Genomic DNA, 72,089 nt, shown 5'->3' on the forward strand with positions numbered 1-72,089 from the left:
AATGGCCTGGTCAATGGACTAAGAGTTCCGGGGCCCTGGGTCAATTGACCTCTATCGTGATTAAACTGCTTTGGCACCGCCAGTTGCTGCAGCCGTCATTTTGCGCTGGTATTATTGATTTACAGTTTTCTCCAGACCCTTCTCTTGTCGAGGCTGATACTAGTCTGGAGCACTAGATGGAGCCATTTTCCTATCAATGACTTTTGCAGTCACCCTGCTCTAAAGAGAACCCAGAATGCCCAGCCCGCGTCAATGTTAGTCTTCTGTTTCAGCTCATGGATGGAATCCCTTTACGGTCTCTCTCTCTCTTTATAATAGCGAGAATGCAATGCTTCAACGTCACCCACAAAGTTTACATAGTTGATTTACAAGAGAGCAAGAAAAATATAGATTAGATTCAAAAGGAAACCACACATTTGCCTGAAATTGGACAATGAAAGGCATGAGGAAAAAAGTCAAACATGATTGCTAGATGCTTAAAGGGCAGACAGGCCGTGCCACAGTGTGCCCCAACAACGAACGCTTCCTAGGGAAGGTGGTAAGCAGGTACTCTTCTCTGCCACGGACGATAGTACGGAGATGACCTTGGATGACCACATGAGAGGTGGTTAGGAATCAGAACTAAGAGCAAAAGGAAAATTATAAAAGTAATTCAATGTTAAAGTTATGCAAGGTTTTGGTATGGCTAGTAAGGTTTATTTCCCATCCAAATAGGAGACAGAGGGGTGCTCTCTCTTCTGAGGTATATTTGAAACTTGGCATGGCATGACCTTGCAGCCCAGTAGTGCTGGTTAGGACTAGATCTGACTTACCCAGTTCAACCGTGCTATTAAAAGTAATTGCATTTTTTATATCATTAGGGATCTCTGGGAGGCACTGGTATTTTTTGGTTGGCTTCTGATATACTCGTGCTGGGGTTGAGATATAGCTCAGTGGTAGAGTGCTTGTCTGAACAACCCTCCTAAGGGCCAGGCTAGAAGCAGGAAATGACCACCGATCGCTTTCTTAGCATTTATTCTCGGAGGTCGAGTGTTTTCTAGTGCCCCACCTGTTTCACACCAGGTCTCAGGGTTTCACATTTTCCCTTTGAGCCTTTGGGTGCTCAAGCTGCTGGAAGAGGCTGAGAGTTTGTGCCCCACTGGGTGTGGGAGTAGATGCTCTAGTCCCTTGCCCTGAGTTAGAACAACTCAGAGGCAGTGCCGCTTCTCCAGCATTGTCCAGAGCATAGAAAGCCACCCTCTATGGGACTTTGGATGGATCTTTCTGCACGCAGCTTTTAAATGATCCCGTGTGTCCCCAGCTCTTCATCATCTCACCGTGTAGTCTCCTTTCTGCGAGTGTGGAATAGACAGAGTGGCTTGTTCTTGACCAATGGATTATGACGGGAGTCCTGGGGATGTCAATACCGTAAACAGGTTACAAAAGCCCGGGACCTCCATAGCGTTTGCAGACTGTCATTTTCCCAGCTTGCACACTTTGGAGGGTGCAGACAAAGTACCCAGCAATGAGCTTCGGCAGGGTGGTGGTGGGCGCACAAAGTACCCAACAATGAAGCTGACAGTCTTCGGCAGGGTCGGGGGGGGGGGAGTGGAGGTCAGACAAAGTTCCCAACCATGAAGACGACAGTCTTTGGCCAGCAGCCTGGATTTGGAACTCAGTATACCAGCCGCACTGGTTGTGGAAGCAGATCATTCTCTAAGTGGGCTCTCAGATGAGCCTGTAGACCCTGGACCACACCTTCCTTTCCCCACTTGTCCTGTTTCTTCTCTCATTTTTATCAGGTTCTCCTTGGGAGATCATCATCATTATCATCATCATCATCATCATCATCATCATCATCATCATCATCATCATCATTATTGTTTTTGAGACAGGGTTTCTCTGTGTAACTTTGGAGTCTGTCCTGAAACTCACTCTATAGACCAGGCTGACCTCAAACACACAGAGATCTGCCTGCCTCTGCCTCCCAAGTGCTGGGATTAAAGGGGTGTGTGCTACCACCGCCTGATTGAGACCTTTATTTTAAAATGCCCTCTCCCTCCTGCGTTATCTTTCCTCATACATAGAACCCGAGGTCCCATCAGCACAGGACCTCTGTCTCCTCCTGACAGAGAGCAAGCTTTTCTCCTCCAGCGTCTGCTTCTCTTATGGCCATCTCTTTGGGATGCCAAAGTCCATTTGTTCCCCAAGGTTCCTGTCACTTCATCATTACCAAGTAGCTCTCCCAGCTTGGTCTAGAGGAACAGTTTCTCTCATTATTTTCTTCACCTCTGAGACATCAAGCTGTCAGACTGAGATTGTTCTATGCATGCTCATGAATGGAATCGGGCATGGCCTTTATCAGACCCTCATAGCCTGTGATCATTTGCTCTTTCAGAAACACTCAGGAAACAGTCTTCAGAAATCACCCTGAGAGTGGGGATGAAGGGAAAGGAGGAAGCTTGGACTGTGGCTGAAAAAACAGGACCGTATGGGCACGTGTTTTGCATTTCTAGATAATTAGAGCATTTTAATCAGCTGATAGATTATTAAGTTAGAGTTTTGGTTCTACCCTAATGGACTTTGGGTGGTTCAGATTTGGGACAAACTGGTTTTCTTCACGCCTCCCTAGCTTACTCCTCTGTAAAACAAGAATAAAAATAAGAATACTTAGCTTGTAGAACTTGTGGTAGATTAACAGTGACTGAAAAGTTTTTTTTATTTTTAAAAAAGATTTATTTATTATTTATACAATTTTCCTCCTGCATGTACACCTCCTTGCCAGAAGAGGCCACCAGATCTCATTAGAGGTGGTTGTGAACCATCATGTGGTTGCTGGGAATTGAACTCAGGACCTCTGGAAGATCAGCCAGTGCTCTTAACCTCTGAGCCATCTCTCCAGTCCCCCGCCCCCCTTTCTGACACTGACAGACAAAATTCATAGCTGTTTCTTAGATCTTGGGTACATGAATAGTTCAACCAATAGAGGACAGTAGAAGTGACAATGTGCCACCTTCTGAGCCCAGGTCTCAAAAGACAGGCAGCTTCAACTTCTTTTTCCTTGGGAGGCTTTGTAAAGACAGCCAGAGATCACCATGTTGGAGTCTGAGCAAACACAGTCTCTGCTGAGCATAGTGCTGTGTTGACACGCACACAGAGGAAGCCACCTGGGAGTCACCAACCAGCCTACCCACGAGCTAAGGTAGGAACCGGTGCCTCAGAGAGCAGAGTTTGATCAAATCCGTGTCTCACAGGATCATGTGCTATGAGGATCGCGTTAAGCTGGCCAGCGACTAGCTGGGAAAGACAACTGGAAGAGGATCCTGTAGCTGGAAGTGGGCTGCCCGGATCTAACCATGTCCGTCAAGCACGCACTTGGCTTTGCAACTGGGCCTATGTTAAAGTGGGAAGATCTTGAGGAGCCTGCGAATGACGTTAGGAGGCCACAGATCATGTGACTGGTGAAACATGGGAGGCTAGGGAAACCGGAAAGACGATCCTTGAGGAAAATCGATGTTATGTTTCAGTCACATGGAAGACAGACAACAAAGGTTTTTCTCTTTTCTTCTTTTCCTTTTTTTTTTTTTTTTTTGCTATTTATGATAAGCCATGGATAAAAAGATTAAGTGTAAAAAAATGAGAAATTTGTGGTCTTAAACACATTTTTAAAAGTATTGGCAAGGAGTTTTAAGATAAAAGTGAACCCATAGTCCCTGTCAGAGTTAAACCCCATCTAAGATTTATTTTGCTGTATGTACTGGTGTGTGATGGAAGGTTTAAATGCTGTAATTCACAGAATCCTGATTTAGCACAGAATTTGATCTTACATGTTGGTCACACCCTTTGCGGGATGTTAGCAGAAGTCCAGGTAGGAAAGCCAAACAGAAGCAACACTTAGTTGAATCACATTTTTTAGAAAATTGTAAGAAAATGCTCATTGGATTTTCCCCATCATTAAAAAGAAAAGGAAATAATGAAAATTGACAATAAAGATACAGAGAGCGAATTCTCAATTTCAATTTGCCTTGCCGAATGACACCTCTTAGATATTTTATGAAAGGTAAATTACATTTGAAATGAAATCTTTTAAATGGGTTATCTTTGGGTTGGTTATTTTGCACACCTTTAAAATGCATTCTCTGGACTGGTGGTGGCTTGGGTGGAAAGATGAATTCTGAGGAAGTTGAGAGGAAAATAATTTCGGGAGCTAATGGGTGAACTCGACCAGGAAGATTAATCAGGGCAGTTGCAAGAGAGTGCCACCTCCATAACTGGAGTAGAACTAAATATCTGATTGTAATTAAAACTTTAGGTTTCTAATGGCTGCATGAAAGATATTTTAATACACGTGAAATGCACTTTCTAAATGGCATGCTAACTTTTAATGACTTGGGTGTTTTGTTTGATTAGTAACCTGGACTGTTAAATTAAAGCCAACTGCAAGTGCATGATAAAGTATTGATGGTTTCAGGCAAATGAATTGGGGAAGTTCTGCTTGACAGGCTTTTTGTATCATTAAGGATTTTAACTAGTGGAAAATATATATTGCTGGTGCTTAAAGATAGTTAAAGAGGATCTTCCTGTTTATATGACCTCGTTTTAATTTTACAGTAATAATAAGGGGGAAGCCTGAATTATTCACAGATGGTTGGTCAAGAGAGGTCACTTAATTAAAAAAAAGTGTTATTTTAATTACACCTGTTCACATTCCTGGAATAGGAAATTAAATATTTGGAGGCATTTGATTACTTCTGTTTCACAGAGTATCTGGACTTCTGCTGAGGCTGTTGTGTGCAGTTTTATCTTCTTGCTAATAGATTGCTTTGCTTAAAAAAATTCAGATTTTAAAATAATCATTTCATGGATAGTTTATAAATAATACAAGAAGAAAGAATGTAATTTTATGGGCATATGTATATACATATAAACATATTACACATTTAATATATTATATAAAATATATTTATTTTACATGTATGGCAGTTTTGCCTGCATGTATTTCTGTGCATCATGTGAATGTGAAGTGTCTTGGACTCCATAAGATGGCGTCAGACTCCCTGGGACCTGTAGCTCCAGACCATTGCCAGCTACTCTGTGGGTGCTGGGAATTGAACCTTTGTCCTCTAGAAGAGCAGCCAGTGCTCTTAACTGCTAAGTCGTTTCTCTTGTATATTATATTTGTATATGCAAGGCAATTTCTAGCAGGATATGAAGGAAAATACAAGTAGCTTTCTAAGGTAGCTACATCTCTGTTGAGACGTTAGCTGTGTGAAGGAACAGAAAAAGGAAACTTGGAGACCTTGGAGGAATTTGGAGGAGGTTAGGGCGATGGTTCCAGGTAGCCGAAGTACTGTGTATCTAGACACTTTTTTTATACGGAAGGAAACCATTTACACCATCTCAATTAAGAGGGCTTTGTGAAGTATGGGAAGGACCCCACCCTCCCCACAGGTGAGGGAGAGCTGGCCCGGATGGCATGTGTCTAGGAGAACTGGCTCTGCCTATTGCCCGAGGGAAGTGGTCCCAATGGTCCTACCGACAGCTCAGCTACCACCCAGACCCCCATCTTGGGTCTTGCATTGGCCCACCCTGACATCTACCCCATCTATGACCTGCTGTGCTCTGGGACAATGGTTTCACCCTGTAAAGACTTGTTTCTTGTACTTGTTTAATAAAATGCTGATTGGCTAGTAGCTAGGCAGAAAGCATAGGCAGGTCAATCAGGCAGGAAATAAAGGTGAGGTAATGAGAACAGGAGAATTCTGGGAAGAGAAAGAGGAAACAAGATAGCAAGATGTGACTGCCTTGCTGAAAAAGGTACCAAGCCATGTGGCTGACATAGACAAGAATTATGGGTTAATGTAGGATGTAAGTGTTAATAAGAAGCCTGAGTCAATAGGCCAATCAGTTTATAATTAATGTAGACCTCTGTGTGTGTCTTTGGGATGAATGACTATGGGACCGGGTGGCACAGAAACCTCAGTGAACACTGCTGGAGTTTGTCAAGAGACTGGTACTGCAGAAAGATAACTGTAGGATCTCCATGACTGGGGTCAACAGCAGGATATCCAAGAGGAGTTTTGGTGAGGATCCAGGGATGATGGTGTGCCAGAGGCCTGGAACCAGACCAATGACTTCTCAATGAACATTTTGTGGGTGGAGCTGACACACCTCAGATCCCAAAGCCACTAGGATGAATGAAGAAGTGTTGGAAAAGTGGAGGAAAGAGGTGATTTTTAAAATTTTTTTTTGTTCTTTTGGGGAGAGTAAGGAACAGATACGGAGAGACTGGGTGATGAGTGGGATTGGGGTGCATGATGTGAAATGCCCAAAGAATCAATGAAGTATTATGTTTAAAAAGTATGGAAGGACACCTGCGAGAGTCACATGCCAGTCTCTTGAGAGGGGGCTGGCTCTTTTCTAGGGTGTTGACCTTAAGGTGTTTCAGGATTATAGATGGTTTGGAGTTGGAAGGATACAGAACGATTCTCATGCAAGCATGTGTGGTCATACAATATTCAGAGTGATTTGCGAAAAGTTGAATATAATTAATTCATATATTGCCTTTTATTTGTGTTACTCTGAGTTAATTTCTGTACCTTTCCTGCCCACTTGACTATAAAAATGCAGACAAGTATTCTATATCAGAGCTGTTTGGATCAAGCAATCCTCAGCTGCTGTTAATATTATATAATATTAAAGTCATAAAACTTTAAAAATACTTCTAGTTGGACTTATTTTGACACAGTTTTTTTTTTTGTTTTTGAGACAGGATTTCTCTGTGTAGCCCCAGCTGTCCTGGAATTCACTCTGTAGACCAGGCTGGCCTTGGACTCAGATCCACCCGCCCCTGCCTCTTGAGTGCTGGAATTAAAAGTGTGCACCACCACCACCCGACAACACAGCTATTTTTTTTATGTGACTAAATAGAATAGTAACAAGAGCTACCATTTATTGAGTACTTGCTGCCAAGTGTATATAATTTCTTGTGAAACTCTGCGAGGGAGGTTAAAATTTTCAGAGGAAGAATGTCAGACGTTATAGAACTTTGGTCGTCAATGACAGAGCTGGAAATTAAATCCCATGATCATAGCCAGCATATAATTTGACTGCTAAATTAGAAACCCAAATAAAATAGCTTAACAAAGTGGGAGCCAGTTCCTCTCTCCTGAGGGGCTGGGGCTGAGCAGGTGTGCACATGTATTGACGAAGCTGTGGAGGCTCAGACTCCTGTCTTGTTGCTCTGCCGTCTCTAACATGAGGCTCCCATTGCGCTTAAGAAACCGTTTCAGCTACTAGCGTCTGCCAACATCGCCGTCAGCAGGAGGGGAAAAGGCCAACATTACCATGTACTGTAATCTGAACACGGAATACGTATATCTGCATAGCTTCTACATGTCGAGCCGTCTTATTTCTTTTGGTTTTGAAATTCTATGCTTCAGTTAAAGTTGCTTGGTGGCTATACTGTGTTTGTTGACCCTGCACACACGCACCCATATAAAACCATAAGAAAACCCTATTTCATGTCATACGAAACATCATCTAGATTTAGATCTATATTTGAGCTCACATGAGTTGTATTTCACACACTGAGCTAATGTCTCTGCCAGCTCCTCTTAAATCATGCTAACTCCGCGTTTCTAAGCATGCCGCTGCTTCTCTCAGGGTTCCCCCTAAGGAATTCTGACTTCCGTATTTATTACTTCTCTATTTTCTTCACTATCACAACTGTTCTCAGCATGGTGTGGACTCGCCCTCTCAAGGGTCTCTCCAGTTTTTATCTTTCACCCTTTTTTCTGTCGTCCCCTGATTCAGATTCACATCTTTCTTTTTTAAATCATCAGCTATTGTTGTGTGAGCAATTGTGCAGGACGTATGTGCATGAGGGATGGGTATCATGTCACAGAGTGTGTCTGGAGTTAGAGGACCACTTTAGGGACCCTGTCCTCTCCTTCGGTCTTTAGTTGGGTCCCGGGGATTTAACTCGGGTCACCAGCTCTTGTGCCAAGTGCATCTACCCATTAAGCGATCTTGCCGCCACTTAGGCTCTTCTTCTCTGATGTAGCACCTAGGGGCGCTACATAGATTATTAGAAATGGGCCAGAGCAGTGTTTAAAAGAATACAGTGTCCGTGTAATTATTTGGGGCATAAGCTAGCCGAGCCAGGCGGCTGGGGATTTGGGGACGCAACCCTGCCGCCGCCCCATATTACTACAAATGGCGCCCAGACGTGTGGCTAACTAAACCCACTTAAAAAACCTGAGAAGTCTTAAAAATAAGGGAGAGAGAGTTTAACACAGATTTTTGCTGTTTGTTGGTGGCGTGCTGTAGAGAGATTTCCTGATTCGGCAACAGCAGCAGAAAAAACGCTGTGTCATTTCAAAGCGTGGCTTCCTGGGGCTGTGCCGCCAGTGCAAACTCTGGCTTTATGTTTGTGTTCCCGCTTGGGATCGGAAGGAGAGTGCTCTGAGACCATGCTGATGGCTCTCAGCGCTCCCCGCCTGCACCTGGGCAGACGGCCGAATCAGGCTTAGGCAGGCGGAAGAGCATGGCGGATTCCTGCCGCCATACAGGGACGTGTTTTCAGACTGCACAGTGCTCTGCGTGTCAGATTTGGATGTTACTTGGATGAAAAGAATTTCTGTGCTACACGCTCAGTCTCAGAATTAAAGTGCTGAGTGCCGCTCCTACCTGGTAGCCCCAAGAGGCTTCCTGACTCAGCTTTAGCTGCAAAACCCTGCTGCTCATTAAGAGGTCCTGCCACAAAACACTTAAACAGTGTTGATGAAAAGCTGAACACATGCTTTTCTGTTTTCAGCCGTAGCAGGAAAAAAGCTGCGCCGTTTAAAAATGCCGGCTTTCTGGGCCATCCTGCCAGGGCAAACTCTGACTGTTTGAGGCAGGAGGGCCGGCTACAGAGAGAGGACTTGAGTGTTGTCTGTTGTAGCTTGCTGGCTGGCAGGGACCTTGAAATGCTATAAACATGGCTACAGCCAGTACCTCAGCCAAGAGGCTGAAAAGCTAAGAAATGGACTGGATCTAGCTGGCAAAGCCACGCCTTTAGTCCTACTGAGATTGCTTGGTAAATTAAAGACTCAGGTGGTCAGAAAAAGAGATATACAGTAAAGAGAGATTCAAAGACAGAGAAAATTTCTGAATGGTTTACTGTGTGTTAAAAATATATGCAAGCTAAAAGTTGAAGTTCTTTAAAAAAAAAAAAGGAAGAGAGTTGTTGTGTGTGTTTAATCCCAACACTTGGGAGGCAGAGGGAGATAGACCTCTGTGACTTCAAGGTGTGGTAGCACACGCCTTTAATCCCAGTGCCTAGAAGGCAGAGACGAACAGATGTCTGTGAGTTCAAGTAGTAGCAAACACCTTTAATCCCAATGCCTGGGAGGCAGAGACAGGCGGATCTCTGAGAGTTCAAAGGCAGCCTGGTCTACAGATATACGCTCAAAAAAGCAAAAAGTTAACCTAGGAATGTCACAGCTTAGATTCTTAAGCGCCTAGTGATTTAAAGGCGCAAATCAAAAGTGCTCCTGGATAGTAAAAAATTGCAGATTCACAATAGGACAGATTCAGACCACTAAACGAGTCACACTGTTAGATGAATGTACGTAGGCTTGGGAGAGAGAAGAAAAGGAATATAGAGAATAAAGTTAATGGTTTAAAAAGAAAAAAGTAAAAGTAAAGTCTTTAAAGAGACAGAGTACAAATAGTTATAGATATAAATAAAAATAAGCCGCGTAAAGATGGAAAAGTCACAGAAAGTCTGGATTATGTACATTGTGTTTTCTTTAAAATTTTTGACTGTGAAGGAGCTAAGTACAGAGAGACATTTCATTACATGGGCTGCCAAGCTAAACCAGAATGGATATAAGGGTATTACGATTTCAGAATTTGGGTCTAAGGATATGATGCTTTGGAGAGAGTCTTCTTTTGTTTTCACAGAGGATGAGACTCTATGGATTTCTTCTATTCCGATTTGGTATGATGGACCACGTCCTCCTGAAGGGTTGCTGTGAACATCTTCAGAAAATTGCCTTGCTCAACTGCCAACTGAGATAAACCTGGCACACAGGTTACACCCTAAATAATCTGATTAACGACGCCCCCATTCAGCAGGAAGCAGTTTGGAGAGAAAAAACTGCGCCCATGTTCCCAAATATAGTTTATAAATGTTCTTTTACATTTAAAGGGGGAAATGATATAGGTATGAATAATTTGCATTGGTATGGATTTTAAGGTCAATTTTATTATATGTATAAATGTTTCTGATGTAACTTTTACTTGATAACTGTTATATGTAATTTTGCTATGTTAAGGTTAAAGCCTTCGTTTTTTTTTTGTTTAAACAGAAAAAGGGGAAGTGATGTGGGAGTGTCATATATCAATCTGTTGATTTCATTGGCTAAGCAATAAAGGAACTGCCTCGGCCCATTTCATTGGTTAGAAGATAGGTGGGAGGAGTAGACAGAACAGAATGCCAGGAGGAAGAGGAAGTGAGGTCAGACTCCGCAGCTCTCCTCTCGGGAGCAGACGCAGGAGAGACGCCATGCTGCCTGCTCCAGGGAAGACGCACACTATGCCCCAGCTCCGACCCAGGATGGACTTAGGCTAGAATCTTCCCGGTAAGCGCACCTAGGGGCGCTACATAGATTATTAGAAATGGGCCAGAGCAGTGTTTAAAAGAATACAGTGTCCGTGTAATTATTTGGGGCATAAGCTAGCCGAGCCAGGCGGCTGGGGATTTGGGGACGCAACCCTGCCGCCGCCCCATATTACTACACTTCTCTTTTCTTCTTCCTTTTTTTTCTTTTTTGTTTTTCTTTTTGAGACAGGATTTCATTGTGTAGCAGAGATCTCTTTGCCTCTGTCTCCTGAGTTCCGGGATTAAAGGTTTCTGGTCGGCATTTCCTCAGTTCAGGCCTCTCTCTTGCTCCCATCTATTCTCCCCTTCCCTCCTCTCTCTCTTCCTCTCTCTCTCTCTTATTCATTCTCTCTTCATTCATTTCATCAAGAAGTAGTGTTTGTGTGTCCACCATGTGCTGGTGCCAGGGAAACAGTTGGACAGACAAGAATCAGTTCCCACTCCGGTGCTGCTTATGATGGGGATAACGTTATCTGGGTTTCAGCTCTACCACTGTTGCGTGTATGTGAAGGACTCTCAGTGCCCTGTAGGGATACTCTCAATCCATGTCCATTGCAGCGCTACCCCCAGTATCCAGTAAGTGGAACCTGCATAGATGTCCAGTAACGATGAATGGCTAAAGAGTATGCTGTACATATACACAACGGAATTTTATGACTCTGCATGGATTAGAAATCATATTAAGAAAATTCAGATTCAGGAGGACAGTAACTGATTGATGTCCACAACTTTGATTTACAACTATAAATATATGTATATAAATATATGTATATACTATGTATTTGTATATGTGTGTAGATACATGTGTGTATACCGTGTATGCAGATCATGATAGTAGGAAAAGGATCCGGAGAAGAGAAGATCTTTTAAAATGTCTTATTTATTTTGTTCATGTGTGTACCTGTGTGAAAGTGTGTACACACCTGTGTGTGGGGTGCGTGTGCCTTAGGCTCATGTGGAGGACAGAGATGGATACCGAGTGTTCTGTCCTATCACTCTCTGCCATGTTCCCTTGAGGCAGTGTCTCTCATTGAAATTGGAGGTAGGTTAGTGTCCAGAAAGCCCCCAAGATCCTCCTGTCTCTGCCCTACCCAGGACTGGTTTACAGACATGTGCAGCCACTCCTGGCTTTTTATAGGGGTGCTGGGGATTTGAACTTGAGTCCTCATGCTTGCACAGCTGAACTACCTCCCCAGAAGAGGTCTTAAGGGAGGTGAGAAATAGAGCAATGGGATACAGATGTTATGAAAGTAGGAGGAGCTAGCTTGGGGAATGAAGGCAGGGCACCAGCTGGAGCAGGTCGGGAGGAGGCATGGTGGGAGAAGGGAAAGCGTGAGAACACAATACAAGAACGCTGTTTGAAGATGTCACAGTGAAACCCATTATGTTGTGTGTTAACCTAAGAAATGAAATTTTTTATTGATTTTTATTGAGCTCTACATTTTTCTCTGCTCCCTTCCCTGCCTCTCCCCCCCCTTCACCCCTTCCTTAAGGTCCCCATGCTCCCAATTTACTCAGGAGATCTTGTCTTTTTCTACTTCCCATGTAGATTAGATCTATGTATGTCTCTCTTAGGGTCCTCATTGTTGTCTAAGTTCTCTGGGATTGTGATCTGTGGGCTAGCTTTATTTGCTTTATGTTTAAAAACCACTTATGAGTGAGTACATGTGATAATTGTCTTTCTGCGTCTGGGTTACCTCACTCAATATGATGTTTTCTAGATCCATCCATTTGCCTGCAAATTTCAAGATATTATTTTTTTTTCTGCTGTTTAGTACTCCACTGTGTAAATGTACCCCATTTTCCTTATCTATTCTTCGGTTGAAGGGCATGTAGGTTCTTTCCAGGTTCTGGCTAAGACAGACAATGCTGCTGTGAACATAGTTGAGCACAAGTCCTTGTGGCATGATTGAGCATCCTTTGGATATATATACCCAAAAGTGGTATTGCTGGGTCTTGAGGAAGGTTGTTTCCTAATTTTCTGAGAAACCGCCACACTGATATCCAAAGGGGCTTATACCAGCTTGCACTCCCACCAGCAATGCAGGAGTGTTCCCTTTACCCCACATCCTCTCCAGCATAAGTTGTCATCAGTGTTTTCGATCCTAAGAAATAAATTTAAAAAGCTCCTGGGCGAGGGAGATGGCTCAGCGAGGACCCGAGTTCAAGCCCCCAGCATCTATGTGAAACCTGGGTGTGGCAGTGCATGTCTGTCTCACAGTGCTGATGGGGGTGGAGATGGCCAATCTAGCTGGCATGGTGAGCTTCAGGTTCATGCTATCTCAGAAAACAAAAGCGGCAGAGTGCTGGAAGAAGACCCCAGCACTGTAAAAATGGGTGCTTGCACACACGCCCCCCCCCCCACAACACACGGACACACACATACATAGAGGGAAAATCCTTCCCCCCGTCTGCCATGCTCATTTATGCCTTAGTCTGTTTCATCTGCCTAGCAATTCCCGCGTCTGTGTCCATCACCTAAGCCTCAGCTCCAGCCTTGCTTCTCCAGGCTCTGTCCTCTCCACTGTGCTTTTTTCCTCAGCTCCAGCCTTGCTTCTCCAGGCTCTGTCCTCTCCACTGCGCTTTTTTCCTCAACAATGGGGTTTCCTGGCACGCTTTATCGGGTAATTGCTCTTTCCCACAATGAACTCACGGTATGAGACTTTTGGGGTTAGCAAGGATGCCTTCTTACATAGATATTGTATTTATGTGTATATACATGTATAAGTGTTTATAGGCATACCCCCCACCCTCTAAAACCTTTGACTTTCCAGATATTTCTAAATTCCTGTATTTGCAGGAGTAGGTTTGCTTTTGTTTAGGTTGTTGCTCTTTTCCAGACTTAACATTTCTATCCAGAGCCAAGAATACTTTTTATGGCTTCTTACACCAAGCGTTCAGTTAGGGTAACTGAGGCATTTGGAGCCATTCTGACCATAATAGCAAGAATGGTGTCATGACCATTGCTGTGCATCTAAAGTGGAAACACGGTGACCTGATGGTTAACTGCTGGAGTGTGAGAGGACACGGACCTGAGATAAGTTTTTGTTTAGCTCCAACCAAAACTCTCCGTGATTGCTTAGTCACACGAACTAGCTTTGGGACCTGCTCAAATCACGTATTGGCGTCTTAGTCAGGGCTTTTATTGCTGTAGTGAAACACCAGGACCAAAGCAACAAGGGGGGAAAGCATTTATTCAGCTTACACTCCCCCCTCACTGTGTGTCCTCGAAGGAAGTCAGGGCAGGAACTCACACAGGGCAGGAACCTGGATGCAGGAGCTGATGCAGAGGACAGGGAGGGGAGCTGCTTACTGGCTTGCTCCCCATGGCTTGCTCAGCCTGCTTTCTCATAGAACCCAGGACCACCAGTCTGGGGGGGGAGGGGCAGGGCACCACCAACAATGGCTGGGCCCTCTCTCATCAATTACTAATTAAGAAAATGTACAGCCTTGCCTGCAGCCCGATCTATTTTTTTTTCACACTGAAAAGTTCTATAGCCCAATCTTATGGAGGTGTTTTCTCAGTTGAGGCTCCCTCCTCTTGGATGACTCTGGCGGTGCCAGGCCAACACGGGACTACTTAGCAGACTGGCTGTGCCATCATCCAGCCTGCCTTCTATGGTCATAAATGTCTAATCTCTGAACCACAGTTTCCTCGTCGGTAAGACAGGGATGTAGTTGTTAGAAGCATGGTTAAATAGGACAATTAGGAAAAATAACAGCATTGTACCTGGTCTACGGAAGATTAAGAAAATAATGCCATCTAAGAAAACCTAGCTAGCCAGACATGGTAGACACTCGGGAAACAGAGGCAGGAGGATCTCTGTGGGTTTGAGGCCAGCCTCGTCTACACAGTGAGTTCTAGGCCAGCCACAGCTAGGCAGTGAGACCCTATGTCAAAAACAAAACAAAACAAAAACAAAGGAAAAAACCCAACAGAACAACACAAAAGCCCTAACTAGGGTTCCTTCCTAAATGACTCTCCCAAATACCGCGTTGTGTGTTTCCTGCTCAAATCTAAACTCTAGGAAGAGACAAAGCGCTGTGGGTGGCGCTCTGGCAGGACTGTGCCTATTAAACCCGTCAGTGCCAGAGAGTGAACTTCGTGACACTCCCGCCCCTTTGCCATGGTGCTACCACTTAATTGTGGTTTATTGATTCATGGTGGGAGATGGTTAGGTAAGGAGAATTAAAAGGCAACCAAGTAGCTAGAACGACAGACTAGCTAAGACCTTTCTAGCTACCTGCATCTAAGCCCAACTTCCTTCTGACTTGGAGCACAGTTAGATCCATGCCGAGAGGAGACACACAGCTTCTCTAAAGGTTTTATGAATGGGAGTGAGACATGGAGGCGAGCCAAAGACAGCAGCTGGCCTGTTCTCTTGGCCCATGCCGTATAAACCTTCTGTGGCATAGGTTTGGAGACTGTCCGGCTCTGAGCTATAAGGCTAGTAACCCACCTACACCAGTGAGCACCGGCCCAAGCACTGAACATTGCAGCAGAGAAAAGGCCCTCTGTACTCCCAGCCCAAACACAGTGGGGCACAAGGAGTACTGGTGTGTGAGCAAGGCCTCTGCCACACAAGGGCCACAGGTATCAGAGTGCCCCGAGAGCCAGTTCTAGGCCCACTGGGCATGCCCAGTATAGCTGGTCTGTGGCCTTACTGACGTGCATGGTGGGTTATGGGAGGTGCAGTGTAGACTGGGTGCCACTGAAGCTTCGCTGCTGGACAGCAGAAAGAGTTGGGTTTTTCTTTTCTTTTTAATCTAACAATCTTTAAAACCACCAGCATAGGGTTGGGGAATGTGTCCTGAATTACTGTTTGGATTTTGTTCTGGAGGCCTACCGGAGTAGTTTGAGAATTACTTTGTGTTTTAAAGTGCCCGTATCTCTCACTTCCACTTTGCCTTTTGCTAACATATCCCTCCATGTGTCCTGCCCCTCTGCTCTTTTCCTCCAGTCTGGGGACCGCAGCGCTGTGGAGGTAGCGAAGAACCACAGCAGACAGGGGATGGAGGGCCATGCAGACTGGACACGCATGCGCACCAGGGACTATGTAAAGCCCTGCTTTGGTGCCAAAGGAAAGCCCACTCTTTCTTCTGGGGCCCCCCTTTTAATACTGCTTTCCTCTGGCTGACTGGTTAGTTTAAAAATTAGTTAAAATTTCATCAGCTTCTCTTAAATGGTTTTTTCACCTGTTGTCACATCATGAAAAGAGAGGCTATCTCTTGACGAGGTTGGCCTCCGCCACGAAACAGGAACGAAATGGCTCTTCATCCCCCTTACTCTGGAAACTTGATTTTCCTCACAAGCTGAAGCCAGTGGGATGGTTGTCTTTCCAAACAAAGATATTTATGTTGTTCAGCGATTTTTATTAAGAGAAAAATATAAGAATCCTGGGGCCCTGGGCTCTGAGGTTCTGCGTTTGGTGTGTCAGGCTTTCTAATCCTGGCCAAAGCCACAACATCTCAGAACCACCACCAAGCTGGAGCAGCCAGCCGGGAGGAGATAATGACACCCAAGCAGTAGGGGGCAGTGTGACACAGTTGAACAGAGGACCTTGGGCAAACCTCAGCAAGGAGGCTGCTTGAGACAAAGGCAAAACTGCTAAGGGCTGTAAATCTTGCCTGCCGAATTCCTATGCAAGAGACAGTCGGGGCTGTATCGTAATTAAACATGCTGCTGGAACGTAATTCCCTCCCTGATAACTTCCTCTTAGTGGCCTCATCTCCCATAGAGCGAGTTTCCTGGACCAGTGTGGATTGCAAGCATTTCTGGGGTGTTCAGCTCCAGCTTCCCAAGTGCAACAAAAGAAAAGTCCACACCGTCCTTGCCACCAAGCGTTCCCTAACCGTCTTTATGGAAAGGGGACCGTGTGGCTGCTTAAGGATGGGATTTGATGGTTGACTCCAGTATCCCCAACCCTTGGAAGGCAGTAGATGGAGAGGAGGGAGGACACCGTGGGAAACTGTTAGTAAATAACTCCGTTAGACGGCCAAAGCCAAGTGCTGGCGTGGTAGTGCTCCCTGTCAAGCCCTGGGAGAGGGAGTCCTTCTCTGCTTTGTGTGAGTTTCGGGTGGCGGCCCATGGCTTGCAGCAGCGCTGTTTTATTCTGCTCCTCTATCTTCCTGTGTCTTTCTTACCGTGTCCTCTGTTTCCAAGAGGCTGTCTTGTAAGGACACCGGCTCTATTCCATTTGTATGACGTAATTGTAATCAGCTACATTTCCAGGGACTCTTTCCAAATACGGTCACAATATGGGCCACTGGGGGTTAGACTTTCAATATGTCTTCTTTCTGGAGGGTGCACAATTCAACTCATAAGAGGTCGCGGATATTTTTTGAGTCCTTTATACTTAGGTTTGTACATAGTCTCATCAGGAAGAAATGTGTTTATTACATTACAGTACCTGTGTCTTCAATCATATGACTATTGCTGATATTCAAATAATTCTAAGGATGTTTTTATTAATGTATGTTAATGATACAAAATGATGGATTTCACTACGTGACTTTCATATGTGTATATAATATGCTTTGGTTGTGCTTACCCCCACCCCATCACTTCTTCTTCCCCCTATCTACTGGATCCTTTCCCTCCCAAACTGGTGGAAATCATTTTAGCAGTGGCAATTCACCCCTACCCCCCTTTAGACTAATTGCCGAACAGCAACTAGACTGACCCTCTTTAGTTGGGATCTAATCTCACTTTTGTAAAAAAGTCTGACGCTTTACCAACTGAGCTAGGCAGGCTCTCTGGCACAGCGCTGCTTAAATACAAATTGAACTCAGTATGGACCTGTTCAAAACCCTAAACCAAGACTAAAGGATTTGGCCTGAAGTATTTTGGGCCCTTTCACTCCCTGTAAGGTCCTTTCTCCTGATTGCTTAGGACACTTCTCTTTGCCAGGCTTGGCTCCTTCCCCGCGGCCTTTGTCCTTGCTGCCCTGATATCCAGGTTGTTTTCCCTCACCCCTGTGTGGCTTCCTCCTTATTTCCTTTGGACTCCACTCAATGAGAACTACATGCTCTCTCTCTTTTTATAGCCTTCCCTCCCTTTCTCTTATCTTTCTGTGAGAGTTTGTCACACGTGTTTGTTCAGCATCTGTTTCCTCTACCATTATATGTTAGCTATTAGGGACTTTTGTTCTGTCTGTTGTTGAACTCTTAGTGTCTAGAACAGAGCTTGGAACATAGTAGGTACCTCATAATTATTTACTGAAATTAATTGACAAATACAGATAATTTAAACTTTAACCCATTTCCTAAGTTATATTGAGTAGTAATAAATCTACCTGGTACTGGAAGAAGAGTCTGAAATCAAAGACATAAGGATATTAAATATTTGATTAATAATAGATTATCTTAAATAATGTATGTTTAATAACATATTTTGTAGAATAGCTTTTATTACAAAGTTGGCAATAGCTACTGTTTTTCACTCACTTATTTTGTGAGCATATTCTAAGCCCTTCATTTACATTTAAAAAAATTTTTTTTCCTCAAGACAGGCTTTCTCTATGTAGCCTTGGCCATCCTGGCATTTTCTCTGTGGGACAAGGCCGGCCTTGAACTCAGAGATCTGACTCCAAGTGCTGGGATTAAAGGCTTGTGCCACCACCACCGGCTTACTTGCACTTAAAAAAAAATGTTCAAGATATATCTTTTTAAAAAAATTTTCTTTATTATACAAGTGAGGACATCAAAGCAAAAAACAAAAAACAAAACAAAACAAAAACAAAAAAATAAACCTCAATAATTTGCCAGATAGATACAAATGGGTACAGAATTCAAATCCAGATCAGGCTGGCTTCATAGACCTCTTTATAAACTGTGCTAATGCTAACTCTGCCTGTCTGCCTCTTTCTCGTTTATTAACTTACCCCGTTATGAGAGCTTACTTTTTACAGAGGATTATTTCAGGCTTCAAGGAAGTTTTTCAAAGAATGATTAGCTTTATGGAAGACACATACATACATACATGATAACTGTTTTTTCTTTTTTCATAGAAAAGTGGACAGTATCAAGAGTTTGCAGTCACCTTCCCCCAGTCCTATAACGATTTTCCTTCTGATTAACATCTTGCATTGGTGGCTCATTTGTTATAGTTGAAGGACCAATATCGATGCATCATTATTAATTAAGGTCCACAGTTTCCCTCAGGCTTGGCTCCTTTGTGGAACATGATACGAGTTTTATCAGACGTCCAGTATCAGACATCCAGCATTACAGTGCTATGCAGAATGTCTCTCCTAAAAGGGTCTTCCATATGGCTGGAAGACTCGTTTCTTATTATTTAGTAACAGCCCATTGAATGTAGGAACCACAGTTTGTGTATTCAGTCCCTTTCTAAAGCACCCGATGGGAGCTGGAGAGATGGCTCAGTGGTTAAGACAACATGCAGAGGACCTAAATTCAGTTCTCAGCAACCACATCAGGCAGCTCACAACTGCCTGTTCTCCAGCTCCAGGGGATCTGACACCCTTCTGACCTCTTCCTACACACACACACACACACACACACACACACACACACACACACACATTAAAATTTAAAAAAAAAAGAAAAGGAAAAAAAGGGCATCTTGATTTCTCCCAAGTCTTGGTAATGACAAGCTGGTGTAAGCTGTAGGCAGACTTCTGTAGACATTAGTTTTAAATCATTTTGCTAGGACTCTGTGTCTATCTGCTCCATGAGAGACTGCTAACCGTCCTTCAAAAGTAGCAGTTTGTGTTTCTACCAGCAATACGTGAGAGTTCCCGGCCCTACATCCTTGCTGAGTTTTGGTGGTATCAATATTTTGAGTTTTAGCCATTTGAATAGGTTTGTAGCAGCATCTCCTTGTTGCCTTAATTTGTACCACGCTAACGATGCATAATCTTGACCATCTGTTTCTGTGCCATTTGTATGTCTTCTTTGGTGATCTTCGGCTCTTTTGTGTAGTTTTTATTTGTGTTATTGAATTTCTTGTTAAATATTGAATCTTTTGAATTTTTGAATACAATTCTTTCATCAGTACGTGTTTTACAAATAATTTCCCCCAGCCTATACTTATCTTTTTAGTTTCTTAAAGGAAATTCCATTTTAAAAATTCAACTGAAATATTCTGACAAATAAATTTTGTTTTGGTTTGTTAACTTATTTCAAAGGACTTACGGAGAGGTAACAATTAAGTCACATACAAACTTGGCAAATCATCATTTTTGAAAAAGTAAATTAAATACAATTGGAAGGTCTGTCCTAAAACTTATAGGCGAGTACAATATAATATAGTGAATGAAAGGAGTTGTATTTAATTCTTTCTTTTCCTTCTAGTGAAAACAGCTTCCCCCCAACATAATATGATTACAGCCCCCCCTCCTCTTAGTTCCTCCCCATCTCCCCTCCCATCTGGATACACCCCCATTCTGTCTCATTAGAAAACAAACAGGAATCTAAGGTGTCTTAGTCACTGTTCTATCGCTGTAAAGAGACACCATGACCAAGGCGGCTCTTCAAAAGGAAAGCATTTAACAGTGAGTGGGCTTGCTTACAGTTTCAGGGGCTTAGTCTGTTATCAGGGTAGAGTACATGATGGCATGCATGGCCTCGAGCAGAAGCTGGGAGCTACACCCTGATCTGTAGACAGCAAGAAGAGAGAGAACTGGGCCAGGCATGGGCTCGTGAAACCCCAAAGCCCCAGTGACACGCTTCTTCCATCATGGCTACACCTCCATATCCTTCTCAAATAGTGCCATTTCCGGTTGACTAAGTGTTCAGTTACATCAGCCTATGGGAGCCATTCTTCTTCAAATCAAATCAAATAAGGGGCAATAAAAAATAAAAGATAAAACAAAAACTAACATAGTAGATTGGAACAAAAACAAATAAACAGAAGAAAAAGAGTCCAAGAAAAGGCACAAGAAAAAATTATAGACACAGAGACCCACGTGTTCACATACTCAGAAATCCCATCAAAACACTAACCTGGAAGTCATAATACATACTCAAAGGACCTGCAGGGTGAAAAAAGAGAAAATATGTAGAAATAAAATAAAATAAAAATAAGATAAAATTAAACAAACAAATGGAAAAGCTATGACATGACATTATGAGACAATGAATCTCCAAAGACGTCATTGAGTTCATTTTCTGTTGGCCAGTTTTTACTAGGTGTATAGCCTACCCTTAAAAAGTAGTTTGCTTCCCTTGCAAGTTTCCCTAGAAGAAAACTAAATTTTCATTTGCAAGTGGTTATCATTTGGAAATAACTTCTGGAGGGAGGTAGAGATGGGGGCAAGTGTCTACATCTGCTTCATCTCTGGGGTCCCATGTGATGTATACCTGTGTGTGTGTGTGTGTGTGTGTGTGTGTGGGCTGAACATGCTGCCTCCGTGAGCTCATAAGTGCATTGGTCCTGTTGATTTAGAGAACCTTGTTTTCTTGGTGTCCTTCATCCCCCTCTGGCTCTTACTGTGGGGGGTGGGGGTGGGATAGGGGCAGTCCCTGAACCCTGAGGGGAGGGATTTATGGAGATAATCCTGTTTGGGGCTGAGTTTTCCAAGGTCTTTCACTCTCCGAAGAATGTCTGGCCTTGTGTCTCTGCTGCAGGAGGAAGGTTCTCTCTTGATGGCTTAGCAAGGCTCTGATCTGCTTCCCTGGTCAGAGTATGTATTTAATTCTTGATCACAAAAGAAAGAAGAAACTGTCTTGACCTTTTGTGTGAAAAATGAAATTAAATTTTGAAGATATGAAATTATTTTTTGAAGAAAATATCTGCAATAATTATGAGAGACAGAGGTTAACAACCTCCCTGTATATAAAAGTCCTTAATATTCAGTAACTCAAAATTAAGACCACACTCAGGGCAAAGACATTAACAAAAGATTTGTAAGTGGCTAGCGTACCTTTAAACACACTCAACTTCAGTGATAGAAGCAGCCAAATTTAGCGTATACAATACCAACCAAATTTAATGTATACAATAGCATTTCCACATATCACATTGGCTCGTCTTTACCGGTCGTCATGTCCTTCCAAACACTGCTCATTAACAAAGTGGTACAGCCTTCTGGGAAAACAGCTCGGAATGATGCATCGACAGTTTTGGAAAAACAAAACCCAAAACCTTTGACCTATAATTCTTCTTCTGGGGATCTGTCTTTGAGAAATAATTACAAGTGCAAAGATTTATTCACAACGATGCTCTGTGTGTCATTATTCATAACTGAAGAACAGAAATAACAGTGGATTTTAGCTCAGATATGAAACAGAATATTTTGCAGCTTTAGAAAATGATGCACTATATAAAGAAACACGAAGAAACTTTTTGGGGAGGCAAAGTTATTGATGGAATATGTCTCAGTTTGGGCAGTGGCTATTCTGTACAGTTTAAAGACTTTTCCTGAGATCTGTTTTTATACGTATGAGTGTTTTGCCTGCATGCATGACTGTGCTCCATGTGAATGCAGAGCCTGTGGAGGCCAGAAGAGTCAGACTCCATGGAACCGGCTACAGATGCTAGTGAGCCACCACGTGGGTACTGGGAACCAAACTAAGGTCCTCTGAGCCATCTCGCCAGTCCACAGTTCTATAGGTTGTCAGAGCTCTTTGTACTAATGTCTAAAAATAGTGACTATCTCCCAAAAGTTAGTTATGACCCCTCCAGCCAATGATGCTTGCTGAATATCTTAATGCTTCTGTACAAAGTTAAATGGGTCAGAATGAAAAACTAGTAAACATTAATGATTATTGTCCTGGGAGTGAGGTCAGGAGTGGCTGTCTTTATCTGTGTTTTCTGTTTTCTTTCTAATGAATATATCGTACTTGAATAATAAGGAACATTAAATATTTGTACAAAATTTTGGAATTTTGAAAATATTGTATGTCTTTCAGGGTGTGAAATGTACAGAACAAGTCGCAGATGAGACGAGTGAAATCATGAGAACGCTATTGACGTTGGGTATCTTCTTGCTTCTTTAGGACTTTTCAGACTCAGAAACTCTAAAATTAAAACAAACAAAACAACAACAACAACCCCCCCCCCAACAAAGAAAAATAAAAAACCCTACAGTAAACATTAGCTATACTTATAGTCATTTAAGAACTCACAAAAGTTTGAGATGATTTTGATAGTTTATATGTAAAAAATTCTCTTTATTCTCTGACTAGCCAGTTGTTTTGATCTGTAAGACCTTGTAGGACCCAGGAGAGCTGCACGAGGGGACACTGGAGGAGGAAGCCTCATGTGGCATGTTAGGTGGGCTGTCCCAGGAACTCCTTCCCACCTGGGTTAGTCATCCTGTCTGTGTCCTCAGCAGGAGGTGGGGAACCACTTCCAAAGGTTTCAGCTGAGTTTGGTTGAACTTTCTTTCATCCTGTGCTTTGTGTAGCTGCATTTTCTATCTTGTAAGCCAAGAAGCACAGATTGCCGGGACAGGAGACCATGGGATAGGCTTAAGATGGAGACCTCCTGTCTTTTCTTCCCTTCTGGTCATGGCAGGGTTTTTGATGAGACACAGTAAGAGAGAACACAGACTTTCTTGTACAGCTGTGCTGCAGGGGTGTAAAGTTGGGAGCTGAGGAGATTCTGCTTCCCATACCAGCTAGAAGAACCTTGGTCACAAGAGGCCCCTGTGTCTGGGAAACCCTTGACTAAAAGGAAAGCAGCTCTTAGTAATGACCTTAGACAGCTTCTTTGAATCGGAAGCTAGAGCTGAACACCTGGTCTGTATAAAATTGTATTCAAACTCTTGAGAAGAGTGGGGAGTCGGCACACTGTGAGGGTGTGCCTTCATCCTCGTTTCCACAGCTTTTAGAAAACGGAGCCTCACTTCAGATTTTGAGTCTTAGGCAGGAGAGACGGCTCAGTGGTTAAGAGCATGTACTCCTCTTCCAGACGATCTGTGTTCCATTCCCAACTCCAGTGTCAGGCAGCTCACAGCTGTAACTGCAGCTCCATGGGGATTAGAAACCTTTGGCTTCTGCAGGCCCCTGTCTGCATTCATGTGGACATCCTACACACCAGTACAAACACACACACTTAAAGGAAAGTAGTAAAAATAAATCCTAAACAATTTTATTTGATCTTTATACAAACCACGGTATTTGTATCACTAGAATGATTTCAATTGGTATACGGATGAAGATTTTTTATTTAATGGAATGTGTTTGCATTAACAATCAGGAAGGTATAGCTAGCATACTGAACTCATGGGTGTTGATGCTTGTTGTAATGTGGTCTCTCATGTCTTTATGTTTTATAAAGGGAGTCAGTTTGAAGAGCACTATTAATAGGGACTCTATTAGGTGAGTAAGGCAAGGGTTGGAAGTGAGTATGGGGCCTGTGGTGCTATCAGATGTAGCCAATCTTATCAAGAGGAAGGTCTGCTCACTCGGTGGATATCCTTTGTAGATATTCTATTCTGATGAACTAAAAGAATCTAAAGCACTTTTAGGACCTGGTGCTCTTTGTCCAGATAGAGTCTGGACCTCTGCTCACAGCCTTATCTTCACCCAGTTGGAACTGGGATCTTGGGGATAGCCCGTGAGGACCCGGTGGGAGGAGAAGAGGGCTGGGGAGCTGAGAGACTTACTTGGTCGGCTTGTGCTACTCAAGATGGATTCCGAGTGACACAGAGAGGTTGATGCCCGTTGAACCATCTGTTCTTCTTGTTATGGGAATCGCCATCTATTAATGACAGGCACTCAAGAATCCTCCAGTGTGTCAGGAGAACACTCAGCTCTGTCAACAGCTCACGAGGAAGTGAGCCCAAAGAAGCGAGCAGCAGGAGGAGCTGTGACAACGTCTTACCTCAAGCCCTCAGTCTTCAGGCACACCATCTTACTCCCACGTCTGACGGTCCAGGATCTACATGCAGCCATCATCCTGCACATTCAGGGTTGTTCTCTGAGTACATGAAACGATGATGTGTATGTAAACGTGCTGTGAGAAAAAGATGCTAATGAAATCCTAGGTAAAAAGGTGGCTGATACACACACACATACACACACACATACACACATACATACATGCACACACACACATAATTTTTGAGTCAGGATCTCTCTCTACATAGCCTGGGCTGTCCTGGAACTCACTATGTAGACCAGGCTATCCTTGAACTCCCAGAGCTCTTCTGCCTCTGCCTCCTGAGTGCTGAGATTAAGAGCATATGCCAGCACACTTGGCAGTTGAATTTTTTTAATTAGTGAAAAATACATAATCTATGTCCACATAAACATTCTGAAAGGAAATACACAGGCACATTTTATTGTCACTTGGTAAAGGGATTATGATGACTTTGTCATTCTCTCACTAAGTTTTGAAAGTAATGAAAGCGTATTGCTTGTGTGATCTGGGTAAGGTTACAAAATCCTCTCTGTTCACACACAGATTCCCTACCAGGAAACTTTCTGTTTGATCCTGGCTGGTCTGGTTATCCAACCTGTGCCTGGGATTCTAGTCTAGACTCAGAATGGCTAACTGTTTTCCTGGTGGGAATAACTTAAAATTACAACCTTTCAGTTCTATCAGTCATTAAATAGACACCTATGTATAAGTACTTTGATTTCAGTATTCTTTGATGGCAACTACACATATGAAGTCTCATGAAGATCTGATGTTCAGTTTAATTAAACACGTCTTTTGTGCAAGCTCCCTTCCCACTGCTGATATAGCCACTGATTCCACAATGCCTCAAAACTGTTTAGCGTGAATGACCACTGCCAGACAGCTCTATACTCCTAGGCGTTAGCCAACTCAACCTACTTGGGAAAGCGAATTCTTAAATTTTAATTTATATTTCCAATTATTATTATTAATTGCTTGTTTTTTGAGACAGGGTTTCTCTGTGTAGCCCTGGCTATCCTGGAACTTGCTCTGTAGACCAGGCTGGCTTTGAACTCAGATTCACCTATCTCTGCCTCCTGAATGCTGGGATTAATGGCATGTGCCACCAACCACTCAGATTCCAATATTCAATTTGATGTGAAATTATGGCTAAACTCTGTGATTCCTAGGGAGAATAAAGGTTCTGGATACAGGTCTATTCAACAGATACATATCAAGGGTTGACAAGGTATGTGTGCAAAGTTAACCAGGGGCTGCTTGGCCTGATGGTTTCCGTGGCAGCACAGCTGTGGAAGCCTGGGCAAGTTGCTTAATCTCTCCCTAGGCCTTAGTTTTCTTATCTGGAAAACTCAAGCAATTTATCATTATGGATAGGCATCTATGTTAGATCCCAAAATACATTAAAAGGATTTCCAGTGCAGAAGGAGAAATTGCTAAAGTCTTAACTCTTTATGATATGAGGCAGCCTGCATATACTGTATTATGGACCAGCTTGAGGAAAGGGGTTATTATGGGCTGCGATTGGACAGTGTTGGTGAGCTGAGATCACTGCCTGAGTCGTAACAGCGAGACCAACAACCTCTCACAAAGTTCCCTAATCTGTAGGTTGGGAGCATATCCTAGAGAGTCTGTGAGGAGTAGATGAGATACTATATTTATATATAAACATTCAACACAGGGACGGGCTCCCTGTAAGCACACATTGAACGTTAGCTTTTATTATTAACATTTCTTCCATCTGGGATAATTCTGCTGGAAGGAAAATTTAAACTGTGTTTTGAAAGATAGACTAAATATTTTTTAAAAATTAAAATAACTTTGAAAGTAACATAAGCAATACATATTCACTGCAGACAAGTCGGGAGAGAAGAAAGAGAAAGCCAAATAAGGAAACCCACATGTGTCTGCAGCATAGGGAGGGGCTGGTCTTTGTCAGGCAGAGCTGCCAGGGGGAGAATTTTCAGCAGAGGACCAGGATAGGGAGGTGGAGTGTGGGTTTGGGTGGACAGAAGCCAAGGTTCCTTCGGGGGCAGGTTGGGAAGTCAGGTCAGGCCAAGTGGTAGAAAGCGTGTGTTCTGGCCTTTGTCCAGTAGCATTGGGAAAGTGTGGATAATACCTAGGGGCGCACAACTAAAGTTACTGGTTCTGGGACAAGATGTGCTTTTAAAGGACCCTGCTGTCCACAAAGAAGACTGCTGATATTACAAATCAGGCCAAATTTATCTGAAGATCTCTTGCTTATGTTACCCTTCTCCTTCCATTATTTGGATCATACAGTGAAGATAAAATCTTGCAGACTTAGCAACTCTGGTTTCCTTGTAGGCATGGCTGATACCCCCATTCCTTGTTGATGTCTTAAGATACCGTGTAACCCAGGCTGGACCCCCCTACTTCCACTTCCCTGGTAGTAGGAGTTGGATAGGCATCTATGCTAGACCCCAAAATACATTCAAGGGATTCCCAGTGCAGAAGGAGAAATAGATAAATACTTACCTCTTTATGATATGAGGCAGCCTGCTGAAAAATTTAAAGCCACGATTGTAGGCAAATCTTTACTTGGCAATGGGCTTGATATATCTCTGTAAAGATAGGAGAAACTCTTTGAATCAATCCAAAAGGACATGCATAATCCCAGACCCCAAATAAAAGCTTTCTTCTACAAGGAGATACTTAGAGAATTGCTCTTGGGGTAATGTTTGCTGTGTTTGCTGTGAACAGACTGGCAAGTATTTTGGGATAAGAGGAAAACGCCAGGGAGGAAAAAGTCATCAGTCTAACTTGTAAGAAACATGGATGCTGCAAAAAAGTGTGAGGATTTTCATTTGCAGCAAGGGATGGAACAGCATAGAACTACACATAGAAGTGAGAGAATGAAACGTATTCAGGATGGAGCAAGTGATGAACAGGATGGAAACCTCCTGTTCAGCGTGGAAAGCGAGAAAGAAAGGGGGATTTCTAGAGTTGGCCAATCCAGAGGAAGGACCTTGAGACAATGTTGCGCTGTTCTCAGATGAGTGATGGGACTCTCGCTTTTCATCTTCTCCCACAAGGCTTGCCAAGCCTGGATTTATCATTTTTGTCTTTTGGTGTGTGAATGTTCTTTATGGGTGACTCAGATAAATACCTTCCCTGTGCAGGTTTGCGTGAATGGAAACAGACTTCTGGGACAGACCGGCAAACAAAAATCAAGGTTATAGCTGACCCTGGAAACAGCCACTGCTAGGCTGTGGGTTTTGAGACTTTTCAGTTCCTACAGGTTTTGGTGGGATTTTGGAATTAAAGGAAAAGAAAATGGGAGGGGCAGTATTACAGGACAATGGATCCTTTTTTTGTTTCTTTGTGGTTACCGAACAGGAAGGCTGACAAATCCCTCACAAAGGACTAAAAACCCATTCCGTTAATTCACCAGCAGTTAATTGCGATGAGTAACTTCCCAAAGTCATAAGAAAACCCCATATCACAGTAAGGACAGAGCGACCTTTCAGAGGGGGTACATTCAAATTTCCTACCGGCCAAGATTAAGGCAGAGCAGGACCAGGACCATCCTTCCCCTCCTGATGCTCCCCGCTAAGCAGCATCTGGGCTTTCTTAAGGATCCTTCAGAAGTCTCCACGCTGCGGTGGGTGTTCCCTCACCACAGCCCAGGTAGAAAGTACCTCTCTTGCCAATGCTTTCACGCGTGGCTCCTTATCATGTTGTTTCATGGCTGTTTGTCCTGCGTGAGGCTCAGCAGTCCTCCTTAGTGACAAACCTTGTGGCCCAGTTTCACTAGGATGCACCCACCATCCTCTGGTTCTGGATACTGAGAGGACAGTCCCACTGGGAGAGGCCTTTGCTCGGCTGCTTCATGGGCCAAGTCTCAGGTGTCCCTGTTCGCCACTGCCTCGCTCCCGGACTCTTGGGAAGCCAGCACCTACTTACTCATCTCTCATTCACGCTGGCCTCAGATACCCCACAGATGTCACCAATCCTCACAGCCTGGAGAGAAGTCACCAAACGGATCCAGGAACACACTTTAGCCACTCAGCCCAGCTTCACAGGGTGCTGAGCCTCACGGGCAATCGCAAAGCCTCCTCTTTAGAGTTATCTGAGTTTAGTTGATGGTCTGTTCATTCCATATCAACATTCTCATTTGTTGAACATTGTTTGCTGGGGGACCAACAAATTATGTAACTAAGCTGAGAGGTCCCGCCCCCTGGAATTTCTTTTCTATTTTTGAGCTGTTGTCTCCTAGGACAATTAACCACGTAACTGACCAGTTCCAACATAGGGACATCCATCCTTACCTCCAGAGTAGCGTTGATGATCTTGTGCTTCTAACAAGATAATTTTGTAAAAACTGATCTTGGACATTGCCTAAATTTTTTTTTTTGTAAAAGTCTAGAAGCTCTAGAGCCTATTCTAACCTAGGATCATCATATTATAGATGTCAAAATGCTCCCCTCTCCCCGCTTTGGTTTTTTGAGACAGGGTTTCTCTGTGTAGCTTTGGTGCCTGTCCTGGCATTCACTTTGTAGACTAGGCTGGCCTCAAACTTACAGAGATCCTCTTGCCTCTGCCTCCCGAGTGCTGGGATTAAAGGTGTGCACCACCAACGGCATGCTGTTAAAATGCGTTTTATGGTAGTTTTTACTATGCTTTTGCTATTGTATCCTCAAGTCTAGAAGCTCATCTAAGTTAACCAGGTGCCTGGGACATAGAGAAGCACTTCCACAGGGAGTAGAGTCCTTCCAGCTCACTTCAGTTCAGACCATCTAGAGCTGTGCGTGGTGATGGAGGGTGGTGTGTTATCTTCTCAGTGCGGTACTTTTCAAAGCCGAGCACACCAAGGTCTTAGAGAACATGGCACACAGAAACAATCAAGCAGGGCTCATAGGGGATCACGGAGACTAAAGCGGCAACCACAGAGACTGCATGGGTCCGCGCCAAGTCCTCTGCATACATGCTGGGTTGCTCAGCTTGGAGGTTTTTGTGGGACTCCTAACAGTGGTATTGGGGGTGTCTCTGACTCTTTTGCCTCCTCTTGGGACCCTTTTCCTCCTACTGGGTTGCCTCATCAGCCCTGATATGAGGGTTTGTGCCTAGTCTTATTGCATCGTGTTATGCTGTGTATGGTTGATATCCCTGGGAGGCCTGCTCTTTTCTGAAGGAAAATGGGGAAAGTGTGGCTCTAGGGAAGAGGGGAGGTGTGGTGGGGGGAATTGGAGGAGTGGAGGAAGGGGACATTGCAGTAAGGATGTATTTGTATGAAAGAAGAATAAATAAAAATAAAAAAAATCAAAAAATCCCCTTGAGATCCCTTGGTATGGGTACACTATAGGGAACTATTGGGAGGTCATGTGGTTTGGGGTTTAGGGTCTTCATTGTGGCTCCGGAGTCATTCTGACTTTACCCCCCCCCCCCCCGGGTCTCATTTTGTCACTGTGTAGCTCTGACTGGCTTGGAACTCAAAATCACAGAGGTCTGTCTGTCTCTGCCTCTCAAGAGCTAAGATTGAAAGTGCGTGTCGTCATGTCTAGTCATTATGACTTTGTAGTTTGTATTTTGTCCACATATAAGAGTTCTGCCACTAAAAAGGAACCCTGAAGGCCGGCTCAATGGCTTAGTAGGTAAAGGTGCTTGTCACCAAGCCTGTTGAACTATGTTCAGTCCCCAGGCACACGTAGAGGAAGGAAAGAACCGATTCCAGAAAGTCATCCTTTGGCCTCCATATACATGGCATGGCACGTGCATGCCCCTACTTAAAAAAAAATTAATGTAAAAAAAAATAACGAAACCTGGTTGATTCATCACCTTCTATTGCCACTTGGGGAAGTCATGGGGGTTGACACTGGTAACCCAGAATATTAAGTCGAGTTGGATCTTATGTTTATCCTTCAACTCCTAATTATTTCATTATTGTGGATATGTATAGATGAATAATTTTATTAGAATTGTTCCAGAAACAAAGAATGTCTCACTTATATTTCCAGAAGAAAACCTGAATTAATTATTGGCGGTATCACCTTTGACCCTATGTCAGTATTGCGCACGTCTGTACAGTTGCTTGCAAGGGAGTTGTGGTTGAGGTGAAGATGAATGGGAGGCTGTTTCTGGAGAAACCAGGGCATGGTTCTGAGCAGCCCAGTCACAGCAGAGAAATACAGGTGCACAATGAATTCATAAAGAGCTCTCAGCTTCACTATGAGTCAAAGAGACATAAATTATAACAATCCATTATATAATGAATAGGTCGAAAGAAGTTTTAAAATCGAGGTTAGTTGACTAGGTGGTGGGAGAGGGGAGGGCGAAATTAAATATTTCTACTCTTGCCTTGAGTATAAATTGTTACCTCTGCTTTGGAGGTTGTTGTACTTGTGTCTCTAGACTTTAGAAAAATTTTTCCTTTGATGTAGCCATCAAATAATTGATCCAACGGTAATATTCAAATATTTTCAAAAATGGTATTATTTTATCCTAAGATGTATTTCAATTGGAATGTCTCTGTCGTACACACTTTGGTTCAGTATTTTCTGTTTCTGGGAATCCCGAGGAAGCTTTTCCCTACAATCCAGGGCCAGCACTGGGTCCCGTCTCCCCCCCCCCCCCCCCCCCAGCTGCTGGACTGCCATTGCATGGTTTGCCTGTGGGATTGGGCCACTGTGCAGATTACTGGGGGGTCAGAAGAGTTATTCAGCTACTGTGTAGATATTCAGAGAGCTTCTTATCCTCTAGTATTCAGATAAAAGACTTGAGGCTGGAGAGATGGATCAGTGGTAAAGAGTACCAGCTGCTCTTCCAGAGGACTCGGGTTCAATTCCCAGCACCCACATGGCAGCCCACAACTGTCTGTAGATCCATTTCCAAGGACTCTGGTGTCTTTTTCTGTCTTCCATGGATAGCACAGTATTAGAGCACCATGCATGCATTTGGTGCACTGACGAACATGCAGACAAAACACTCATACATATAAGAAAAAAAAAGAAATCATTTGAACTTGAGACTTTTCTTGTAGTTTGTATTATTTTTTTTTTGAGGGCTTCACAGAAGTTAGAATTGAAAGGTACAGATGCTTGATATTAAAGGGCGAATCCCTCTATGAGATCGCTTACACTTTTATGTTAAATGATAGCTGGAAATATTAATTATAGTAATACTCAGGCAATAATCACTAGGTCCTCATGACTGACAGTAATTTAATAGTTTTCTTTTTAGTATTGTCTAGACTTACATTTGAAACAAGATACAGTGGCATAACAGATTCTTTCTACAAACAAACAAAATGAAAAAAACAAACACCACTAAAAAACTTAATGCCCGTTTATTCTTAGGCATTTTTCCCCAGTAATTACTGAATTAACTGTAAGCAAAAACTATAGTTGCACTCCCTGTCACCAGGATGAACTCTGAGGTGAACATCTTCTCTCACTGAGGAATCTGCAGCTGACTGGGTTCATTTGTGTATGGTTCCTCAGCTCTGCCTCTTTCAGATTATTTTTCTCACTTACTACTTCCTGATGGAGCGGAGAAGCAATGAGGGGTGGTAAGACGGAACTCAGTTAGCTTTGCTTCTTATTACTGACTGGTTAAGAGGGAGATTGAAAAGTAACAGAAACTTAAAACAGCCAGAAGAGGGATGTAAAAATATCCCTCATCTCGTTATCTTTCATTCAGAGCCTGCGATGATTTAGTCATCTGCAATCAGGACCCCCTCCCGTCCCCCTCTCCTGTCCCTGTCCCCTCTCCCCCAACATTAGTCACGCGCCAGCCTTTTGAGGAAAGACAGCAAATGTGGCTCACTTTAGACAGAACTGTTTGCAGTGCTAAACAAAATTTGGATTTGAAAGGAAGGTGGAAAGATTTGTTGGCAAGCTAATAAATGGAGGCCTTGCCGCCGGGTGTGCTAACTAAGCCCACCTCACTTCCTGCTTGCTCACCTTTTCTGACTTAGCTTGAAAAATGCCAGCACCCCTGGCTGGCCCTTTAACAAAGACCTCTTTTTGCATTTACGGAATCGACACGGGACCCACTGATGAATTCGGGGTTCCACCCCCTTGAGAGTCGGTTGAGAGTTCTCTCGCTTATTTCTTTAGTTTTATCTTAATCCTGTATAAAAGATGGTCTTTAGAAATTCTTTCCTCTGTAGACACCTCTGCTTTCCCATAAAATACACTTGCAAATAAGTCTGAAGATTTTTCAACACAAACGCCTGCAGCAACATCCATGATAAATCCTCTCTTGGCCTCAGCATTCTGTAACCTTCTCCATCCCTCACAACGACACACACCTTCTCTCATTTATCTTTTATTACAATTCAATATTGTGCTTGAATATCATTAGTGGGCGCTTGGCATCCCTTTCTCGCCCCGTCTCCCTCTCTTCTCTAAAGGACAAACCACTGTTCTCCTCACATCTCATCTGGAAATTGACTCTGGTGTTACAGGTTCTCATATATTTACACAACAGGCCCAGAAAGGGATTGGAAAAGAGAAGAAATATTTTCAACATCGTAAACCTCTAGCAAAACTATGTGTGTAATAGAATCTGGTACTGTGGTATTACACACATTACAACTGTCACTGTGACGTAGAGCCTCAGTTTAGCTGAGAGAAAATCTATAACCCCGGAAAAGCTACAACGCCCGAGTCACAGTTCAGGGTAATAAATGTTTTTCACAGAAGACTGTAATCTATATTTCCAAAGCTGATGCAACAAAGGAATTTCTACTAGAAATCTTTCAATTTCATGGGTGGAGGCTCCAAGGAAGAAAGAAACAGAGAGGGGGGGGTGTGTATTGCAGAAAAAAAATTGATACACTTGAGTGATGTCATGAACAAGCCTCAGCCTCCTGCCTAGGGTATTCAATTGTTTGGGTTTTTTTCCACCTATAGAAGATGAAAATGAGAGAGAGAGAGAGAGAGAGAGAGAGAGAGAGAGAGAGAGAGAGAGAGAGAGAGAGAGAGAAGGGTGGACTGGTTTTAGCTGTAAAGGGACAGGGAGCTGCTGTAGGATGAGAACTGGAAGCTGGAAAGAGAACTCTGCTCAAGACCAGGGGCTTCTGTAAGCTGGGAAAGCTGTTGTCTTAGCCTAAGCAGGACTGCCTGAGGAATATTCTCGAGGGTCCCTGACTTCCAGGACTGTCTGAGGAATATTCTCAAGGGTCCCTGACTGCCAGGACTGTCTGAGGAATATTCTCGAGGGTCCCTGACTGCCAGGACTGTCTGAGGAATATTCTCGAGGGTCCCTGACTTCCAGGACTGTCTGAGGAATATTCTCAAGGGTCCCTGACTGCCAGGACTGTCTGAGGAATATTCTCAAGGGTCCCTGACTGCCAGGACTGTCTGAGGAATATTCTCAAGGGTTCCTGACTGCCAGGACTGTCTGAGGAATATTCTCGAGGGTCCCTGACTGCCAGGACTGTCTGAGGAATATTCTCGAGGGTCCCTGACTTCCAGGACTGTCTGAGGAATATTCTCAAGGGTCCCTGACTGCCAGGACTGTCTGAGGAATATTCTCAAGGGTCCCTGACTGCCAGGACTGTCTGAGGAATATTCTCAAGGGTCCCTGACTGCCAGGACTGTCTGAGGAATATTCTCGAGGGTCCCTGACTGCCAGGACTGTCTGAGGAATATTCTCGAGAGTCCCTGACTGCCAGGTGTGTTCTGTTTCGTTAAGGGTGGTGGCAGGTGGAGGGGACCTGGACAGCAAAAAGCAGGTCCCATGGAAGCACTGAGAAGAATATAAAAACACAGACCAGCCTGGTCTACAGAGCTAGTTCCAGGACAGGCTCCAAAGCCACAGAGAAACCCTGTCTCAAAAACCAAAAAAAAAAAAAAAAAAAAAAAAAAAACCCCAAAACAAATAAAAACACAAACATAGTTGTTTCAATTTAGCAAAACTCCTTCTTGTCTCTGTCATCTAGAGTAGCCTTTTTTTTTTTTTTGGATGTGCGAGCAGGGTATTGAGTCCATTTGAGGGAGCATGGATAAGATCTCTGTGCAGTCCTGGAATCTGATATCACACTTTATGTGGTTAACCTTCTTCACGCGCTGAACTCCTACACACTCCTCAAGACCCGCCTGCACTGCCCCCGTTAGCGTCAGAGGACGTTTATCCGTATTTCCTTTACGGCATTTATGATATTCTGAAGTCAGTTGTTCACATGGGCAGCCGATCAGTTTTGCTGAAGTTCAATTCCCCAAAGTCATTTAGCCAAATTAAATTCACCAAAAGTCAATTGAGGAAATCAATTTGCCTAAAGCAAATTTTCCTACTAGTCTGTGATTTATTCATCATAAGCTCCCGATGGCAGGAGCCTCACCTCGCTCGCTCCTGGTGCTCCGCCACAACCCAGAGCATATTGCTTGGGGTATTGAAGGGGTTAGCGGATGGTTATTGCTGATTGAATTTAATTGAATATAATTATAGTACAGATGAAATAGCTTCATATGATTCTTGATTTCCCATATGTTTACCTTCTCTGTCTTGGTGGGAAGGTGCAGGCCACACCCCGCTAGAGAGTAGAGACCTTGAGAAAGGCGGCGTCCAAGCTGTCCTGCAGGCATTTAGTTTGCGTAGATTTAAGTGAGAAATTTGTCCCTTTATTGGATTTAGACTCTCTGGGCCTCTCAGGAGCTTGCTTGACTGTAACTTCTTAGAAGAATTCGTCTTTGTATGCGTTCATTCCTCATCCCTTTCATTTGGTCTCATTGTTGCTTCATTACACATCCATCCTTTGGTTAGCCCCATAGACCAGAAGTTTGCGTCCACCTAAAACTCCTACACTGTGTTTTACGGAGGTGTGACAGTATTTGTGGGGGGACCGCTGGCAAATGATTAGATGACAAACGTGCAGCCCTTACTCATGGGATCAGTACGTGTATAAAAGAGATCCCAGAGAGCTCACTTAGACTCTATGAGACCATGGCTGTCTCCAAACCAGAAGTGGATTATTAACAAACACCAAATCTGCCAGCACCTTCATGTTGCGCTTCTGAGCCTCCAAACCCCAAGAAACGCCTTTCTGTTATGAGGACGCTGTCCAGTCTCTTGTGTTGTGGTCTAACGGTCTGATGGATGGAGATGAGAAGAAGCCCTGAGAAGCAGGCCATTGCAGTAACAAATATCGGCATGTGTGGAAGCAGCTTGGGAACTGGGTCATGAACAGAGGCGAGAAGGATTTTGAGGTTCATGCTACGACTATGGATGTTAAGGAAGGAAGGAGAGAGCTGGGAGTCAACCTGATCGTAGGGGTGCCCACGTAATGATGGACAGAGAGATGGAAGGAATCTGGATGGCAGAGCCATTCTGTTGAGCTCACAGAAATGATGAACGTGTTATTGAACAGCTAGTTAAAAAGGAAATCTACTCAGTGGCATATATGTTCTAGTGTTTTGTGTAAGAACGATGCGGGAGATTTACCAGAGGAAATCTCCAAACAAAGTGTTGAAAGATCAGATGAGTAAATAGTAAAACTGAAGAACAGAAAAATAAATAACTTAAAGACAGAACTATTTATCACAAAGGAATGGTACTTGGGGGCTGGGGAGATGACTCAGAGGGTAAAGGGCTTTCTGTATAATCACGAGGTTGGGAGTTTGGATCCCCAGCTCCCACATAAAGGTCCGCTGGGCAAGGCAGTATACCTGTAATCTCATTGTGCACAGGAGGCAGAGATAGGGTTCCCCAGAGCAAACAAGTCAGCTATGCTAGCTAAATAGGTGAGCTCTGGCTTCAAGAGGGGACATAGCTTCAGTATATAAGGTGGAGAGCAATGGAGGAAGATGTTAATGTCAACTTCTGGGCTTCACACACAAGCGCTGGTGTGCGTGCCTATCATCCACGTATGCTCATATACACGTGAACACGCATATGCATTCACACACCACACACATAAAAAGGAACAGAACACAAAAATTTGGAGAACATTCTTCTTGTACACAATAAGATGAGACCTGCCACATTCAGGGTGGTAGGCCTGACTGCAGGCAGGACTGTACATATTGAAAAGAGTAAAACTTGAGATGTGTCTAAGGTAGGCAGTGTCTATTGATATCAGGTCAGTTTCTAGTGAACTTCGGGCCAATCAGCTGTTGGGTCCTTGTCGATGATATACTGGCGCCATAGAGGCACAGGCATTGTGGGAGTAACCAACCACTGCATGATTGGATTTAAGGCTCACTCTGTGAGCTGGAGCCTGTGTCTGACACTGCTTGGGTGGTCAAGAGCCCGAGACCAGATTGCCTGTGGGACTAGAGGAAACCTAAATATTGTTCTGCTAAAGGAAAATGGCAATAAAAGACTTCTAGTGACATTCTGCTGTACCATAGATCAGCGTCTCACTCAGCGTCAGAGAGGCTTCCTCCTGCAGTAGATGGGAACTAACACAGAAACCCACAACTGGACAGTGTGCACTCAGTCTCAAATGGGATGTCTCCATCAAAGCCCTCCTTCAGGGCTCAGGGAGCTCTATGGAAGAGGAGGTTGACAAAGTTAGGGTAAGAGGGGATGGGTGACACCAAGAAAGCCGTGTCTCCCAAACACAACAGGTCTGATGCACATATGAATTAACAGAGACGGTAGCATTATTAGTAGTGCTACAAATGGTGCCCAAATGTTTGGCAAGAATTTCTGCATAAAACCTGAGAAAGCTCAGAAAAAATATTTTAGACAGACAAGAACAGAGTCAAGCACAGTTGCTTGGTAACTGTCTTACTCTGGCAAGTTCTGTTTGCTGGAGGCAAGCAGAGGCATGGCTCTTTTAAGAAAGGCTTCCTGACTCAGTGTTTGCAGCAAAACCCTGGCAGCTCTTTTAAGAGGTCCTGCTACCAAACACTTAAATGGTGTTTATGAGCAGCAGGTAACAGGCTTCTTGGTGGTAGCATGGATCTTGAAATTCCACAGAGTTGTGACAAGAAACATGACTCCCACCAGTACCTCCACCATGAAGCTAGACTCTCAGAAAGCTAAGGGATAGGGCAGAGCCAGCCACCAAAGCTGCAGCCTGAATCCTAGTCATGTTGCTTAGCAGATTAAAGGACTCATGTGGTCAGAAAAAGATAGAGACGTACAGTAAAGACAGATTCAGACAGAAAAGAAAACCTCTCACAGTTTACAGTGATATATATATATATATATATATATATATATATATATATATATATATGCAGGCTTTGGAGAGAAAAGAAAAAGGATAAAGAAATTCCTTAAAAAAAAAAGGAAATAAAGTAGCTGGGCATGGGGGCCCATATCTTTAATCCCAACTCTTGGGAGGCAGAGGCAGGCAGATCTCTGTGAGTGCGAGGCCAGCTTGGTCTACAGAGTGAGTTCCAGGACAGCCAAGGATACACGGAGAAACTTTGTCTCAAAAGACCTACAACAGATGTTGGCAGCATGCACAGGACCTCCACATGTTCAATCCACAAGGGTTCCCAGTACTGAGAGGGGGAAGCGGGCTTGACCTCCCATCCCTAACCAATGAGCTGTCTACAACTGACAAATGCTTACAAAGGAAGAAACAGTTTTCTCCGATGGCGTCTCGCTGGATATATAAGCCACACTTCAGGGCAGGGCCCATGCACAGCAGCAGATGGCCAAGACAAAATGAACTTGATATTTTTGTCTCATATTGTTTTATTTGGGCTTTAAAAAAATTTACTGGCTCTTTGCTTGTTAAAACAAAACAGAGCCCTTGTACTGGTCCATCTTTAGCCTTGCAGTTTTGTTATCAGCAACTTTATGGATCTTTATTACTTCCTGGGAGGCTAGTGCTCATTTCATTTGAATCTGGCCGTGGAAGGCTGGTACTGGGAACCGTGCAACAGGCACTTAGGAGATAAAATTATAGTGTTTGAGATCTGCTTCTCTTGATTAAAATTTGAACTTTCTTTCTGCCAGGGAGTTACTGACCACTTGCTTGTCTTGCCATTTATCTCAAAGGAAACTGGTATTTTGATATTTCTGTGTTTCAGGTGGTACCCGGGAAGTAGACGACTGTAGAGGGGTCTTCTATTCCTTTTCTTCTTGTCAAGCATTCATGATCAAACTTATATTCTTTACCAAAAATCCGAGCTCCTTACGGTCTCTCATCTCATCTCAGATCCCAATAACCCAGGCTGAGGATCTAGGGGACAGTGGCTCTATCTGCTTCCTGTCATTCTTGTTTCTGAGGTTATTTGGGTCAGCCGCTTTGCTGTGTCTGGAGGAACAGACATTTTGGTCAGGTCTGGGAAATCTTTGAGGAAGAGCATGTGACCTGATAGTCACAGCACAGACACCACTCTCTGCAACACTAGCCAGCCCTAGGGAGTATGTGTCATCCAGCCTCCTCCAATGAGACCACACTTTCTCCAACAAGGCCACACCTCCTAATAGTGCCCCTCACTGAGCTTATGGGGGAACAAATATATCATACATTCAAACTATCACAGAGAGTACCTGGAAGGAATGGCAGGCTCCAGGCCTAAGTGTGGGACATCATGCTGTGTTTATGTGTATTAGTTGTGTTTCCCGTTGCTATGACAACATGCCTGAGAAAAGTCACGGAAGGAGGAAGTTCATGTTGGCTCACAGCTTGAGGGAACAGTTTGTCAGGGCAGGGAAGGCGTGGCAGCAGGAGTGTGGGCGGCTGTGTCCACAGTCAGAGAGCTGAGGGAGACGAATGCTGGGGCTCAGCTTGCTCTCTTCTTCTAATTTGGTCCAGGACCCCAGCCTGTGGGATGGTGCCAACCACAGTTAGGGTGAGTCTTCCCATCTCGATTAACCTCATCTGGAAACTCCCTCAGGCATAGCCAGTGCGTGTTTGCTGGGTGGGTTGAGATCCTGTCAAGTTGTCCGTCAGCATTAACCGTTACACTAGACGTCAAGGGTGTGAGTAAAGAGTATGAGACGTTTTAAAGGAGCTCCCAAAACTAACTTGAGAAGACTCCCATTGGTCAAAGACAGGGTGAGTTGAGCATCAACAAGAATAGTTATTGCAATAGCTGAGAAACAGAATTATGTTTAAATCCACTAGCATGAAAAGTTGCTTAAAGAAAACACCTGAATGGATAACCCTTTTTAGAGCGCCAGGGAACAGACTCATGATTTGAAATCAGGCAAGCAGAGGGAAGGAGTCAAACACTTACCTTACTCTTCTTTCATGTTCTGCGTATTCAGGAAAGAGTCTCTCTGCACAGGAACTCTAGCTAATACATGAAAACAGAAAAAGAGAATGGGAACATTTGCTTTTGCGACTTCTAATGGATCAGTGGGTGCTATTAACCCTCATCACAGACTGCTAATATCCCAGACACAGAGCCGACCAGGCAGAGCACCCTCTACAAGATGGCTTTATTGTTGAGACAAGGCCTTGCTAAGGAGTTCCCACCTCCAGTCTGGTACTTGCTATATAGCCCAGGCTAGGCTGAGAACGCTTGGCAGCCTTCCAGCCTCTGTCTCCAAGTGCTAGGACTAAAGGTGTAAGCTGTCATGCTTGGCTCAAAGTGTTCTTGACTTAAGAAGACATCAAAGACAGATCGGCTCAAACCTAGATCTACCTGCTAAAAGAAGTGGGTAAAGGAGCTTGCTAGATGATAGCATGGCAGTACAGTCCACAGAATCCAGGCTGGAAATGCTACAGGACAGGCTGGTTTCCTCGGCAACTCGTTACAGGGCCAAAATGGTGGAGGAGGATGTAGACATAAAATAATGGGTTCTTACTAGGATCTCGGCTCAAGCTGAGAGACTTTTTATGAGCTAGCTGCATAGTGAACAACAGTAAGGAATTATTGTTAATTTTTAGGTGTCATGATGGAGGAAGGTCATTGGCTAATAAAGGAACTGCCTTGGCCCATTTTATTGGTTAGAACATAGGTAGGTGGAGTAAACAGAACAGAATGCTGGGAGGAAGAGGAAATGAGCTCAGACTCCACAGCTCTCCTCTCGGGAGCAGACGCCTCAGGGAGACGCCATGCTCCCAGCTCCCAGGCAGACGCACGCGATGAAGCTCCGACCCAGGATGGACATAGGCTAGAATCTTCCCGGTAAGCGCACCTAGGGGCGCTACACAGATGATTAGAAATGGGCTAAATTAATATGTGAGAATTAGCCTAGAAGAGGCTAGATAGAAATGGGCCAAGCAGTGATTAAATGAATACAGTTTGTGTGTTGTTATTTCGGGCATAAGCTAGCCAGGCAGCCGGGGTGCTGGGGACGCAGCCCCGCCGCCCGTATTACTACAGTGTCACAACATGTTTCCTTTAAAAAATCCTTTTAGGGACTGGAGAGCTGGCTCAGGAGTTAAGAACGTGTGCTGCTCTTCAAGAGCACCTGCTAGGATGATCACAACCATCCGTGACTCTGTCTACAGAGAATCTGACATCCTTTCTGGTCTCCGCCAGCACCCGCTTGCTCGCTTGCTCTCTCTCTCTCTCTCACACACACACACACACACACACACACACACACACACACACACACCTAAAATGAAATAGATCTTTGAAAAAGAATCCTTTTTAAATTTATGGACACAAGAGCATATAAGAGAATTGCTCCACATACTTAGAGGGGAATAGAGGGAGGGAAGCAAGACTGCCCAGGAGTTGATAATCGTGGAAACAGATTGACAGGTACTTGAAAGTTAATTATATTACTCATCCTAGTTTTAAATATGCATCTGAAAATGTCCACAGTAAAAGTAAATAGAAAAAAGTTTACATTAACTGAACATCTGTTCCTTCGTTCTAAGCACTAGGAATTCAGCTTATCCTTGGAAGGGGTCTAGAATATGCATTGTGATATAAGGATTATTTTGAGTTGAAGGCTGCAGGGAGCCAGTCAGACCCAAGACTTTCTTAGAGGTGCCAATGAAAGGACAAAGGGAACTTTAGTTCTGTGTCCTTGTCCAGAAACAGACTTGTCAAAGTCTGTCTGACACTGGAGCCGGTGCCTTACAGGAGTCAAGGCTGCGGTTTCTGGGGACTTGACTCTTGCCCGTAGGCTGTGGTTATCAGTCCTTAGGCTGCTGTGTTTGAGGTATCCTGTGTTCCCTTGGCCCACATTGTCTGACTTAGCTCTCTGCTCACCCCTGCAAATAGTATAGATGATGCTGTACTTAAAAATCTTGTTTGGCATAAGTCATCAGCTCATGCAAGACCTCCTGGTCTCAGACACTGCTTTTGTCTTTTCTATTTCTCATCCCTGGTCCTCCCGTGCAACACCTTGCTGTTGGGAACCCTTATTACTCCTGGTTTGGATCAGAAGGCATTTGTCAAGAAGCATAGGAAGAAGTTTTATCTGAACTCCTCTTATCTACCTAAGCAGAGCCTTGGGAGAGAAGTTAATTGAGACGAATTCCATTTTATGGGAGCTTCTTATTTCAGCAGTATATTAGTTGCTCCGCTCATTGTGGCAACAAAAAGCAATTGAAGAAGGAAGGTTTATCTTGGTTCCATGGTTAAGAGGCAATGCCGTCTGTTTCAGCAGGGAAGGCCTGGTGCCGAAGTGTGGAGCAGGTAGTCACACCGCTTTACAGTCAGGAGCAGAGAATGGACAGGAAGTGGGGCTGGGTTCATATTTGAAGGCCCACCTCCAGGGACCAATCACTTCCTCTAGCAGGTCTCCACCTCCTGAAGGTTTAACGGCTTTCCAAAAGTAGCGTTAATAGCTAGGGCATGCGTGTTCAAACATACGACTCTATGGAGAACACTGAAGAGGGTAGCTTTGGTCCTGGAAGACACATGTCAGGAAACTACGAGACATAAAATTCCCCTGTCATTCATTCCCCATATTTTTCTCAGTATTTCCCACCATTTGCTTCTTGAAGTCCTATTTCATTCTTTCTTGTTCGATGGCACGTAAACTTCAAATCTTGGCCACACTTTTTTTTTTGTGTGTGAACAACACATAACACACAAATAACAACCACTAGTAAACTCTAATACTCAGAATTTATTTATATACATCTGAGCTAAAATCCTGTTTATAGCAAGAGGAAAGCATTCAAGTATGTAATTTTATTCAGTGTTTTAGTTTCCCAAGTGCTTTTCCACATTCATCCTCTCCTTTGATCTTTCTGAGTCAAAAAGAGATGGAAGAAACAGTGTTGATGTTAAGAAAATCCTCAAATCAATCCAAAACAAAAACAGAAACAGAAGTTCAAGAAGGTCTTATGTGTTGTCTAGGACCACGTGGATGAGATTGGACATAAGGCTGGAGTTTAGCTGTCTGGAGTCATGGTGTCTTTCCACTCTAGCCTTGGACCATCTGTGAGTTGGGCAAGATAAGGAATGAATGCAGAAGTGTTACGTCTCTCGCTGATATTTTAACCATCGTAGAAGGTTCAAGGAACCTTGTTTCCAAAACAACAGGATTCAAATGCAAACCTCAGTTGCTCAGAGGAGGCAGATTCAATGTCATTTCCATCCTTTTGAAGAATTGTACGTTTTGATGGGCAAAGAGCTAGAAATCATGAGGCCAGATGGTTCTGAAGAACCCCAACTGAGCAAGAAGGATGAACAAATGAAACACGTACATGTATGGAGACGCGGAAGGGCATTTCTGGTGTCTGTCAACAGAAATTATAATAGTCCAGGTGTTGAAGGAGCTGTGGGCTGCCTTCATCCAGGAAAATCTGGGCTCAGCGCTCTGTGGAATAGAACAGGAGTGAAGGAAGAAGAAGCAGCAATGAAATGGGAGTCGGGGAAAGGGAGCAAGAAATGGGCAAGAGGGAGGCACAGTTCTCTTCCCAGAGTCCTTTCCCGGATACCCAGAGGAAGAAGTGTGGGATGGTACAGTCTGAACGGACCTGTACCTTGGGTCCAGTGGTCTGGAGGATTGCTTCGTTTCTATTTGCTCTTCTCGAGGTGGTCATTGTGGCTCCAGCTTCCAACTTCTATGGAGATTAAGAGAATCTGAGTAGAGCAGAGATAGAATTCATTCTTTAGACTGGCTGCATGCCAAATTTCATTATAGTTCTTATAACATTGTTATGGGATATCTATCTTATTATGGGATGGACAATTGGAGGCTCTTTTGGATTTCTTGCAGTCTAATACTTAATTCATTCAACATTTATTGACTGAGTAGTCTATTGATGCCTTTCTAAGAACTGGGGGTTCAGATCTGAGTAAGGCATAACATTTAATGTACTCCACTGTTGGGTCTTCAAGGCTAAATAATGGAGATATTCCAGTCCTATTGTGAGCTATGAAGTGATTGTCCATCCTATGGCTATGGCTCTCAGGCCGCATCATAGTCACACAGTCAGCAAATGCTGCATTGCTGTTTCCAGAGGGAACAACAACAGCACGTGTGATGGGGAATATCTGGAATATAAAAAAGAACTCTATATGTGAAGAAGAAAGAAAAAGGCCAGCAGACAAATGGGCCAATAGCACAAATATGTAATTCACAAAAGAGGAAAAGAAGCGTCTAGAGAACATTTGTAAGGTTCACGCCCTCACCAAGCTAGCGAGGGAGTGAAAACGCAGCACCTCACAATATTACTCTATTTTTACAATGTATAGAAAAAAACTAAAAGTCTACTGGCTGTGCTTCTGATGAAAATGGGAAATAATCCCCGACATTGGGGGTATGATTTGAAATTAGATAGGAAGATGCCCTCTTCCTACCCAGCACTTCTGCTTTCGGCATCTCTGGTGGAGAAACTGGTCACTGCAAGGCAGGTGGCTGCCATTTATTTATTTATTTATTTTAAAGCTCTATTTATTTATTGTGTATGCAGTGTTCCTTTTGCATGTCAGAAGAGGGCACTGGATCTCGTTATAGATGGTTGTGAGTCACCATGTGGCTGGGGGGAATTGAACTCAGGTTCTCTGGAAGAGCAGTCAGTGCTCTTAATCTCTGAGCCATCTCTGCAGCCCCTTCTATTTTAATGATTTATTTTTATTTTATGTACATTAGTGTTTTACTTGCACATATGTCTCTGTGTGTGTCAGATTCCCCTGGAACTGCAGTTGCAGATAGTTGTGAGCTGCCATGTGGGTGCTGGGATTTGAACCCTGGGACTCTGGGAGATGGGCTAGTGCTTTTGATTGCTGAACCATCTCTCCAGCCCCAGATTGTCCTTTTTATGAAGGAAAATTGAAAACAGTCAAAATAATCACTATCGGACAGTGAATAGCTAGGAAATGGTATATTTATGTGTTAAAGTATTACATAACCGCTCAGTGGAAAATAGCATTAGCTGCACCAACGTGGATTAATTTAAAAATATAAAATGGAAAAGTGACTCACAGCCCTCTTAGCTCCAGAGGATCTGATTGTCCTCTTCTGGTCTCTGTGGGCACTGCACATGTATGGTGCACAGATACACACACAGGCTAAACATCCGTACACACAAAATAAAAATGATAGAATCTAAAAAAAGGAAACAATGGATTGTACAAAATTCCTGCCTTTCAGTAATTTCTTGACTAATGGTGAATTTGTGTGGGGGCAAACCTGGGATTAGAACTCAGGAGTCCAGTTTCTCTGCGCAATGATCTATCTCTTGGGTAGATACATTTGACCACCTGTGAAGGGTCTCATACTCCCTGACTTGCTTCTGGCAGAGAGGCAACCTTTCCAATTGGCATAAAGGTTAAGGAATTACCTTTCTTTGTTGGGACTGGGGATAACATGGAATTTACATCAAGGTTTTTTTTTTTTAACTCAAAGTGAGTAGATGTTAAGAATACTTATAATTTCTACCTAAGATAAACAAAATAGCAATAATATCGTGAGTGTCCTCATAAACTCATCAGCTAGCTGGAGGGATAAAAGGCTCTCACATTTTCCAAAGAGAACTTGAAGAGGTGGGGAACCCTTCCCAGTCTGCATTCACAACCTCCCCACAATTTCTCAGCAGCCAAATAAGTTAAACAAATGGCTGTTTTTGGGAGATCGGAATCTTCCTCTCTTGGTGCTGTGACTAAGCAGTGATTTGTCTGCGCTGGTTCCTGAGGGCAAGAAGTCACATAAAGTCTCAGAGTTGCGGCTGGATGTAAATAGAGCATCAGAGCATAGTTAGTGGAAGATAAAGCCGATCGAAGGAAATATACAGCAAGGAGCAATCGAAATGCACGTTTGCTGTCAAGGAAGTAATCGAACATTTATAGTTCGGCCATAGCTGGTTCAGACAAACAAAAAGTCAGTGCTCTTACGAAATTCAGTGCGGGATTAAAGAAAATTTACCCATCTTAGTAACCCACTTAAAAAAAACTTTTAAAAATGATTATTTTATATGCATGGGTGTTTTGCCAGTATGTATGTCTATGTACTGTGTGTCTGTCTGGTACTGGTGCCCACAGAAGCCTGAAGAGGGCATCAGGTTCCCTGGGACTGGAGTTACAGACCATTGTCACTGACACGTGGTTGCTGGGACTCGAACCCAGGTCCTCTGGAAGAGCCACCAGTGTTCTTAACTGCTGAGTCTTCTCCTCAGCCCATTTTCGAAGTTCCTCAAGTTTTTATCTGAGAAGGAGTTTAAGCAGGAACTTGTTAAGACTGAATCCAAAGTAGAACACAGTGCTGGTGGGAGCGGAAGGGAGAGGAGGCTGGGGAAGGGGTGAAGGTTATCACCACAGCCTTGCGTTCCTGGGTGGGGTTAAGGGATGGGGGGGGGGTGGGATGGGAACCTGAAGCTTTTTACTCCCCACAATTGCTCCTGCAGCAAGGTGCCATTGCATGGAGCAGAAACTTGTTTACCACTTAGAGTCAGAGACTGGAAGTGAAAAGGGATGGCAATGCGTTCTCAGGAGTCCTGGTGGCTATTTTTGAGGCTCCTAGAAGTCACTATTCCCCAAAGTCCCAATTCTGTCTTCACAGACAATGCTGGAAGACCTCAGCTCTTTCCCTACCACGACAGGTAGGGTTGACAGACAGAACACAGGAAGCAGCATTTGTGACATGCCCACAATACAAATATCATTTGTTGTTTATTTGTGGCTTAAATATAACCGGATATATATTTATTTCCTAAGTCTGGCGACCCAATGTTATTGAAGTATGTGGCCTTTGTTCCTTTCCTAATTCCTTTAGCCAAAAATCAGCACCTGCAAGTGTTCTGCTACCTCAGAAGGCCCTGGCTGTATCTACCTGCTCCCTGACCCAGAATGAATTCTACACTGGGAAGGAAGGAACTCTTCCCTTTCCCTACTCCATGACTTCTTTCCCTCTGTCCAGGACCATGCCTGGGTTTTAGAATGTTTCTGCAGCCTGCTTACCAAGAAGACCTTTTGCTCAACAGAGTCACCCAGGAGAGACACTGGAATGAACACTGTGGCAGTGTACAGACGCGCTGAAGCCCAAGACTTATGATGTCATGTCTGGAGGGCCAGAAGTTGTTGTCAAAGGAATATGGCCCTCACAGCCTGCCACACATGTCTGGGCTTCAAAAGGTGGTGAAAGCATCGCTACTGTTCCCTTGGGCTATTTTCTTACTTCACTGTAGTCTGTCTTAGAGTAAAGCAGGATGGAACGTTTCTTCCACTTTGTGTGTCCCAAATGTAGACTTATCCAAGATGGCTTCACTGAAGCTGCAGGCTTCAGGGATCTGGTATATTGTCATTGATTGCCCAGGCGTTGGCCACTTTCCGAGGAGCCCAGGCTGAGGATACTCATGGCCAGAGGTGACTGTCTTACATGTCTTCTTGCCACCTCTCTAATAGAACATGTGCGTCCTTTTGGGGTACACCCATGAATACACTAGAAGGAATGCCCTGTCTCACGCTAAGGTACTGGGGCGTCATCGAGGAGGTGATTTAGGAGACAAGAATGAGGGTTTGCTCTCAAGACCTGTGTTGTTTTGGAGACATTAAGTGGTTTTGTTTGCCTGCTGCTGTTAGCATGCAAGCATGGGTGTGTGCAATTGCTCCAAAGATACCAGTAGACCCCTTGTTACAATCTGCTTGGTTAATTTATTCAACACCAAATAAAGGTAAGAACTTTATAGAAGCAAGCTTTCATTGACCTCCTCTCATTCATTGCAATGCAACTATCAAGTGGTTCTTTCTTTCTTTCTTTCTTTCTTTCTTTCTTTCTTTCTTTCTTTCTTTCTTTCTCTCTCTCTCTCTCTCTCTCTCTTCTTTCCTTTCCTTTCCTTTTCTTTCCTTTCCTTTTCTTTTCTTTTCTTTTCTTTTCTTTTCTTTCCTTTTCTTTTCTTTTCTTTTCTTTTCTTTTCTTTTCTTTTCTTTTTGGTTTTTCGAGACAGGGTTTCTCTGTAACTAAGGAGCCTGTTCTGGAACTAGCTCTGGTAGACCAGGGTGGCCTCAAACTCACAGAGATCCTCCTGCTCTGCCTCCCGAGTACTGGGATTAAAGACACGTGCCACCATTGCCCGGCTGCGCTATCAGATTATATTTTCTAAGCATGTTACAATCACCAGTCCACACTGTTATTCTTGTATTAAAATGGGATATAAACTCACATGTCATACATTTTACCCGTTTAAAGAGCAAACTTAAATAGTTTTTACTTTAGCAGATTCCATGATTAACTTGTAAAAATTGTGGATATATGTGTATGATAACTTTGCTACTTTAATTATTTTGTATACACTTAGTAGCATTAATTATGGTTATAATGTGCCACAACTGTCACTGCTGTCTAATTCTACTCGATCATTCCAAACAGAAATTCTGTAACTACTAGGTAACCGCTCCCCGTTCTTGTGTCCCCGTTCCCCCCCAGACTCTGGTATCTTCTGATATATTTCTTATCTTGGTGAATTTGCCATTCTAGGTACTGTATTTAAGTGGAAAAATATTTGTCATTTTGTGTCTGACTTACTTTTCTCAGAATGATGCTGTCAGGGTTCACTCATGCTTTAGTATATATCATTACTTCATTCCTTAACGAGGCTGAATATTATTTCATTGGCGTTTGTTTATCCCTTCATCTACTGGTGGGCCAGTCAAGGGTGGCTTTTTAAAGATTTACTTTCTTTTTAAACATGTGTATGTGTTGATGGTATGTGCACATGCCCTCGGGGTCCAGAAGAGCGTGTTGGATCTCCTGGAGTGGGAGTTACCGGAAGTAGCGAGTCAGTCAATTCGGCTGCCGGGACCTGAACTCGGGTCCTCTGGAAGATCAGTCTGTACTCTCAACCACTGAGCCACCTCCAGGTCCAGTTAAGTAGCTCTGAAGGAAATGAAGAGACAGAGCAAAATGCTCTCTGTGCTTACCCACACACTTATGGAGTTTTTCATTTGTTTGTGTGGAACTAAATTTCTTTAAACTTTCCTGTGTGTGCTTATTGTTGACTATGCAGAAAGAGGGGACAAATGTCTACAGTCTGCACCATTTTTATAATATACACCGAAAGGAAAAATGAGCAGGATGAGCTTAGGGGCTCGGCAGATGCATTCCTGAGTGTGAGGCCCCAGCTAAGAATGCTTGCCCCAGTCCGTTTGGAAACCCACGGAGGCGACTCCTGCTTCTGTGTCTTAGTCCAGGTGATGCTCTTGGCTGCTCAGTGAAGCTGTCCCTCTGCCTTTGACTTGGACTTCCTACTCGGCCACGAATTATTTGATAATTCATCTCAAGTGGAAGTGGTTCCTTGCTCAGGACAAGTGTCAGGCACCTCTGGCAGCCATTCTACCCCAAACCTACATTGTATTTCTGTCTGTCATCATTTTCTTTCATCCTGAATAATGTCTTTTTAACATTGCTAAATGCCGCACCGGCATATTGGTGACCGGTTCTCTTAGATCTGAAATGTCTTACTTCCCCTACACTTTGGAAGGATCATTTGTTGGACATACAATTTGAGATCGAGAGTTGTTTTCCTTGGATACTTTGTAAAGATGTTGTACCATTGTCTTCTGGCTTGCATTGTGTCTAGTGGTGTCACAGTAATTTTTTAAAAGATTTATTTATTTATTATGTATACAGTGTCCTGCCAGCATGCCCTAAGAGGGCACCAGCTGCCACCATGTGGTTGCTGGGAATTGAACTCAGGACCTCTGGAGGAACAGCCAATGCTCTTAACCTCTGAGTCATCTCTCCATCTCTGGTGTCATAGTAATTTAAATAAGTTATTTTTTGTGTCTCAAGAAATAATGTGGATTTCCATAGCGGAAGACACTTGCTGTTGACACGGCCTCTCCTCACAGGTTGCACACACGCACTCATACCTATCTGCTCAAACATTGAAACACACAAAAGGAACATATGACAAGCTCTTGAGGAACTCAGTTTGTATTATGTAATAAGATAGGGGCTGTTAAGCAAATTTGACTTTTGGTCTGTTTTGGTACGACCTGTCCACTGAGAATGGTTTCATATTTTATTTACGTATGTACGTACGTATGTATGTATTTTGATTGTGTGTGGTGCATGTGTGCATATATACATGTAGATAGATATTTGTGTGTGTGCGCACATGCATGCAGGGTTGTGCATGTATGTAGAAGCCAGTGAGCTCCAAGGATCTGGCTGCTTCTGCCTTCCCAGCACTGGGATTACAGGCTATGCACAGGTGTCATGCCTGGCTTTTTATATTGGTTGCAGGGGATTTGAACTCAGGTCCTCACACTCATGTGGCAGGCACTTTACTGACTGAGCCTTGCCAGCAGCCCCCATCATTTTATATTTTTAAAATGTTGCTGGCCTCCCCAAACCAAAGCAAGAAAACAGAAGGAAAAGAACGTGGCGGAAATGTGATGTGTTCCAGAGACTGAAATGTTTTTGCTGTCTGGCTTTTTACAAGAACAGGGGCTGATCTTGGCAATGAAGACCAGAGGTCTAAGGAGATCTCTGCTGTGGTAAAACTGTGACTCAAATGCTTACCTTTATGTTGGCTTGTGTTTAAAGGAGACCACGGCCCACTTTAACCTGCGGAGAGCCTTCTCTTGAACTGAGATGAGGGCCATCGTGTGCGCTGTGACCGAGGCTGGCTTTCCTCCGTGCTAGTGGGCACGGAGCATGGATTGCCCTCCCTGGCACCTGAAACCATGGGGTATGTGATTGGTAGTGAACCATTTCTCCAGCTGAGAAGAGCAAGCCAGTGTGGGGCCATCTCTGCTACAGCAAAGAGCTGGGACCAAGACAGAGAAGCAGAGCTTATCTCTTTCCTCTGCCATTTGCTTAAGACCTCCGTTAGGGTGAAGACAGCAAGCTCCTGCCATTTTCCCGTCGGGTGATCCTTCGAATCCCGCCCCAGCCTTTGGGATGCCCCTTCCGTATGGTGGCATGTTTTATGTCAGGTATTGGTCACCGAGCAGTGCCATTCGTTATCTGCGCGGCTTTTAGACTGTCTGTCGGCCTCTCTGTGGCAGTAAATAAGCGCCCTTGGATCTCCAGAGATCGAAAGTCTTCTCCTTTTGTGTAATGGCCTGGTGAAAGGGGCCTGAAATATAGCTCTCCCCCGGCATTCCTTTATCATCCTGCTGTTCCATATTTAAGCTCTATTATCTGGAAGTCATTCTTCTCAGCAATAATTTGAAAGAAAGTTGCTTACAAAGGCATCAAGCAGAGGGGGACAACTTGGATGGAATCAAAATGGGAGAGAGATTGAATTCTGGGTTAAATCACCAGTCTGTCCCTTGAAACTGAGGTGTGCAGATAAGAATGCAAACAGAAAACAGAGAGTAAACACTCAGGGTATACAGTGGGTAATGGATATTGAGGGGTGATCTTGCCATGCATGCTAAACAGATATTTTTATGAGTTTAAATTTAATTAGCATCTGGAAATTAACAAGGCTAGAAAGAAGGGCAATGTATTTTTAAGTGATGGCGATGGATAGGTAGTGTTTGGTGCATATAGATAAATGAAGATTTAATTTGTAATGCATAATGAGCCAGGTGCCTATAAAACAATTTGTTTTTCAAGTTGTGATCACAGAACAAAACAAAGGAACTAGCCAAGGTCAGACAATTACGGTTACGACTGTCTTTCTTTGCTTAAGTGCTAAAATCAACTTTGTAAAATGGATAATGATTTACACTGCTCAGATTGGATAACGTGATTTTTGTGACACCCTTGTTTAAGTGGTGAGGTATAACAATAAAGTTTTGGGTCTTACAAATTTTGGACATTGACCTTGAGTGTATAGGTCGGTAGGCTCCTGGAAGAAAGGAAATGGGCTCCTTTTGTACACCCCCCCCCACTTCTTCCTTCCTTCTTATTCCTTTTTGACAAGGTCTTAGTATGCTTCCCAGGCTGACTTCCATCTCCTGAGTGCAGGGTTTGCAGGCGAGCACCACAGTCCTGAACATATCTTCTGTCCTAGTATATTTTCTTATTTATAGCAGTTGGGTTTTGATGAAAGGGTCTGTTAAGTGAACCTGAGCCAGAGAGTAAACGAAAAGGTCTAATTCATCTTGAAAGTGTATTAATTGCTGTTATTACCGTCCAGATCAATCTAAGTCATAAATGGAGCCTACCCTGGGCATCTCAAATGCTGGTGATTGTGGGTTGGTTTCAGGGTCTGCGGCAGGTGAACTGTGCATATGAGGGTTAAAATCAGAGGCCATTCCACCAGCGGAGTTGTTCTGAGGTCAGCCCTTACGTTGAACGCAGTGTGTGTGTGTGTGTGTGTGTGTGTGTGTGTGAACTGAGTATATCCTTCACTTCCTATACCGAAGAAGGTGAGAGGGCAATGCTGTTTTTTTGCAATTAATTGGTAGTTAAGTAGTTGGGAGTTATATGGTGCGCCCATGGAGATAATAGCTCACGGGGAAGGGGGCACCTTTAATGGCATGGGTCTATGGAGTGGAACTTGTTTTAAGCATCAATCTCGCAGCTAACTCCCTTTCTCCTTGCTCAACACATGCAGGGAGGACTGGGACAAGAGCTGCTGTGGGCAGAAGCCAGTGATAGGAATGTAGTGTTCTTCCTTATTTTGCGGATGGATTTTTTTTTTTATAATTTTCTTTCTCTTACATATTCCCAAAGGGTTGTACTTTTGTGTGGGTTTCTGGGAATATTCTGACTGACCACATAGTCCACGGACACTAAGAGCTCATAGACCTCCGGGGCTGTAGAAGGGTGCAGAGGGCAGGTGAAGGTCATATAGGACAGCCATTTTTAAACTTGGCTGTGTTACTGCTTCCTCCCCTCCCAGGGAGCTGGAAAAGCTTCACTTTCCAGGCTCCAGTTCTAGAAGCTGTGATTTTAGTTAACCTGAAGTTCTGGGAACTGATGTTGTCTTTGAAGCAGTCAGTGAGCGCTGCTGGGTAGCTGGGCTCGGGAACTTCAGCAGCGTGGCACCTCCTCTCGCTCTAAGCAGCAGCAATTTAAACCTTCCCGGTGTAGAGAGCCTATGAAAACCCCAGACGCGACATAAATTGATAAATGTTGACACCAGAGCCACCTGGCCACCTTTGACCGTGTTGTCTTTGTAGGGCATTCTAAAGGCACAAACTGTAACTCCCTTCCTAGTTCTTGTACCAGAAAACCTTTTGTTTGACCCGGGTGTGAGGAATGGAAGTCCCTAGGGTTTCCAGGTCTGGTGACAAGCGCGTCTCAGAGGAGACCTGGGCAATCACACAAGACGTGGTGTAGCTTCCTATGCTGGGTCCTGCCATGCTCAGAAATCCAGGCAGCTTTCCTGCCAACAGGAGATGATGAGGTCGGACAACAGAGAGTCCATACTGGAAAGGGGATGGCGTGAAGGCGGTGGACTAGACACAGACACTGGAAAGGAGATACACCTAGTACCCTGCTTTTATCCTTGTGTCTAAACCGAGCTTCACAGTGAAGAAATAGGGATGCGTTTCTACGGTAGGGAGGTAGGGATGCCTTTGACCTCTTGGGTGTTTTGATAGGCAGTTTCTGGAGGCTGAGGGCACACAGCCGGTCAGCTGGGGGGGGGGTGTCAGCTGCCTCCTGGTAAGCAAGTAGAATAGATTTCCATGATGTGAGCACATGGTGCATGTGTGTGTGCGTGTGTGTGTGTGGGGGGTGTGCGTGTGTGTGCGTGTGTGAAGCAGAGGTGGAGGAAGCAGTCCAACCTTTTGTTTCTGGATAATTTAAACAGGGCCATAAAGAGCTTCATGGCTGCAGCAGTGCCTTTTATGAACAATAGTTTCCATTTATTTAGTAATGACCTTGGCACTCTCGTAAGAACAGCACATTTCTCAATCTGTCCTGGCTCTACTGAGGAGCGGTCACACTTCCTGTCCCTTTAATCTCTTCTTCCATCTGGGCAGCGCGGGGCTCTGCCGGAAGACACCTGTTTTCTCGCCTGTTATTTCAGGCCACTGCTGGTCCTGACCGTTTGTAAGGAGCAAGGGGACAGAGGGAGAGGTCTGTCTGTCTCGAGGCGTGCTGATTTGTCTTTGAAAGACCCTGGTACCTCAGCGCCTGGTTCTGAATTCCCAAGTGAGGCTGGGCATTGATTATGTGTTTCTGTTCTCAGGAAAAGTGGCGTAAGTTCATTCCATAAGAATGGATTCATGCAGAACGGGAGAGGGCGATTTCTAAGCAGTTAAAGTCGGTCTTAGAAAAGAGAGAGTTGGGAGAGAAAAATATTTACTTTACAAGAATGCTATGCATCTTTAAGAGTCAAACACTTATTTCAGAGGATTGTCGTGGTTGGGCCCGTCAGTGGATTTCTTGACATTTGGTACAGACGGTGAGGCTTTAAGGAATGAAGGAACAGAGCTGGAGAGATGGCTCAGTAGTTAAGAGCACTGACTGCTCTTCCAGAGGACCTGGATTCTATTCCCAGCACCCACATAACCCACATAGCAGCTCACAACTGTCTGTAAATCCAGTTCCAGGGGATCTGACACCTTTGCACCAATGCACATAAAATAAAGTTAAATAAATCCTAAATTAAAAAAAATGAATGAACAGCCATGTTTTAGCTGATCATATCCCATGATCATGGACCGTGAACTCTGTCCATCAAAGGGTGTGAGGATAGGGCGACTTTGTGCTAGTTTTCTGGCTTCTTCTCAGTCCTGAGTGACAGTTTGGCAGAGGTTACTGATGCAATGGTCTCATGCAGCCTTCAGGAAGGGGTTTCTGGCTGCATCGGTCTTTCTTGGCCATGCAGTTCATGTCCCAGCATTGGCAATCTCATCTACACAACTTTCCGTAGAGTCTCCATGGCCAGTGCCTCCCATTTCACATCCAAAAGAGGCCTGTGGGCACTGATACCTTTTACACACTCACCACAGCGTGTCATTGCAGAAATCGCTGTGGCAGGGACCGCGGACAGCAGAGAGATGATGGTACAGGAAACACTAGAACAAACGGCATCTGTGTACATGAAGATTTACATGAAAAAGAGTTAAGAGTGTTTGGTCAAGTAAAATTAAAATGAAAGGCTCTTAAAACATCAATGACGAAACAAGCTAGGCATGGTAGCATAGGCCTGTAATCTCAAAACTCCTGGAAGCCAAGTATTTCCCCAAAAGTCCTATTTGTGGATAACTAAGTACTTAAGAAAGAGACGGTGTCCCAAAGGAGTAGGTGAAGAGTGTTGAAGAGGGCATCTGACACTCTCTTCGGTTCCCACGTGTGCACACAGGCGTGTACATACACACACTGTGGAGTCTGAATGAGAATGGATCCATAGGATCGTATGTTTGAAAGCTTAGGCATCAGGGAGTGGCATGATGTGAAAGGAGCCTCTGAAATGTGAGCCGTCCAATGAAATGCCTTCCTCTGTGACAGTTGGCATGGCCATTGTGTCTCTGCACAGCAGTGGAGAAACACTGACACTCACATAGCCACACACATAAACAGTAATAAATGTAAAATATCTGATTGTTATCTTAACCCAGGAAAGTAGATATTCATAAGTACTTAGTCACCCACATATAAGACTTTCGTGGAGTACTGTACTCTTTACAGATATTCTTGCTTATATAATGATGATTAATCATAGGAATAAACAATTTTCCATAATCTTTAAATACTGTTGACATAAATATATTTATTAATTTAATTTAGTTTTTTTGGCTTTTTTGAGACAGGATTTCTCTGTAGCTTTGTCTGTAGCTAGGCCTGTCCTGGAACTAGCTCTTGTCGACCAGGCTGGCCTCGAACTCACACTGATCCACCTGCCTCTGCCTCTCTAGTGCTGGGATTAAAGGCATGCACCACCACTGCCTGGTGACATATAAATATTCTAAGGGTGAGTCTATCTGCTGTCTACCCTCCTGGACACGTCCGGAAGGAACTGCCCTACTGCTTGTTGGTGACATCTATTGGTCAGAGCCACAGTTTGTCTGCATCTCGAGGATTTGACGACCAAGCATCGGTGGCTAAATATTTACTCAGTATCTGTGCTAGGAATTCAAGCATCACCTAGCATGACACCCCTCTCTTTGACACCTAGAGACCCTGTATGTAGGTTCTCACAGGGCATTTTCATTCTTGTGGGTGGTGCTTTACCACATGATGTCACAATGATCTGACCTTGGGCTTGTCCCATCCTGGAGATGACGACTTTCCCTTTGGAAATCCCTAAGGACACAGTTCATAGAATGAGCGAACAGGGAAAGCTCATAAAAGGTGGTTATGTCTGTCACACAGAGAACAGAAAGACTGGGAAGGGAAAGGCTCAGATGAATCAGAACATGGAGGAGAAATGATGGGTTTTAGACGGACAAGAGGTTTGTTACCTCCACCTGCGTTCAGCTTCTGCCACTGAATTTGGCCACATTCTTGTCCCCATCCCTACAGAGCTGATTCCTGTAGAAAGGCAGCTACTAAGTCACCTTAAAATAGAGGAAGGATTCCTCAAAGGCTGGAACTAGAATGAACAGGTTCTGGCAAAGCTGTTGGGTTTCCACGTCGATATCCGATGGTAACTGACTTCAGTACTCTAGTTCTCTGAAGATTTTCCCTTCTGCACTGCAAAAAATCTTATATTTAATATTTCCTTCATAAAAAATGCAAGACCTTATTTAAAGAACCCAAGTAGACTTCTTTGTTGTTGTTGTTGTAGTTTGAGAGTCTCAGAGCCAGCAGTTAACTCTTGGCGCCTGCCTTTCTCTTCCTCCATAGCAACAGAGCCTCAGGTTTGCTTTCGGGAGTGAGGTGCGAAGATGAACACTGTGTCTCCCAATTTTCTTCCCAGCTCTCTTGGGCTGCAGAGTTCTGGTTAATGGGTGTTAGGGGATTTATTGAGCCTGAATGATAGGGGATGTCCTTGCAGGAACAGTGCGTCTCCTCTTCATCTTTCTCTTCTCCTTCCTGTTGGTAATTCCCCCTGCTGTCCTGTCTGTTGCCGGGCATGAGAAGACTTTGCCAATCTAAGCTGCATGGTTCCCTAGGATTGCGGCATCCTAATCCAGTTGTCAACTAACGAATCCTATGTTTTCTTAAAGGTTAGCATTTAGCTCATATGCTTAAGTTATACCTGTTTATTTTGTTACTCGCAGAGGAACATGATTTTAACACATACCGCAACTATGAATTTAGGGGAGTAGCCTGACGTTTCTCCCAGCGATGCAGTCTACAAGTCTGTTCTGAGGAGGTGCCCGTATGAAGCATATCTACCTTGAAACCAGTCCTCCCCAAAGCGTGGCTGACGGTATGCCAACTGCAGGCTTGAGTCTGGCTGAAAGTGTTTGCCTTAGATTTTGATGAGTTATTTTCTGGGCAGGGAGGAACATGCATAGAAAGAAGTTGTGTGTCTGAGGTCAGAGGGGCCTGGGCTGCAACACTGAGTCTGTCAGGTTTGTGCTTTGATTGTTGATTTCTGTGTTTATTGGAATCAGTAAACATTGAAAGCACATCAGGAGCAGATGTGTAACAGACAGTAAGACTGTCGCTATTATGAAGTATTATATACTAGTACATGAGGTACTAATAGGTCCCTTTATAGCCAAAGTGTATAAAGTTCTTACTCATGACTAAGAGTAACATGTGCATTGAGTGCTAGCTACATGAACTCCCATCAAGAAAATCACGAATTAAAGCCTTACTTTAAAGTTTTCTTTTACTACCCAAGATATTTTGACTCAACAATAATTATAAAGTGCTGGTTTTTCCCCTTTTATAACAAACTAAAAATTATTGCTATTGAATGAGACTTTAAAGAAATAAATGTATTGGTTTAAGGGCTTTCTTCTTTCTTTCTTTCTTTCTTTCTTTCTTTCTTTCTTTCTTTCTTTCTTTCTTTCTTTCTTTCTTTCTTTCTTTTTTGAAACTGGGTTTCTCTGTGTAGCTTTAACTGTCCTGAAACTCTGTGGACCAGGCTGGCTTAGAAACCAGATTCACCTCCTGAATGCTGGGATTAAAGGCGTGTGCCACCACACATGGTCAAGAGGTTAAGATTCTTAATTTCAGAAAACAGACCTAAGAATGCTCATTCTAATAGGAAGGAATTTGTTGCAGGGTTTTAGACACTTCTGGAATTAGGAAGACTGAAGAAGTAAAATTGAAGAAGACATCCAGCCCAGAGCGATGCAGTTCAGAATAGCTCCAACTACATCAGACAACCATGGGTTTTATGAAAACTCCACTCAAGTTCTGTCCCCGACTGTTGGGCTTCTGTGCAAGGGACCAGAGGCTCAGCCATGTCTGAGAGAGAGAGAGAGAGAGAGAGAGAGAGAGAGAGAGAGAGAGAGAGAGAGAATACCTGCACTGACTGGCGTCTTCTTTCTTGTGTTTTAGTACAGTGGTGATACTGACTACATTTGCGGGGGTGTGGTCTTCCCATCATGGTTAATCTCTGAACAGCCCTGCAGTCACACCTAGAGGGGGCCTTTACCAATCAAGGTGACAGCTGAGCCATCACAGCTAGTCTGGTTTACTCACAATTCAGAGCCCAATACAAGGGCTTGTGTGTGGGTAGCGTATTATGTGAAGTGATCCCAGGAAGCAGGAATTGGAAATAAGGAAGAACTTTAAGTCAGAGATGCTGTATTTTTTTTAAATATTTACTTTATTTTTAATTAGGTGTATGTGTGTATGTCTGGGGGCAGGCAGGGATATGTGCTCATGAACACAGGCGCCCTTGAAGGCCGAAGGTATCAGCTCCACTGGATCTGAAGTTATAAGCAGGTGTGAGCTACCTGCTCAGCACGGGTGAAGGGAACCAAACTGGGGTCCTCTGGAAGAGCAGTAGATATTCTTAACCGCTGTGCCGTTTCTCTAGCCCCTGGGACAATGATTCTAATTCAAATCTGACCAGCTTAGGTTTTCCCACCATCAGTGGAAGTGTGGAACCCAGCCATGACAAGTTCAATAGAGGCCTGAGTCTCAGTAGTTTACCCTAAGGCAATGCCTGGTTCTAAGAAAGACCCCGAACTGAGACCACCTCGGCACCACCCAGGACCAGACCATCCAAAGGAAGGATTACCTGCCAGCATACACCCATCACTTTTCACCGGGACACCCCTAGACAAATGTCAGCCAATCAGGGATCCTGAACCTTAGAAATCCCTCACCACCATCTTTGCTACTATAAAAACCCAACACAAGCTGAGCTTGGGGATCTCTGATCACTCCAATACATTGAACACATGGAGAGTCCGAGTTTGCAAACTTGTGTAAGAATAAAGGCTCTTTGCTTTTAAATACGGGACTTGGTCTCCTAGTTGGTTTTGGGGGGACTCTGTGATCTGTGCATAACAGAAGTTTTTTTTTTTGTTTTGTTTTTTTTTTTAGATTTAAGAATCTCAAACTTTTAAGGGGGAGGGCACAAAGAAAAGGAAAAGGCAAAGAAGATTAAGATCCCTACATCTTAGAGCAACGGTTTGTCATTTTTTGCCATTTGCAAATTCCTTTCAGTGGATGTTAGTCAGATCTGCCTTTGTCTTTCTGGGTGCTGGCATTGTTTGGCATCCCCAGCTGCTTCTAATTCTCTGGGTTCCTGAAATCCAGCAGCCAGTGTGTCTTACTAATTGTCTCTATACTTTTGAAATTCGTTTTATTCCTAATAACTAATGCCTAGCATGAGCATAATAAAATTTAAAAACTCCGGAAGGTTTAGAGAATCTCAAATATTTCAGAAGATTTGTTTTGTTTTTTGAGATAGAGTCTCTCTGTGTAGTCCTTGCTGTCTTGGAGACCAGGCCAGCTGAACCTTGAATCATAGAGATCACCCCGCTGTGCTTCTGATTCCTTTGCTGAACTGGTAACTGAAATTCCATCCTGAGTCCCTGACTTTGCTCTGTTCTTAGAGGAGAGGACATTAACCTTCAACTCTCCACCTGAGACCCTCTTCTTAGGGCGGGATTTGACTCTACAATACCAGCCATCTGCGGTAGAACAGTCAGAACAAAGAGAAGCACGTCTTTTCTCCCCACAGGAACCCAGAAGGCTCAAGGACTTCAGACCTAGCACTCGCCACACTGTCTTAGCTCCTGCTCTGTGTCAGAACAGGACTGGTCCTCTGACGGCATCAGAGGGGTCTAAGAGTCTGTTGTCAACAGTGTCGGATGCCCTACGGAGGTAGAGAGGTCTGAGAAGGCACCAAGATTGGCAGCCATTAGTTAAGCCTGTCAGCTCCTGAGAAACTGACATCTCATGAGTAACAGGGTTTAGTGTGCCTGTCCGGCTTTCAGGCAATACCTGTAAGAATTACCCGAGCTTTAAAAAGTTGTTTGTGCCCAGAGAGCATTGACAGTAAACCTCTAGCAGAGAAAATATCTCAATTTTTGTGAACAGTACATGGTGTGTGTGTGTGTGTGTGTGTGTGTGTAAGAACATATCCAAATTGCCACTGTATAGTCACAGAAAGTGAAAGAAATCCATGGAGATTCAGAGGAAGTAGTTGGGTCCTGTCCAAAGTAGAAGCATAGGTGCTTTGCAGTAGTAACAGTGTCTCTCCTGGTCAGCTAGAAATTAAGTGTTTTCTTGCTTAAAAGAACCATTATGCACGGTTGAAGCACACCTCTTTATCACCCTATGTTAAAATGTTGAACCGTTGCACCGTTTCAAGTTGCCTGTTCAGAAAAGGAGAAGATGTGCCCATTTCATCCAGCTCCCTCCCGCATTCCTTCTGACTGGGGAGTGCCAGTATTTTAATATACCTCACAAGATGAATGGTGTATGCATTTTTTAAAAAAGGAAAATGGTTTTCTTTTGCTAGACTAGATGCTCAAACAGTGACGGCTATTTGAAGGGAAAGTCTATGGTAACTGATGCTAAGAAACTAAAGGCTGCGAAAACTTGTAAGAACAAAATATGTTCTTCAAATGCAGCCCTCTGGATAGAACCCAAGACTCAAATGGCCAGCAAGCAAAGTAGGAGCGAACCAGGTCACAGGAGCATGAGGGCTAAATTTAAACCCTTGTTAAGGAACGTTATCCAAATTCTGCATCTATTAAACATGGACACAAAGTCTGTAATTGTCACACAGTCTTTGATTTAAAAGTGAAATGCTGGAGATGTTTGGAACACTCCCTTCTCATAAGTGAATATGTAGGCTTAGAGAAGAATTTGCTAACTTAAAAAAATCTTTCAACGAACCCTAAGTAGAGGCAGGAAGTGCTTCCCCTGAAGGTGTCAAAGGAGATTGTAGGATATAAACGTGTGAAGCTCAAGTCTCCACAAAGAGGATTTCATGAGCTCCCAGCAGTCTCTGTGGGGTCCAATAGCCCTCTGTCCTCATTCTGCTTCCCAGTGGGCTATGGTAATCCTGTGGAAGTCCCCAGGCACAAGTGGCAAAAAATAGAAAAGCATCAGTGACATCTGAGCCTCCCTAGCACAGGGCAAATGACTCTAATTTTTAGAGAAAAACAACTCAGCAAGTCAGTCAAATCCCTGGGCTGGAGCCAGAGGAAGACGTCCTATAGTCCGGAAAGCTCCAAGGCCCTAGCCCTTGGTGTGCTGCAAGTGGCAGCTGGGTGTCACACAAGACTTCAGCCATGTGTGTGGAGAGTTGATACAAGAGAACACTTTGAAGGTATCCTTCCCTGAGCAGCTTAGCTCAGAGTGGTCTCAACTGTATCAGACGAGCATTGTTTGGTGGAGACTAGAACCCCCGCCCCCTCCACAGTCATGCCTGTGATAGAAGAGCCTTGTCAGCTTCACTGAAAGGTTTTCAGGTTAGCTATTTCTCTCCCATGCCTAGATATTCATTTATGGAAAGGGCCCTGTTCCAAACATCTCCAGCATTTTATTTTTAAATCAAAGACTGTGTGAGAATTATAGACCTTGAGTCCATGTTTAATAGCTGCAGAGTTCGGATAACTCTTGTAAACAACAGTTTAAATTTAGCCCTCTCGTTCCTGTGTCCTGATTCGCTCCTACTTGGCTCCTTGGCTGTTTCTGTCTTAGGTTCTAGCCAGAGAAGTGTATTTGCAGGATGTATTTGTTCTTACGAGTTCTCACAGTATTTAGTTTATTAGCGTCGATTACCACAAACTCCTTTCTAATATGGTCACTGTTTGAACATCTGGTCCAGTAAATAGCAGGTGTGTTTGTTGTTTGTAGGAATAGTGTGGATCAAACCCAGCAGATTCTGTTTATCTTAGGGCATTCTTTTTAAAAGTTTTTTTTTGGTTGTTGTTGAAAATGGATTTTTTCATAAAAATATTCTGATTAGGGTTTTCCCTCTCTCTCTTCCTCCCAGTTCCTCCCTGCTTTCCCTCCTATCCAGATTCACACCCTTCTGACTTGTTAGGAAACAGGCATCTAATAAATAAAATAAAATAAAATACTATCAAACAGAAACAAACAAATCAGAATAGGACAAAACAATCAAACAAGAAAAAGAGTCAAAGAAAAAAAACACAAGAAACATAGATAGACACAAAGACACATCCATGGTTCTCTTGGAGACACAAAACAAGAAGCCACAAAATATAAGATAAAATAAAAAAAAAAATCAAGTCTTGACTTAACATTGAGAGGCAAGGGATCTCCAAAGATGTCACCAAATTCATTTTGTGTGGGTCATCTACAGCTGGGATGGGGCCTGCCCTTACGAGTGGTTTGTTTCGCCATTGAGACTCCCTTGAGGAAGACTAATTTTCCATTTGCAAGTGGCTGTCGGTTGGAGATAGCTTCCGGGTTAGGGATGGGAGCTTGTGCCCACTTCCTTAGAGCATCCTTGCAGGAATGCTAACGGTTCCCTATCAGAGGGCCTCAGCCCTGTTTTCTGCATCAGGATCCCAGGGAGGCATCTGATTGATCTGTTCCTTGAGCAAGGGTGAGAGGCCAGAGTGGGACTGACGTTGGGTTTTCTGCCTTTATTTTTTCCATTCATTGGATTCACGTACCAGCCATTAATCTCTAGTGAGAAATTTTCTCATAAAAATTCTACAAAGTGATTCTAGCGTATGGCAGTCTGTTAGGGTCGTCTGTCTCTCCATTACCTACACAGACAGTGATAGTATAGGACTAACTCAGTCCTTGACAGCCACACAAATATGTTACTCACCAGCAGTTAGATGGGCCACAGCGTTGTGGCCAGCTTAGGTGTTTGAGCATGAGCCGCAGAGAGGGGACAACATGTCTGAAGTGTTATTAGTGCCAGCTCCACCTGAGGAGTCCCTAAAAGTCTCACAGTGGTGTTTGAGAGTTTTCTCCCAGGAGGCACAGGGGTGGGGCGTGGAGAGTGGGCGGAAAGACGCTAATTAAGGTCTACTCCCTCTTTAGAAAGTCCCAGTGACAACCGAAGTTGATTCTCACAGTTGACTGTGGAGAACCTAGGAGTTTATTAGGCTTCCTTATAGAGTACAGGTGAGGGACTATGGTCAGGAGCGTGGGTGCCCTAAAGCAGCCGCTGTGGAAAATCTTTACCAGCATGGATGATGGTGTTCCCATGGCTGTGCACAGCTGGAGCCCCTTTCCCATAGTCTTTCCCAGCCTACGCGCACCACCTCCCTGAAGCCCCAAGGCCATGTGCCATTAGGGCACAACTGCAAACAGTTGACAGTAAGGTACAATGACTCTGCCTGTCCCATCCTATGAGAGATCGTCAAACCCAGCTGGGATGTTCTCTTGCGAGCAGCTCATGTTATGAGATGACAATTGTTCTGCCCCGAGGACAGTGCTGTATAGCGTGGTGTTTCAGTAGAGCAGGTACGGAAGGACAGCGAGGGCTTTGTTAGGCCACAGGGAAAATGGTGTTTAAATATTGGTAAGATCTGGCCATTCAATAGTAGGAAGCCTTGTAATACCCCAAATTAACTACTTCAGAGTCAATCGGTTAAAGTCAATTAATTAAATTGGCCAATGAGATGGCTCAGTCGGTGAAGGCACTTGCCGCCAAGCCGGATGATCTGTCTTCGATTCCAGAGACTCACGTGGTAGATGGAATCAATTTCTACAGGTTGTTCTCTGACTTCTACAGGCATGCCATGACGTACCCACTTCCATAAAATACATTAATAAAATTGTCCTAAGTTTAAAAAAGGCACAAAATGGGTATAGGCACATATGGCATCACTCTACAGCAAATTCCATCACCAGTAACATCCTCTTCCCTGCCGCATGGTCCTGCTGGCCACCACATTTCCTGGAAAGCTGTATTGATTGATTTAGGAGAGAGTGTATGCCCGAGTTCGTTAGTCAGAATCTGCCGAGAACTTGGTACAGTGGGAGAAGCAGCACAGACAAGGCGGACATCAAGAGGCCGCCGAAGAAAGCTATGAAGCATCTAAAAGAAATCGTGGCAGGGGTTCCCTGTGGCTTTGGATCTGAAAACTAAATACAAGGTGTGTATGTTGTGTGAGCGCATGTATGTGTGTTCACGTGTGTGGGCACGCACATGCGTGGAGATACGAAGTTGGTTTTGGGAGTAACCTTTGGTCCTCTGCAAGATTACCATGTGGGCTTTCCCATCTCTCCAGCTCCTCTGTTTTTTTGTTTGTTTGTTTGTTTTCTGTGTTTTTAAAATATTTATTTCAACAGAATTGCTAAGTAGGAACTACAGGAGAAAAAGTGGGCAGATTTGCCTTAAAATTAAAAGCTGCTCTCAAGCATCCGTGGGGCGTAGGGGTGGGGGCATGTGATATTCACAGAACGTGTATTGGACAGACAAAAGGCCCATATCTAGAAGATAGAAAAACTTCTCTTTAATCTTGTCGTGCTGGGGACAATCCAGAGCCATGAATACGCGGTGTAAGCCACAAGCTACATCACAGTCTCTAGATGCACGGGGACTCTTAATAAGAAGACAAGCAGCCGGGCGGTGGTGGCGCATGCCTTTAATCCCAGCACTCGGGAGGCAGAGGCAGGCGGATCTCTGTGAGTTCGAGGCCAGCCTGGTCTACAAGAGCTAGTTCCAGGACAGGAACCAAAAAGCTATGGAGAAACCCTGTCTCGAAAAATCCAAAAAAAAAAAAAAAAGAAGACAAGCTTTCGAAGGCAAGAAAAGAGTCAAACTGCTCACCAAAGAACTCTGAACTGAAAAGAAGCAGAGTTGTATTAAGCAGTACTTATTAAGAAAACACAGATAAAAGCTGCAGTTTTGGAATTCTCCCGCTTTTCTACTGAGCATCTAGAACAGACAAGACTGACGTTACTGAGTGCCGGAGAGGACGTGGAGCTACTGGAGTGTTGATTTGCTGCCGTGGAGACATGGAATGGTGTCTCCACGGTGGAGAGCAGTTTGAGTTTCTTGTAACCGAAGCATGCGGTGCAACCCGACAACCCCATTTCTAACTATTTATTTACTCAAGAGAAATGAAAGTCTAACTGTGTCTACACAAATCCCTGTGTATGGGTTTTTGTTGCAGCTTGATTTATCCTAGTACCCAAATGGAAACAAGTCCAGACGTCCATCAACATTAGAGAGGCAAACTGCTGTGTGTTTGCACAATGTCTTATTACTAGGTGACGAAAGGGAGCTAACCTCCAGTACTCAGAACAGCAAGGTGATCTCCAGATCGCTGATGAGAAAAGTCCTATCTTGCGTACTGGATGGTCTTAAGTATATGAAATTCCAGAAAATCCAACCTCTGGAAGTAGAAAGCAGACCGGTGTTAGCAGGGCGGAGTTGGGGTGGGCCAGGTGGAGGATGTGAACCCCTGGGGTAAGATGCAAATGAAGTTTTGGAATGACAGAAATCTTCATCCGATTCTGGTCACGTGACCACCTGCCTTTGGGAACTCCTGAATTACACACTCAACAAAGCATGCTTTTTATTGCTTCCAGGTAATATTCCATTACAGTTTGGGGGAAAAAAAAAGAGGATGGAGTCACAATCCTCAGAGATAAAACTTGGGGACTAGTAGGACCCTGTCTTCTTCTGTAGAAAATTATAGGGTGCCAAAAACTGGAGAGAATGCAGTGGCTGCCGAAAAATCAAGGGACTTTTATAGCTGTTTGAGTCCCTGGTTCCACATATGCCTGCCCAGCCATGGGAGTGCCTTCCCATCTTGGCTTTCTGACATCCTTTCTAACGTCTTTCTCTTTGGTCTGACATATCTCATTGGCTTTCTGTCACTCACCATGAAAAGGAGCCCCAGCCAATTTAGAAACGGACACCTTCCATAATGTTTCTTTCGGATGCCATCTTTAGGGATAGAGAATTTCTTGGCCTTTTCTGAGTGCACCTGAGAACCTACTTTTGTCAAGGATTTCTGAGGACAGTATAAGGCTGGGGGTGAGACCCTGAAGTCCAAGTCAGTCTCTGTGACACACCAGTTGTGCAATCCTGTCCCACTGGATTTCCCTTTTCTCACGACTTGGCTCAAGAGCTTCGTGGGCAAGTTGGCGCCATATTTAAAGCAGGCACAAACAGCACTTCTCTGATGGACGCGGCCAGAGTGTATCTACTTGGGGGTCAAGAGTGCAGAGAAGCGCAGCTAAGGGAGCACATTATTGCGTTTGAAGATTGCAGAATGGGAGAGGTCATCTGAATCCAGCAGATATAAATATAGGAGCCAAGAATGTAAGCACACCTCTAACGCCATGGTAGAGGAAGCCGGACCTAAAAGTAAATGTTTGGAGCTGAAGTATAAGCAGAGCCGCTGAGACAAAATCCAGAGCGAGGGATCTGGTATCCTTCAGCTGGGCGCTGCAGTCTCTCTTCCACATGGCACTCGCTGTTCATCTTCTAATGGGTTCCTCAGAGTCTAGAGATCGAAGCCAAATCTGGCTTGGTGCTCATGGTCACTTTTTTCATCCGTACTCCAACCCCACCTCACCCCAGTTCACCTCCAATTTCCATCACAGCGTTCCTGTCACGAACGGTTTGCTTAAGAAGGCAGGGTACTGGACACTCGGACACCTGCAGGAAAGCCCTTCCTCCCTGGAGCACTGGGCTCTTCCGACTGGCTCCCTAGATCTAAGGGATCATCTGTGTTCATTTCCCTTTGCTCTTGGTTCTGTTCCTCAGGAGCTCCGGTGATGACGGAGCTGCTAGGTGGGCTGGGAATCTAGTCAAGGGGAAGTGTGGCAAGGATGGCTGACTGTCCTCTAAAAGCCTGTGGTCTCTCTTCAGTGTCCCAGACAAGCCCATTTCCCAGAGCCCCTTGCTTCTCGGTGTGGTCTGAAGCTGAAGCGTTGGGATGAAATGGGAGCTAATGTGTTCTAGGCTGTGTCTGTTATTTCCTGGTCTGTCCCCGGATTCACTTCCTTGTAGCCTCTCTGCCCTGTTCTTTCGTGTTGGGTTGGCCCTGGCTGGATTGGACAGAGAGGGTTGGTGATGAGGGGGAGAGAAATAAAGGATATTTTAGGCTTTATATTTTGGTATTTTGATAACACCTCCTTGGCTTCAGATAAAAGTTTTTGTGACTCCAGTCTATAAATACACATATATTTAGGAAGACAATATTTTAAGCCCTTATCAGTTATGCCATGAAAACAAAGTGTGGGGGGGTCTTCCACTACTGGGACCCTCTGAGGAGCCCTGAGGTGACAGTGAGGTTACAAAGGATTACGGAGAGGCCCTCCTATGTGAATGAGCAGCTTCCTGATTCTCCCCTCCACATGCCTACACTTCTTACCACTCAGGGAAACACTTCTCTCTTTCCTCTACACGGAATCCAGACAGTTCAGTCATTTGAAGTGCATGGTTAGCACTGGGCAGTACATTCACAGGCCTGGAAAACGATCTCCACACGCGAGACTTTTACAAGACTTTTCAGAGTCTTCGAATCATACCAGATAGGAATCCGAGTCACTCCGCTGTTAGCGCTCCCTCTGCTCCCTCCACGCTCTGGTTTTATGGAAATAGAGTCTGTGTTTCTGTCCTAAAGAGACAGTTAACCTGCATTGAACATAAAGCGCTCATCAGCATACAGTGCATTGTGGTGCCTGGCTTCTTTCCCTTAGCAGAATGTTCTCAGGCTTCTTCGGTGTGGTAGTGTGTGTCAGAGCTTCCTTTCCTTTCTGGGGAACGAGGAGAAAGGCTACACTAGTCCAGCACGGGAGTTCCTCATCCGGTCACCAAACTATAGATTTTTGTTTCCACGTTTTAGCCTTCGTGAATCATTTTGCTGTAATATCCACATATAATTTTTTTTTTTGAGACAGGGTTTCTCGGTAGCTTTGGAGCCTGTCCTGGAACTAGCTCTTATAGACCAGGTTGGCCTCAAACTCTCAGAGATCTGCCTTCCTCTGCCTCTCCTGAGTGCTGGGATTAAAGGCATGTGCCACTACCTCCTGGCTTATATATAATTTTTTTTATTTAGAAGTAGGTTTTCACTTCCCTGGGGTGTGTGTCTGGGAGAGAACCTCCATGTCTGACCAGTTCAGGGCAGTTTATAAAGCCCCTGGTGTTGGCGTGAGACTCCTCCTTTCCACTTTGCTGTTAGAAGCCTGGCTTGCATCGTGTGTGCACGAACTTTTTACCTACGAACTTTTATTCAGCAGCCCCAGTGTGTGTGTTTGTCTTGGCCAGTGTGTGTGTTTGTCAGTGTAACTCCATCCTGTTTTTGTGTGTTGTTACCAGGCAGTCTTCCTCATTCTTTTTTTATTCCATTTTATTCACTGCATAGTTAATTTTCTCCCTTTGATTTTGGTGGGACTCATGGGTTATTGAGATGACAAGAGGGTTTTCCCAAATTCTATCACCTTAAAGCCTGGGGTCCGGAAGTGGGCCTGCTAGAGGGCATGGGGAACATGAGGAAAGAAGTTCCTGGAAGCTAGAGGATGCACAGGGCTGGCCTCCGCAGTGCCTGTGTCCTGGGCGGCTCTCCAGGCCTCCGCCCAGTGTGCCCTGGCTCTTTTGGCTCTTTGGGCAGTACGTGCAGCTCAGCACTTGCCTGAAACACCTGCTTGTGGTGAGTGCCAAGGGCCCAGGAGCTGTTGGAGACTCTGTATCCTGTTTGGGAATTGTTTCAAATGAAATCAGTGACTCTTCCCTGCATCAAGACAAGTGTTTTTTCAGGACGAAAAAGAAAGAGGAAGGTCCCAACAAGGATTCGTGCTTCAGGAAAGTGGTGTGCTCACGGCAACCTTGCTCCGCCAGCAGTGCCTTCCAGGTGTCTGCGGTCTCTGTGGGCTGGAGGATAGCTCCAAGCTGTTGTGGGAAGGAAATCTGGGGAAAGATGCTCCCTGGGCATCAAGGTGGGAGAACACCTCGTTCCAGTGTCCAGTTTTCTTTTCTTTTTTGTTTATCCATTCAATTAACATTTGCTGAGAGTCCTGTGCCCAGCTCACCCTAGCCCCTGGGACACAGGTCTGTTCTCAGATTTCCTGGAGTCTACAGCCTTTAATTTCCTTTTTCTTCCCACACTCTTCTCTAGTCTCCATTTCTAACTTTCTTGTTTTCTTATACTTTTCTATGTTTACGTGTTAAAGGGACAGGTTTAAGAATGGATTTGCACGTTAGTGCTTCGTTTTCCGCATCTACACAGAATTTAGAGCAGGGAGGCTTTGGCACAGCCTGCCGGTAGCCAGTGTCTGCAGAGGCCTTCTCTCTTGAAGTAGATAAAGCAGGATTCCAAGTCTATGTATGAAGAAATGTGGTAGTTGCAGGTGTGGTGGCGCACGCCTGTTATCCCAGCACGTAGGAGGCAGAAGCAGGTGGATCTTTGTGAGTTCCAGGCTGCTCAGGGTTACACAGTGAGACACATTAAAAAAAAAAAAGTATCCCATACCCGCAAAACAAGTGAGCAACCGACCAAACAAATGTCACAGCCACAATCCTTATCTAAACTATGCTCTGGTAGCCAGCCACATTACCCTGAGAAATTTAGTTCCAGGGAGGATAGTGTGTGTGTGTTCGCATGCGCTCACACTGTTATAGGCTATCCCCCTAGCCAAACAACTGTTATCTTGGGGAGTTAGTTCAGCTGTTCCTCCTTACACAAGATCATACAGGCTGCAATTGCCAACTGTTTACACCCCTCATAGACGGGTGGGAAGGGTTGTGAGACTGTCAAGGTCATCCACCAGCTGCTCCCAATCACTTGTAGTTTGCAACTCTTCCCAATTGCACTTGGCCTGGAGGAGGGCTGGAGTACACAGGCTGGGGAAAGCTAGGAGAGGGGAACTCCATCTATCTCATTCCTGTTGGGTAAAGACTTCTCACTGTAGCCCGGAGGGGGGCACATAGGGAAGAAGCACCCACACCTCTGTAAGCCAGTCCTCATCCATGCTTAAGTAAGCTAGTCTTGAAGACTCATTGGTTTGTTGGGAGTTTAGGAGGAGGGGTAGATGCTGTTTATGCCTCCTCTTGGAATGGAATTTTAGAGGCAAGTGTGTAAGGAATGTTTGGAAGGATAGGATGTGTGTAAGGAATGCCTGGGAGGATGGGAGGTGTGTAAGGAATGCCTGGGAGGATGGGGTGTGTGTAAGGAATGTCTGGGGGTATGGCAGGTGTGTAAGGAATGTCTGGAAGGACAAAATGGGTGTAAGGAATGTCTGGGAGGATGGGAGGTGTGTAAGGAATGTCTGGGAGGATGGGAGGTGTGTAAGGAATGTCTGGGGAGATGGGGTGTGTGTAAGGAATGTCTGGGAGGATGAGAGGTGTGTAAGGAATGTCTGGGGGGATGGGGTGTGTGTAAGGAATGTCTGGGGGGATGGGAGGTGTGTAAGGAATGTCTGGGAGGATGAGAGGTGTGTAAGGAATGTCTGGGGGGATGGGGTGTGTGTAAGGAATGTCTGGGGGGATGGGGTGTGTGTAAGGAATGTCTGGGAGGATGGGAGGTGTGTAAGGAATGTCTAGGAGGATGGCAGGTGTGTAAGGAATGTCTGGGAGGATGGGAGGTGTGTAAGGAATGTCTGGGGGGATGGGGTGTGTGTAAGGAATGTCTGGGAGGATGGGAGGTGTGTAAGGAATGTCTAGGAGGATGGGAGGTGTGTAAGGAATGTCTGGGGGGATGGCAGGTGTGTAAGGAATGTCTGGGAGGATGGGAGGTGTGTAAGGAATGTCTGGGGGGATGGGGTGTGTGTAAGGACTGTCTGGGAGGATGGGAGGTGTGTAAGAAATGTCTGGGAGGATGGGAGGTGTGTAAGGAATGTCTGGGAGGATGGGAGGTGTGTAAGGAATGTCTGGGGAGATGGTGTGTGTGTAAGGACTGTCTGGGAGGATGGGAGGTGTGTAAGGAATGTCTGGGGAGATGGTGTGTGTGTAAGGACTGTCTGGGAGGATGGGAGGTGTGTAAGGAATGTCTGGGGAGATGGTGTGTGTGTAAGGACTGTCTGGGAGGATGGGAGGTGTGTAAGGAATGTCTGGGGAGATGGTGTGTGTGTAAGGACTGTCTGGGAGGATGGGAGGTGTGTAAGGAATGTCTGGGGAGATGGTGTGTGTGTAAGGACTGTCTGGGAGGATGGGAGGTGTGTAAGGAATGTCTGGGGAGATGGTGTGTGTGTAAGGACTGTCTGGGAGGATGGGAGGTGTGTAAGGAATGTCTGGGGAGATGGTGTGTGTGTAAGGACTGTCTGGGAGGATGGGAGGTGTGTAAGGAATGTCTGGGGAGATGGTGTGTGTGTAAGGACTGTCTGGGAGGATGGGAGGTGTGTAAGGAATGTCTGGGGAGATGGTGTGTGTGTAAGGACTGTCTGGGAGGATGGGAGGTGTGTAAGGAATGTCTGGGGAGATGGTATGTGTGTAAGGACTGTCTGGGAGGATGGGAGGTGTGTAAGGAATGTCTGGGGAGATGGTGTGTGTGTAAGGACTGTCTGGGAGGATGGGAGGTGTGTAAGGAATGTCTGGGGAGATGGTGTGTGTGTAAGGACTGTCTGGGAGGATGGGAGGTGTGTAAGGAATGTCTGGGGAGATGGTGTGTGTGTAAGGACTGTCTGGGAGGATGGGAGGTGTGTAAGGAATGTCTGGGGAGATGGTGTGTGTGTAAGGACTGTCTGGGAGGATGGGAGGTGTGTAAGGACTGTCTGGGAGGATGGGAGGTGTGTAAGGAATGTCTGGGGGGATGGGGTGTGTGTAAGGACTGTCTGGGAGGATGGGAGGTGTGTAAGGAATGTCTGGGGAGATGGTGTGTGTGTAAGGACTGTCTGGGAGGATGGGAGGTGTGTAAGGAATGTCTGGGGAGATGGTGTGTGTGTAAGGACTGTCTGGGAGGATGGGAGGTGTGTAAGGAATGTCTGGGGAGATGGTGTGTGTGTAAGGACTGTCTGGGAGGATGGGAGGTGTGTAAGGAATGTCTGGGGAGATGGTGTGTGTGTAAGGACTGTCTGGGAGGATGGGAGGTGTGTAAGGAATGTCTGGGAGGATGGGAGGTGTGTAAGGAATGTCTGGGGGGATGGGGTGTGTGTAAGGACTGTCTGGGAGGATGGGAGGTGTGTAAGGAAGGTCTGGGGGGATGGGGTGTGTGTAAGGAATGTCTGGGAGGATGGGGTGTGTGTAAGGAATGTCTGGGAGGATGGGAGGTGTGTAAGGAATGTCTGGGTGTGTGT

General features: G+C 44.5%; 1 long non-coding RNA gene across 1 annotated transcript; it reads left to right on the forward strand.

Annotated features, from left to right (window-relative positions):
- Nucleotides 1-16,383: 16,383 nt before the first annotated feature.
- On the forward strand, nt 16,384-22,597 carry LOC142834760 (uncharacterized). The gene is made up of 3 exons (XR_012907672.1): nt 16,384-16,696; nt 21,221-21,276; nt 22,505-22,597. It is a non-coding gene; the product is annotated as an uncharacterized LOC142834760 (long non-coding RNA).
- Nucleotides 22,598-72,089: the final 49,492 nt, after the last annotated feature.

This window comes from Microtus pennsylvanicus, chromosome 14, assembly GCF_037038515.1.
Source record: "Microtus pennsylvanicus isolate mMicPen1 chromosome 14, mMicPen1.hap1, whole genome shotgun sequence".
Lineage (NCBI taxonomy): Eukaryota > Metazoa > Chordata > Mammalia > Rodentia > Cricetidae > Microtus > Microtus pennsylvanicus.